Genomic DNA, 72,089 nt, shown 5'->3' on the forward strand with positions numbered 1-72,089 from the left:
TATTGAACCATAGAATCATAGAGCTGGAATTGTTCCTGAGGGTCATCTAGTCCAACCTCCTGTAATGCAGGAATCTCAACTAAATCATACATGACAGATAGCCATCCATCCTCTGCTTAAGAACCCCAAAGGAAGGAGAGTCTACTACCTCTTGTGGGAGTCTGTTCCACTGTCAAACAGCTCTTACTGTCATAACAGTGTATAGAAGGACCAATAAAAAAACCACACCCAACAACAACACTTTAGGGGGAAAGTAGAAAATGGGGAGGAAGATACGGGGGTGTTCCTGAATGGTGGAAATCAAAGCTGGACGAGAGAAATTTCCCCCTTTCCACCCTGACTTCAGTTGCTTTGGAAGAGTTAACAGGGATGTCAGCTGTACCTTCTTACCTTCCTGTGGAGCAGGAAGCCTCAGTGGAAGCTTTGATCAGTTAATAGAGGAGGTAGAACAGGAGCTGGCAGTGACTGAATGGGAGCCTGAACAGGAGGGACACAGTCTTGTTGCCTAGAACCAGGCACTGCTTTTGGAGATGAGATCACACCCACCCACCCTGACAGAACATGTGTTTGCAACCTCAGCATTCCTACAAGGCCTTGTTCACTGGCGAACGAAGCCGCTTGGTCACCTGGAGTGGCAAACCCGGGGGCACCCCCTGGGGGTGGGTGTCGCTCCGTAGCATGCATGTGCAGCATTGCTACGTATGGTGCATGCATCGCTACATGCGACGCATGCGTTGTATGTAGCGGCGCTGTGCATGCGTGCTATGGAGCAGCGCCGTGGCAAACCCCGTGAGCAAGCTGCGGAGCGAGGCTGCCTCGCTCTGCGGCTTGCTTGCGGGGTTTGCCATGGAGCAGGCGGAGGCGAGGGGTGCGCCAGGGAGGGGCGTCAGTGGCTGATGCCCCTCCCTGGCCCGCCCCTCACCTCCGCCCCAGCCAGAAAAAGGAAAGCGCGGCAAGCAGGTTTGCGAGCAAGCCGTCGGCACGTGCTACCGGGCGGCGGGGCTCGGCTTGGGCATCGCGAGGGGGGTTGAGTGTCACCCCCTCCAGGATGGCACCCGGGGCGCCCTGCCCCAATGCACCCCCTTGCTCCGCCCCTGGCCTTGTCTTTCAAAGCTTGGCAAGCAGGGCAGGGCAGCTTGTTTGGACACCTTCGCCGCTTCTGCCCAGTTCCAAATTTCTTGCCTTGCTCCTGAACTGTAAACCCTGAGTCTTGTGTCTGCCGCTGAGCCAGCACCATTACTTGCTGAAAGAAATGTATTTTTCTTACCTGCAAGCAAGAGCCTCTGTCTGCACATATTGGGTAGGAGCTAAGACATGGCATGAGATTGGCGGTCTATTTTCACCTGTCCTCCAACCTAGAGGATTATAGGCTATGGCCCGTGAATCTCCCTGCAGTTTACTCTCCTGGTGAATTATTCTTGTGTGCTCTAGTACCTGATTCACAGGAGTCTTGATTCAACAACACCTGATAAGGACTGAGAGAACTTTCCATGCAAGAATGGGCAGGAAGCTACACTGAAACTTGTGAGTCTGGTACACATCTCATAAGCTGTTTCTTCCTCAGCAAAGATATTTGAGCTCTGGTGGTATTTTTTTGGGAAGGGGGGTAGCATGTAGGCAAAGGCATCCAGTTACCAATACAAGCTTGTAGACTAACTCCCAGGACATCTACTGAAGTATAAAGAGTGCCCTGAACTTCACTTTCCTTCTGGTTGATAGTGACCTCTGTGGTAAGCATTTTCAAGGCAGCCTTGAGTATGTAAAGAATCTCTACATCAGGTGGCGTACTGGAACAGGAAATAAAAAAATGCAATGATATTTATTCTCAGAAGAAAGGCCGGTGCTGTTTTCATGAAATCACTAGCAGAGTGTAATTTAAGGAGCTTGGTGTGCAGATATGAAGTTTACATTAACACTCTGAAGGTCAAATAAGCATGCAAGGTCAAATAATTATATACCTAATTGATTAAAAGAGTACAGATTACATTACTTCGCTTCAAAATGTCTACATTCAGAGACAGGTTGCAGTCATTGGACTTGTATTTAGGTTTTTTTGTTTGGACCAAGGTTGCTTAAGACATTTGCTCATTTAGCTTCTGTTTGTTGTGCGGCTAGTACTATGAGTTTATTATAAAAGGTTTGCAAATGCTAATTTATTGTTAGTAAGTAATGCATGTTCTATCATGAAGCTGACAAACCAATCCAAACTCTTGCCCTAAGACATCCCATAACTAAAATACCCACAAGGGAGCTTGGGCCAAGGTTGAACTGCTTCTTATAAATTTGTTTCCTATGGTTCTCCAACAATCAAAACCTCTAATAAAATATGGTTTAAGGCAGCATAGTGAGTCAAGAACAATTGCTCAGGGTACATTGAAATTGCCAGTATTTATTGGTCCTAAGCTTGTAGGGTTCCTTTGTATATATTACTTTTCTATGAAACCTTTCTATGAGTCGAAACAAAATAAAAAAAAAAGTCCTTCCAGTAGCACCTTAGATATCTGAAGAAGTGTGCATGCACACGAAAGCTCATACTAATAACAAACTTAGTTGGTCTCTAAGGTGCTAGTGGAAGGAATTTTTTAAATTTTGTTTTGACTACAGCAGACCAACATGGCTACCTACCTGTAACTTTCTATGAGTGTCACTAAAATATTCAAGTTACAGGTGGGTAGCCGTGTTGGTCTGCCATAGTCGAAACAAAATAGAAAATTCTTTCTAATAGCACCTTAGAGACCAACTGAGTTTGTTCTTGGTATGAGCTTTCGTGTGCATGCACACTTCTTCAAATAAAATATTCAAGTTTTGAAAAAATTAGGTTTGTACAAGTATTCAGGGACATGATGAAAAGCCACTGCCAAAAATAATTGCAATACCTCTTTCATTCTTAAGCACAGTGACATGGTATTTATAAAACTATTTATGAAAGAAAAAAATCCCTATGCACATGTAACATCTTCATTTAAAGATCCATTCCTGGGATGCCAGCAAGATTTCACTCTCATAACTCATCACCTTAAAATTAAAACATGTAAAACATTTCAGTTATTTAATAGACGGGTAAACTGAGCCATGGAGAGGCCAGTGAACTGTTTAAGATTACAGAGTCATTAATGTTGCCAAGAATAACAGCCAAAAGTTACAGATTCCTGTCTGTCCTCCTTGTTGGTACACTAATTATTCCTGTTGCTTTTGTTTAAAACACATTTAGTTTAATGAACTCTTAAACAGGAAATATGAGATTGTCATTGCAAACCACTGGACTATTAAACACTGAAGTTCATAATACCCAACGATTTCAAATAGGAGAGAAATTGGACTTGACAAATAAGCCATGAAAACTGGAGATCAACTGGAGAATAACTTGGGAGACAAAAATAAAAGTGAAATTAAACCTTATTTCAAAACAGGAAGAATGGATGCCCCTGCTGTGAAGACTTCTTAGCTTCCTTAATGAGAGTTTATGAAGTGCCCATTTTAGGATGTTAACAGTCCAGAGGGCTCATATTTACTACCTTCATGGTTGAAGAAGAATTTGAAGCCAGGTTCTCCTGCTCACAAATCCAGCATTAGCCCCATCACAATCTTTGACTAGGATTTTCAAAAACTGAAAATCCGGACAGAAAAGTTGTGGAGCCAAAAAAATCAACACGTCTGATGTTTGAAGGACGAATCTCGGCCATGTCTGGGAAATTTGGGACGTATGGCAGCTCTATCTTTGACCATCAGTATAGTTCTGAGTATCACATGTTTTGTTTTAAAAAAAAGAAATGAAGAAATTGAAAAAACCTACCTGGTATGTTAACACACAGAAAACCAAAAAATAAAAAATAAGAAACAAGACAAAGGGGAAAGAATGGGGACCAAAGGTGGACAAACTACCCAAGAAAGAGCACAATGTGTCTTTTACCAGAGGTACTACCCCTCCCCTAATACTTCAGACACCCCCTTCTCCATTGAAACACTAATCAATTCCTGGACGCATCCAGTCAACCTCTTTTGGTTAATTCTAATAAGCAAAGTTGATCAAGGCAAGGGTCAAGGGGGCAGCTGGTTGGCCACACTCCTTTATGAGTTATGAGGTTACAAAAATGTATAGGCAAATTGGCACTTAGCATGAATTAATAGCCTGTGGCATTCAAAAAAGAGAGATTGAAATTAATTTTTAAGGCACTTGGGGACCGAGTGGACCATCTTTCCTGTTATAGTACTAAAGTTTAATAACTGTAGTTGCATAAGTAGCAATAAAAAGGGGGCTGGAGGTTGCCCACCACGCACAATTTCATGACTTATTTTAAAATAATGTTTCGGACTACAATCCACAGGGAAATATTATACTTAACAATAATGTTACAGTATAGCACTTTCTAATCTATGAAGTAGTTATTTACATGCTGTTTAATGGTGCATTTATCTTTAGCAGTTTCTAATAATGTATGTTTGACATGGATATATGTCAAAGATGCATGCAGAACATTTGACTATACCGTTTAGTTATATCCGAGCCAATTACTATCTCGTTTAGTTTAACTGCCTGAGTAGTCCTCAGGGCTTTATATACATTTGTATTCAGGATCAATTATATCTCTGGAAGGTTTACAACAAATTAGTTTCGTGCTGCAAACAGAAGCAAATCCACTGATTAGTTTTTAAATTAGGACAACATCTGAAGGGCTACAGGTTCCCTGCTCTTGGTTTATGTGAAATACCTGGTGTGATCTCTAGATTTATGTGACACTGTGAAATGTAGCAGAAATGTGAGTCATAATCAATTGGCAGAGGTGTAGATGTGTAGAATCTTGCAGAGTTGACACCTCCCCAAAATACACCAGGTTACCCCACACAGTCATCTTTTCAGAGCTATATTTGGAGCAGGGGGTCATTTTCTTGCTGCTATAAATAATTGGCAATCAAATTCTTGTCTATCTACTAATCATTCAGAGATATTCTGCCCCCCCCATTTTAGAGTTTTCAGGTAAGATTCATATAAATCAGTTAGTTAGCACCACCTAGTGTTTGATTGTGTTTTTAAATACTGTATATAACGTATGTACCATACATGTTGCTTTTTTGGGTAACACTAGATCTAAGCTGGTTGATTATGAGTCTTGGATCTGAATCCTTACATCACCGTCTCTAGAGTCCCCTGCTACATCCCTAGGACCCTGATCCTTATCCTTTAGCACCACCCTTATTTTATGTATGCCACTACGTCAAAAACACTACAAGTGCATTGTGTATATTTTAAAAGGCTCTTGCTTGGTAAAAATAAATAAATAAAAATGATGCAACTTACCACAACACACCTTAAAGTAGGGTATCGGAAGAAGTTTTCCAAGTGCCAAAAATTAAAAGAAAATCTCTAAACTAAAATCTCTTCTACCATGCGCATTCCCTGTTGTTGTGGGCAAATATATACATATGAGGCTTAAATCAATTTGCACTGAAAGGTTGGCAGTGCAGTTAATTAAAAGTTGCTTTCATACTTCTACTGTAGTTATTGTATTAACAAATGTCATATGTGGGATAAATAGAATAAGCGAGACAACTGGTGTATCTTGGAAAGCTGTTTTTATGGTACCTGTCTTTAGAAATGTTTTAAATAAATAATTACATACAGCCTTAGTAATAAAATCGTACCAAATTACCTAGTGAATCCATCAGTGCATAGGAAAACTGGTTGCAATATTTATTTATTTAATTTAAATGTATATGCCGCTTTTCCATGCAAATATGAACAAAGCAGCTCTCGAAACAACAAAGATGCAAGTCGATACATAATGATTATAACTATCAAATACTGTACTGAAGAACATCAAAGCATAGCATGGTAATCCAAATAACTCAGTTTGAGTATACTGTACAGTATGAACATCATATTTTAAAGTTATCATAAAGCAAGCTATAAAGGATTGAAACGTCAGTTAATTATAAATAACCATTCCAACCCACCATTGCGGCCTTTGTTTTGTTAAACCAAAAATGGAAAACAGGTGAGCCGGTCCCAACCAAAGAAGAATAGCAACTCAAGTTGACAGAATATGCTTGCAGACTTAACATATAGAATAAGAGAACAAGAAGAACATACGTTCAGAGAAGATTGGAAAGCATTTACAGCATTACGATAAATTCAACAGTGTAAATAAGTTTTGATGGATGTAATACAGTAATGGAATACTGAATGTTCCAGTTACAGGTAGGTAGCCGTGTTGGTCTGCCATAGTCAAAACAAAATAATAAATAATAAAAAATCCTTCCAGTAGCACCTTAGAGACCAACTTTGTTCATGGTATGAGCTTTCGTGTGCATGCACACTTCTTCAGATACACTGGAAGGAATTTTTTTATTTTTTATTTTGGAATACTGCATGGTATAGTTTCTGTAAAATATGCAGGGATTTATGATATGCAAAATGAACCATGGAAAGAGGAGGGAAGTCATTGATATTTTAAGGATGTTTAAATGAGAACTTTAAATTGTAAAACAAAATTTAATTATCTATCTATCATAAAAGCAGCTGCCATGGCAAGTTACTGAATACAGGGAAAACAATGTCACCACTATTATTTCAATATGGCTTCATTTGGCGTTAAGTCATAGTCTGAAGAAGTCCCATTTCAATCGAGGACATCTGTTGAAGGAGAATTGACAAGGTCACGGTTTTCTGTGGTTGGGAATGTTTGGTCTATAGACTATATACAACATTCCTAAGCTTATGGGGTGCAATTTCAACACAGAGACGGAAGAGGAGGAGCCCTTGGAAGGAGACGCCAAGCGCGCTAACCAGAACGCATCGCTATTTGCGCGCGCGGGCGAGGGAGAGAGAGACGCCGGGCCTCGTTTCCAGGCAACTGTAGCGGGGGTGGGGTGGGCAACGCTCCGTGACGCTCTATCTGTCGGGAGGAATCTCTCTATGGTCATCAGAAGTGGCCGTTCCGTCTGTGTCTCTGTGGTTGGCGGGGGATTTGGGTTGATACCCGAAGCCCCGTGTACCGGCCGGACCAGAAGCGCCCGGCAGGCGGCGCGTAAAGGAGCCGGGTGGGGTCTCGGCCCGCTTCCCGCGTACCAGCTTCCCGCGTAGGAGCAGCGACATCTCCAGGGAGCGGGAAAGGGATGCTCTGGGGCTGCCCGAGCCCGTGGGCGCTTTCTCGGGCGTAAAACCCCCGCTGTGGTCGGCGGGCCTTCTCCGAAGGTAAATAGGCAGCCCAGTCGCCTACCTGAGGGCCGGAGCCCCCTGAGCGCGGCGGGACTTGCCTGTGAGGAGACAGGCGGCGGCGGGGCGGGGCAGGGGGTTTATGGGCGCACAGCTCCGTCGAAGTGTCCGGGGTTTTTTTGGGGGGGGGGGTGGCGAGTAAGACCAGGCGTGTTTGGGCGTAAATACCGCAGCCTGGCGCTTTTCAACACAAGTACTGTCTGTAGCGCCGCTCCATGGGGACTGCAGAGGAATGGGCTCTTGGCGTTTGGGAGGGGCCTCCCAGGAGATCCTGCTATACCTGGGTAGTATATAAAACACCCAGTGGAAACGAATGTGTGTTTAATGCATTCTCTCTCTCTGTGTTTTAAAACAGAACTGTATAGAGCACATAGTTTTTTCTACTTCCTCACAGATCTCATAAAGCTCTGGTTGGGATAGTGCATCGACTTGGGTGGCTGTCAGGGGGAAATTCAAGGAATGTGGCTGGAATGCTGTGCATCTGTACACAAGGCCCCGGTTGATGGCCGACTCGAAAAGGGAGGCTTTTGTCTCTGTTAGGTCTCTCCTTTAAGGAGGCCACAGAGGTGTGTGAGCCGGATGACAACCATTTGAGGTAGGTTAAGAGAGAGAGAGAGTGTGGATGATTTTCCCCAGGCTACTCAGTGAGCTTTATGTATGAATGGGGATTTGAACCTGATCCTCTGGTCCTGGAATAGGGTACCTATTTCAACACAAAGGATGTGTTTCCTTGTGGGCAACCTAAGGATTGCGTGCCCCTGGTGGGTGGGGCAGGGACCAAAGTAGGTGGGGCAGGTATGCACCCTTGCCTTTGTACAGTTGGCTACAAGCTAGGCATACAAAACTCAAGAGGTTTCTTACATGCACAACTCAGTATCCTCTGCTTGGATAAGCAAGAAGCATTATACTTCAAGGGCCCATTCTAGCCAGGCAAAAACACTCAAGGAAGAGCAGGGTCAGTGAGTGTTGTGGCCTTGAGAGACTTCCAAGGGCCATATGGAAAAGACAGGAGGGCTTCATTCAGCCCCTTGACCTAAGGTTTCTTGGCACTGCACCCAGCTGGCTGAATAATCCTTTTACTCCAAAAGTCGCTCATCTGCACTGCCCCCCCCCCAAGATGGCACTGAGAAGGGCTCCCTCGGCTTTTTCTCTGTAAAGTACCTGCTTTTTTCAAAGAGTTTAAGAGTGTTTTAGGGTGTTGTTTATTGTTTTATTGTTTTACTGTTTAGGAGTTACGGTTTTATGGTTTTTATTACCCTTATAAAAGCTTCAAGACAGCGTTGTAGATAAGGATTGCTAAGGAGCAAGTTCAGTGAATTGTTTGGGAGTGGTTCTTATGGCTTCTTGCAAACCACCCCGGATCATTTTTTCCAGGGATGAGATTTTAAACATCAGAGAAGCCTCTTCTTGTACTTGTGTTCCGACTTCTGAGGAAAATTGTGAAGATGTTTTGGAAAGGTGGAATTGTAGCTCACTGCAGGATCGGGAGACAGCATCGGAGAGGGAGGCGTGCTGGCGCCTTGGTCAAGTTACGAAGGTGAGGAACGAGATCTGCCTTACCATCCACCTCTCAAATATTCGCTCACTTGCCAACAAAGTGGATGAGTTGCACCTTATTAATCAAGTAAATCTTGACTTTTCAAATTCTGCTGCTATTTGTTTTACGGAAACCTGGCTAAATGAGTCTGTTATGAACGGTGCAATTGAACTTTCAGGGTTTCAAGTTTTTAGGGCAGACTTGGTGTTGGAATTATCTGGAAAAATGAGGGGTGGTGGAGTCTGTTTTTATGTAAATATGAGCTGGTGCAGAGATGTTACTGTGTTGGAGAAAACCTGCAGTGAGGAGTTGGAGGCATTATTTATTAACTACAAACCATTTTACTCCCCACGGGAGTTTTCCTCAGTGATCTTGGTTGGGGTTTATATTCCACCTCAAGCCTGCACTAGTTGGGCATTATCAGATCTGGCAGACCGGATTACTGGTGTGGAAAGGAAATACCCAGACTCCCTACTTATCATTCTAGGGGATTTTAATAAAGCAAATTTATCTCACGAACTGCCTAGATACAAACAACATGTAAACTGTCCCACCAGGGAAATGTATATATTGGATCACTGCTATACTACGATTCCAGGGGCTTATCGATTGGTCTCTTGTGCGGCCCTTGGCTTGTCCGATCACTGTATGATTTTTCTTATTCCAACTTACAAGCAAAAACTGAAGACTGCGAAGCCTGTGGTTAGAACAGTGAAAAGGTGGACGGAGGAGGCAAAGCTTAAGCTTCAAGGCTGTTTTGATTGTACAGATTGGAGCACTTTTGAAATGGCCTCAAATAACCTGGATGAATTTACAGATATTGTGACATCATATATTAGTTTTTGTGAAGATTTATGTGTGCCTACTAAGACCTTGCACAAATACAATAATAACAAACCCTGGTTTACAGGAAAACTCATGTAATTCAGATATGCTAAAGAGGAGGCTTATAGCAAAGGAGACAGAATTTTGTATAATCAAGGGAGGAAAGCACTGAACAAAGAGATTAAAGTGGCAAAACGAACTTATGGAGCAAAACTGCAGACTCAATTTTCAAACAGTGATTCGGCTACTCTTTGGAAGAACTTACAGAATATTACTGGATATAAGAAAACATCTTTTTCTGCTCCGGAGAGTCATAAATTGGCAAACGACCTGAACCAGTTTTATAGCAGGTTTGAAAGTCAATTATTATCAACTGGTGCCATTCAGCTGGTGCCAGAGGCACCAATACTCACAACCACCCCAACCTGTTCTGAAGTCACTCCACTGGTGATCTGGGAAAAAGATGTACGGTGCCTTTTACAGAGACGGAAGGTCAAAAAAGCTTCAGGCGCAGACGGGGTGACTCCTCTTTGTTTGAAAGTGTGTGTGGTACAATTGGCCCCGATCCTCACACAGATATTTAACTGTTCATTGGGGTTGTGTAGGGTTCCTTCATGCTATAAACATTCTATTATCATTCCGGTACCTAAGAAACCTAGGGGGATGAATGATTATAGACCGGTTGCTCTAACATCTGTAGTAATGAAAGTCTTTGAAAGATTAGTGTTGGCCTATTTGAAAGACACTACTGATCCAGTGTTGGATCCTTTGCAATTTGTTTATCAAGCCAATAGGTCAGTAGATGATACGGTCAACATGGCTGCATTACATCCTGCAACATCTGGATTCCCCGGGCGAGTTTTGTTTGTGGACTTTAGTTCAGCTTTCAGTACTATTGTCCCATCCAAATTGTTTTCTAAATTACTTCAGCTTAAAATACCTGCTGCTGTTTGCCAATGGATATACAGCTTTCTAACGGACAGGAGGCAGCAGGTGAGGCTGGGGAAAATTATATCAAGTAATAATACCATCAGTACAGGTGCTCCCCAGAGGTGTGTGCTCTCCCCACTGCTTTTTTCTTTATACACAAATGACTGCACCTTAACTGACCCATCAGTTAAAATCTTGAAATTTGTGAATGATACGACAGTCATTGGCAGAGGTTGCCAAACTATGGCCCATGGGCCGGATATGGCCCGCCAAGCTCATTAATCCGACCCACAAACCTTGCCTATCCTGCCACCCACTTAGTCAGTCCCTAAGCTAAACGGGCGCTGTGGCCTCACTGCGTGGAGACTGACTTGTGCAACACGGCATGGCTTCTGATTGGCTGCAGGAAGCTCCTGCAGCCAATCAAAAGCCGTGGATGCCTCTGGGCGGGTGGCGATGCTGGCACAGTTTCTTATTGACTGCAGGAAGCTCCTGCAGCCAATCGGAAGCTGCGGACACCTCTGGGCGCTGCCCCTTCCTTGATGATGAGGTGGCTGAGTGTGAAGGAAGTGGCAGTGGCGCGGAGGCTGCCCCCGCTGCCCAGGCCAGCAGCATCTGGGCGCCGCCCCTTCCCACTAAGGCGGCCGAGCGGGAGGAAGCGGCGGTGGCGTGGAGGCTGCTTAGCAGCATCTGGGTGCCACCTCTTCCTTCCCACTGAGGCAGCCAAGCAGGAGGAAGCAGTGGCGGCACGGAGGCTGCCCCCACTGCCCAGAGCGGCATGGGCTCTGCGCCCCAAGACATAGGACACCGATGCTGCTGAAAACGAGTTAGCATCGGCAGCTGCGGCGTGAGTAGCATGGGGGGGGCTTTAAGGAGGGGGTGCTTTTGGGAGGGGGTGGGTCCGGCCCCCCACAAGGTCTGAGGGACAGTGAACCAGCCCCCTCCTGAAAAAGTTTGCTGACCTTGGTCATTGGGCTTATCTGGGAGGATGATGAAGCTGCATATAGGCGGGAAGTAGACCATCTTGTTTCGTGGTGCAGCAGGAATAACTTGGTGCTAAATGCCCAAAAGACAGTGGAAATGATAATCAATTTTAGAAAGCACCCTCCCATCTCGCTGAAACTTTCCATTCTTGGTAACATGGTTGTAGTGGTAGAATCCTTTAAGTTCCTGGGCTCTATAATTTCTCAAAACTTAAATTGGTCAGGCAACATCAATATTATATTTAAAAGGTCCACCAGAGATATATTTCTTGCAACAACTAAGAAAATTTAAGTTGCCCCAAGAATTGTTGATCCAATTTTAAAGAGGTACCATTGAAACCATTCTCTGTAATTCTATTACTGTCTGATATGGTACAGCCTCTAAGCTGGATAAGAAGAGGCTCCAACGAGCAGTAAGAATTGCAGAGAGGGTAATTGGTGTTAGTTTGCCTTCAATAGAGGCACTTTATGGTGTTTGAGCCAAGAAGAGAGCGGAGAGAATTGTCGCAGACCCTTTGCATCCTGGACATTACCTGTTTGATTTACTTCTGGATGTCGTTACCGGACTTTATACAAAAAAACATCTAGGCACAGGAACAGTTTTTTTCCTTGTGCCATCAAACTGTTGCATTTGTAGTTGTGTGTGGAAGGGAGGTCAGTTGGTGGTATGGGGTTCCTTTGTTGTGCTGTTGTATTGTGAGGGGAATAGTGTTTGTATGAGGTATGTTTTCTTTACATTGCAATGTAGTCGAAGCAAAATTCTAAGTATGATTGATACTTGGCCCATAAATTATTCCTTATTCCTTACGTGCTATTAAGAACTATATGTTAAAACAGTTTACATTGGATGATTAATCTCATTTTTTGTTGACATTTGCAGAAATACATTTGATACTTGAGCTTAACTTCTATAAAGCGTAGTTACTTGTATTAGTAAATATAATTCCAACATTTGATACTTTACAGATTACATATAGAATAGGGACAATGCCCATAATCCCCAATCATTGGTTTACTTACACTTAGCAACTGTGGCCTTTTCTCCCTCCTTTCCCCCTTCCCCCTTCCCTCTATTAGTTGCTTTCATTTTCACTTCCAAAGATCACCATTACATTGCCGATGTGATTCTCCTTAGTTACTGGTAAGTTTGCAGTTCTGTTGGGAATAACAGACTCTTGTTTAAAGACCAGTGCTCTAGAAGAACAATACAAGTGAACATTTCATTTATTACCCAAAAAACTAGGATGCAAGATTTGTAACAGAATTTCCGATAGATAGTAAGAAATGGAACATTTGTGGAAATGCATTTTTCAAAAGTAAGACTAGAATTTCATATACGCTGTTTAAATAAAAAAAAGCCTTTAGCCAAGAGGTATAAACTTTTTTGTGGCTTGAAGTCATTTTACCAGTGTTAATTTGTTAGGACAAGTGTTATAGACAAACAACACTGGTAAGCATGTATGTTGTCCCCCTACAGCATGTGAGGATTACTTAGACACTAATACAGAGGCATATGCATTAATTCTCACAATGCTTCCATTCCTTCCTCATCAACAATTGAATACAACAGAGCAAAGCCTCAGTTTTCCCCTCCAGTCAGTGAAAAGCACTGTGGGGAGACCGGGAGAGTTATTCCTATCTCTCACTTCCTCCTGCAAGTTCCTTTTAGGGGCCAAATCATACTTTGTTTTAATCATACTTTAAAAAAGTGCACCTAATGTTGCCGTTTCTTTATTTTGAAGAATAAAAAGAAGCCTTTGGTTTTGGGGCAATAGGAATTGAGTTCACAACAGAGCCTGTCACACTGGTTCCCCCCCCCAAAAAAACCATTCTCACCCCCCTCCTGCTGCTGTTTGCTCTCAAAGATGCTGAGCCAGTTTGACACAACTGAGACAGCTGAAGTGTGCTTTGTTTGACAGAAGGATTGTGCAGTTTGAGTTGTGCTCCTCTACCTGAAAACTATCTGGAGCAAAGTCTTGGGCATTTTCTTTAGTAACCCCAGTCTTTGAAGTTGGCAGCAGGGCCAAAAGTGGACAGTGGCTACAATGTGAAGTTGCAAGTGGTGAAAATGAAAGTAAGAGAGGGCTCTTTAGGGTTGCTGCTACTAACCTTGCCTTATAGCCCCACCATATGCATCATTATGTGGCAGCACCAGGGAATGCAGCAGGATTAGGATTGCAGCTGTTGTACATCAAATGGGTGCTGACAGTGCCTCAACAGACAGGAGATGGAAGTTCAGTGCTTGCTATTTAATTTGCTGTCACTCCCATCCAGCATGGGTCATTTTATTGCTCCCTTTTATTGCTGAAACTTAATGAGTATTTGTGCACAGGAGTTGCTGCACCTCTTTAATTGAACCAACTTCTAATTAATTTTCTGGATACAATCATCACCTGAGGAAATAATTTGTCTCGATATGTGTGGCTGACTTTTTCTTTGGTTTTGCTAATAGAAACTGCCTTGCTCTCTGGCATCTGCAAGGTACAGTGCACTGCTTTTTCTCACCAGGGCAGCAGTTCCAAAAGATAGTGCAAGATTCCCAGAATGAGTTGGGTCATTTGCTTTCCAACTCCCGGGAGCAGGATATTTATATACTCAGAAAGTTGCTTTATCACATTTGAAGTTAATATTAGTAATTGCTCTAAGTGTTGGAGCCAAGCCAGATAAATTTAATGATGCCCAAAGCCCCACATAAATGAATAGAATATGTTTGGATTACAACTAACCAGCCTCATTGATTTCAATGGAGCAAGAACAGATTACTTTTCCTAAATTAAGGTCACTGTTTAAGCTCCTTCCAGCTGGAAGCTGTAGGAGGACGAAGGGAAATTACATTATCTGCTTGACACCTGTCATCCAGAGTCTGTTGTCTTATCTGGCATAGGAAATTTAAATAATTATGCCTAATGTACAGGAGAAGGCAGCAGAAAAAGTGTTTCTTTTCCTTTACAGACTGGCAAGCAGATAATAAAACTAGAGTTTATTACTACTTGTCAGAGGACATATGAAATTCTAGATTTCCTAAGCACCAAGGGGGAGGAAACTTTTCCTAGGATGTATCATAAGTTTAGTTTGAAAAGAACCAATTAAACAAGACAGATGCTAGTAATGCAGCTGCATTGTGGTGCTCAGATCACATATAAACTCAAGTGTTAACCTGGTTAAAACCTGGTTGAAATTCTGCTCCTGTGCATTCACTTGAATCCCCAGGTTTCATTTCCAGAGCAGATTTTACAAACTGTTCGTTACAAACATGTTGGACTTCCTGGGCAACTTGCTGCTTACATTACTGTTGAATTTGGTAGCACTTCGGCTGCTAAAACTCCTTAGCAGGGTTTGTAACATGTAAGTGAAGAAGCAAAGTGCAGGGTAAGGAGGGTAGGAAGCTGCTATTCCTATGCTGGGGTGGCATCAATTGAGGTCAGAGTAGGCCTGTTGAAATTAATGGACCTAACTTAGTCATGTTGATTAATTTCAGTATGTCTACTAAGTAAACTAGTTGATTCCCACTGGTCTTTATATGTTGTTTCCCTGTTCATGTTGTTTATAAACTAGGAACATAGGAAGCTGACCTTATTCTGAGTCAGACCACTGGTTCATTGAGCTCCGTATTGTTTACTCACTGACTAGCAGCTGCTCTGCATGGTTTAAGAGGCAAGGAACCTTCTTACCCCTTCATGAAGACACCGGGGATTGTACTTTGGGCCGTCTGCATTCAAAGCACATGTCTGACTACTATTATAGAAAAATCAGCTCTTCCCCAAACTGGTTTTATTTATTATTAACCCAGGAGCTATGCTGTGTGGGTGGCATATATGGTACATTTAACTCAAAAGAAATGGTGGTATATCTTGAAGCTGGGACAGGTCACTTGGTAGAGCATGAGACTCCTACCCTCAGGTTGTGTGTTCAAGCCTCACATTGGGCAAAATGACCTCAGGGTCATGGACATTGGGCAAAAGATTTCCTGCATTGCAGGGGGTTGACCCTCGTGACCCCTTCCAGCTCTACAATTCTGTGATCTATGACTTCCTACAAAGGCAGAGAAACTTGCAGGACAGAAATAAAACTGGCCTTGTATGTTTTGGCAACCGATTCTGTCTGGCCACTTTTGCACAGGCATCTGTGAGTGTTTCCCTGCTCCAGCTCTCCAGAATTTCCCTGATGTGGCTTCTTTTCACATCTTGCTAGAAAGAAAAGAGAAGGGGTGGGAGGAATTAAATGTCTCGGAAGGAGTGAGGAGTGGCTTTCGAATAGGGGAAGGCTGAAACTGTTGACTTTTCTTTCAGTGGCCCTGCAGTTTTGAGCAGACTCCTCCTGAATCCCTGAGAGGCAACAGAGGTTCCTTTATGGTGTGGGGTTTCAGGTCTGAAAAGTGCCCTGCCACTTGGCACTGGAGCCCTCGTAGCTGCGATAAGGACAAAACAGCTTCACCGCCAGCAGGAAGAGGAGCAGCGGTGGCAGTATCAAGTAAGTATAAGGGGCTCTCTTGGCTCAAACAGCAGGAAGGAAACAAGCGAGTGGATGAGTTGCATCTTTGACTTGAGTCTCTGTTGCAGGCTGAATGGACCAGGCTAAATGGGGGCTTGATCACGTTTACTCCAGTGGAAGGATTTTCAGCATAGAGAGCAAGAAGGACAGCTGAAGCCATATTAGAAATTATGAAAGTCGGGAAAGGGGTGAATTTAAAGCATTCATTGAACTCAGGTCTTAGTTATTCTTTCAGTTTCAGGTTATTTCTTGTCGGTATTTTCAACTGACCTTGCCTTCAGGTTTTTTTGTTAGGTAGAGTGTATCTGCCTGCACATGTAAGGAATGCAAATGAACTTAGTCTGTGCTTTCCAGCCCTTTCTGATGTTCTAAAATTATTTTGGGAGCATAGGAAGCTGCCTTATACTAAGTCAGACACTTAGTCCATCTAGCTCCCTATTGAACTGACTGGCAGCTTCTTTCCATTCCTACCTGGAGATTAAACCTAAGACCTTCATGCAAAATAAATGCTCTATTATAATAATTACATCATCTTTCCCCCTGAAAGGGACTTAAGGCGGCTTACAGATAAATAAGAACAGCTGAAAGTGGGGTGGGGGTGGAATAAGTAAAAAACAAGTAAATGTTGATAGAAAACACATACAGATAATTGCAATAAAAACAGCATGGCCCAGTCAGTACAGTCATACCTCAGGTTGCGTCTGCTTCAGGTTACATGTTTTCGTGTTGTGTCCCGCAGCAATCCGGAAGTACCGGGACGGGTTACTTCCGGGTTTCGCCGCATGCGCAGAAGCACTAAATTGTGCCAGTGCACAGACGTGGCACTTCAGCTTACGTCAGTTCTGTGTTACAGACGGGCCTCCGAAACGGATCCTGTCCGTAACACAAGGTTCCACTGTATCTTATTTCCTGCTAGTACCACATGTCTTTCTGTATGGGATATCCTAACACAGAAGTGGGGAACCAAAGGCTTGGGTGCGTCTTTGTCTGGCCCTTGGGACTTTCCCAGGCTGCACCCCCACTGGCCCTGCCCTGCTCTCTCCTTGAGTGCTTTTGCATGATTGGAAGGTGTCCTTGAGTACCTGGGTGGAAGCGTGTGTATGCATGTAGAAAGCTCTGAATTTTCCTTTGCTGGAATTTAGCCTTTGTACAAAAACTGAGAGCCACATCTGTTGCCTCACCCCCCTTCTTTGCCACCCAACTCTGGACATATGACATCCGGAAGGTTGCATGCAAGAGTATGCAGCCCTGGACTGAAAACTGTTCCAGCTTATACATTCTTTATGCTGTCTTTTTGTGTCTGTGGTTCTTCTGCAGAAGAATTATTTCCTGATTTTCAAATGCTTAAAATGGGCAATTAGTTACCAGGGAGAGAAAACACAAGGCCATTTCTATTCAATGGTGTATGTCCACACCAAGCCAATTCAGAATCTTGCAGTCTCCTATTTGCAGCCATTCTCAATACACAAAGACACCATTGCTATATACAATTGTGAATAAATAAATGAGCATTACTGCCAAAGTACAGTCCATACTTAATACTGGAAAACAACAAGACACCTTCAGATAATCTATCCAAGACTGTCATTGTAGCTATACCATGTCCTGAGGTCTCACGATCACAATGCCTTTTGCCATATTGCTTATTTTGAATGTGTATTAACATTATTATTTATTATCTGCCTTTCACCCTAATGTCTCATGGGGGTTACAACAGTTTAAAATACATTAAAAACAGTTAAACAAAAACATACAATTACAAGAAAAAATGACAAACATAGTGGACCCTGAAACCACACATCTCATAAGTTGGTTGGTATGGGAAAAAGATCTTTTTGTCATCTTACCTTGTATATTCCACTTGCTTAGTTAGTTGCAGGTTTGTTGCAAAGCATTATTTGCTTAGAGGGCCAGGTGCAATTTTTAGTTTGCCAGTTGTAGAGCTTGCTACAAACTAGTAATTTAAACTAGTGGAAACAAGATACTGCATGTGAGAAACTGTCCATGCAATCTGCTTAATTCTTGTTTTTTTATTTTGCATCTTTATCACTTTCTACAACTTTTTTAAATTTTCTGCTTGGTTGATATTGCACTTTTAACCCCAATGTATTTCTCCCCCTCTTTTCCTGCATCAGATGCTTGGTGCATAGCATTGCAAGATGCATTCCTCAAAATCATGTCCTTGCCTATCTACCAGACATCAGATCATATCTCGGAAGTACATGCTTCAACCTCCCTACTTCCTTTTGCATAGCTGTTTGCTGAGCTGAGACTGAAATGTCACGCTTGAACTTGCAGATTGATCAATATATATGTGTGTGTTTAGCATTTAATGAGCTTGTTTTTTACCCTTCTGTATGGCATTTCTCCTACTGTTGTATTAATAATGTACTTGCAGGGGGAGGAACCATTGGTGACTTGCCCTATTCTAATGCTACCTTGTCATTTTAGGATGATATGGCTGATGAGGAGAAGCTGGGTGGTGGTGGTTTTTAAGGCTGCTTTCAAATGTATATGAAAATAGGAGTCCACATGTGTTTTGGTTCCATGGGATGAGCTGGCTTCCCTTTACCTTCCCTTTCCTACATATGATTATTTAAACATGCAATCTTATTGTGCCCAATTTTTCTATTTAGGCTTAAAAACTACTCCGGGGAGATGTGGGGTGTTTTGTGCCCCAGGTGTCCAGCCTTTCATCTTTTCTTTTTCAAGCTGTGATAACTTGTTCCCCCTGAGCTGGGTCCCCAGCAAGAAAACTGTCAACCTGATGACTACAGTGGTACCTCTGGTGAAGAACTTAATTCGTTCTGGAGGTCCGTTCTTAACTTGAAACTGTTCTTAAGCTGAAGTACCACTTTAGTTAATGGGGCCTCCCGCTGCTGCTGCTGCACCGCCTCCGTGCAATTTCTGTTCTCATCCTGAAGTAAAGTTCTTAACCCGAGGTACTACTGGTACTTCCGGGTTAGCAGAGGTCTGTAACCCAGAGATAGGCAACCTAAGGCCCGTGGGCCGGATGCAGCCCAATCATCTTCTCAATCTGGCCATGGACGGTCCGGGAATCAGCGTGTTTTTACACGAGTAGAATGTGTCCTTTTATTTAAAATACATTTGGGTTATTGTGGGGCATAGGGAATTTGTTCATATCCCCCCCCCCAAAAAAAAAATTGTTCGGCCCACCACATGGTCTGAGGGACGGTGGACCGGCCCCATGGCTTGAAAAAGGTTGCTGACCCCTGCTGTACCTGAAGCGTTTGTAACCCAAAGTACCACTGTATTATTTTAAATCATTGTATGCCACCTTTCACCAAAATGATTACAAGTTGGTTTACCTGCTACTTCCCACCCACCCCCCACAAAAAGTTGCCCACCACAGGAGTATATCTCCTGTTTTTATGTACTACAAACTCCCTTCATCCCTAACCATTTGCTGTGATGAAACCAATAGACCAAAATATCTGGAGGGCACCAGGATGGGGAAGACTGCTTTAAGCTCTACCTGACCCAGAGTGCTTTTTTTTTTTTAATCACCCAAGAAAAGGGGATTTCATACATTTCTTGAACAGCTTGTAACTTGTGACTACTTCAGGCAAAAGATTCCTGCATTGAAGGAGGTTGAAATACAGGTAGATGACCCTTGTGGTCCCTTCCAACTCTGTGATTCTATGATTCCAGCTTCTTAGGCAATTCATATGTTTCTGAATAGCATTTATACTAATTGGTTGCTATAACATCTGTTCTCAACTAAACAGACTCTGTACTCACTGGGGGCATAATCCAAACCCCCACTCATGCAGCCCACATGCTCTCTTGCCCCATAGAATCTAGGACACACAGGAAGCTCCTTGTACCAGGTGACACTGCTCTCACCTACCCTAGTTGTCTATCTAGCAGCTGTCCAGGCTGTTAGGTAGAGGGGTCTTTCCTACTCTATCATACTCTCTTGCCAGGGATCTTCTGTATGCAAAACTCTGCTCTGTCACTGAGCTATGGTTCTTCACAACTGCTCCCTAACACTTGGGAAATTACGATTATCTACCGTATGTATGAACTTACAGTTTTGGAGCTTGTTTTATACAGAGGGAGGAAGAAAACCCCACTTTCCCACGGCCTGTGTATTTTGGTTTCACAGCTTCTGTTAAAGGTTAGAGGGCTGATGGTGTAGAATGACCTTTTGCGTCTCTCTCTGAACAGGTCGACTCTTGTAATGCCTGCCTTCCGCTTATCGTTGAGCTAGAAAGACCATGAGTTCAAAGTCAGAGAAGCTGTCACAATGTGGCCTCACAGAACTCCTTTGTTTCATCTGACTTTCCTGCTCTCCTCAAAGTACCACTGTGACAAGGAGACGTCAAGGACAGTGTCGAGGGAAGCAGCGTATAAACCAGGCAAGGCCAATGGGCTTGAGCTATGCAGCCTTCACGTCTCCTACAAGCTCAGCTGCTCATGCTATTTACCTTGTGTGTCTTATTGGTGGGCTGGGCCACCTTCCACTTACCTAGTGGATGCCGTGCACGAAACTCCAAGAGCAAAAGCATTTAGGGAGTTTCCGAAAACCAACCACTATCACAGCGGAGCGAACGGAAAATCCAAACAAGAACACCATGCCTGCTGTGAAACTGCCCATAATGAAGCCCCCATGTCCCTCTCTGTCTCCGTATCTGCGTAAGTTGATTCAAGTTTTCCAATCTCAGTCTTAAAGCAAGACTTCATGGATTTTGGGCTTTAGCCTAGAAGTCAAAGAGGGGAGGATCCCCCCTAAAAAACCTTAAGGCATTGGGGGGGGAGACTTCAGGGTTGTGTTGCCTAATCAGGCCTGCCAGGTCTCCCCATTGGACCAGCAAGGCTGATTTGACCAAGCCATATCCACCTGCCATGCCCCTATGCTCTACAGGGTGTTGGAGTGAGACAGCTGTGCCAAAAAGGAGATTGCGCCTACAGAGCGCTCTGTGTGGTTCTTGCAAGCCACCAATGATCAGGTGTTTGGTGGTGATAGCAGGGAGCTGTCCATAAGGCTTAAAAGCCCCAACTGTCAACAGATTGTCAGGGCTTCAAAGAAATGTGCAGGGCTCTCTGCAAACACCAGTGATCAGCTGATTGTCAGGGCTTGCAGGCATCGTGGGATGAAAACAGGTCAACTGGTGTCATTGTGATGTCAGATAACGTGACAGGTGGGCAGTCCCTCCCACCTTTCAGATTTGGCCTACAGTAGGTGGGGGAGATAGGGTTCCAGCCTGCTGTCCAGATCCAGTTCCTATCCCTTTCTTAAGGAGAATTTGTCATTTGCACATAGATTAGAAAACACTTGTAGCTTGTAAAAATCTGCCTTCTGTTTTCTTCTTGGCGTTACATTTCTCTGTCTGACAATATCTTCTAGTACTATTCAAAAAGGTGATTCATATGTCACAGTTCTGTGGCTGAAACCTGTGCCAACAAATATTAGAATTGCATAGAGATCCTTTGAGAAAGTGCCATTTCTGTGCTGAAACCTGTGAGATGGCAGCCAACAGTGCTAACATGAGCATCTTCTCCATAATCGAGGCACCCCACGATTCCACTATTCAGATATTGCTGGACCAAGTGGAAAAAACCATTCCTGTACCACACCAATAATGTATGAGTCTGACCTTGATAACAGGGATGATGAACTTGTGGTCGTCTTACCTTCCACTGCTTTACAATTTTTGCAGAGTTCCCTTTAGGGTTTGCGGTTACTAGTTCCCAGTGTTGGGGTTATGTTTCTAGCCTGCTCTTAGGATTATGGTACAGAGTCAAAGGTAGGAGCCCCAGGGAACCTCTGGATAGAAGGCCTAATTGACAGCTGACCACACTGAGGAAGAATATTGTTTCCCCCCCCATCATCCTCCCCTTCTCCCCCAGATAACTTAGTAGCTTGCTGGCCAAATCTAGCTGCTTACAAAAGATTTTAGTGTATAGTTCCAAGTTTAAAAAACAAAGCATCAAATAAACCTCCTCAGTCTCCGAAATGGCTTTGCAGATTCCTAAGCATTTAAGTTAATTTGCTCTTACGACTTACAGCACAACAGCTGTGTTTATAGTTTATGAAGATGAGACTGAAGTCATGCCTTTTCCCATAGGAGGCCCTAGCAAGCTTTTCTTTAAGGTATCTCTCACTCTGGAGGAGGTGCAGAAAGAGAATCCTCGAGTGTCAAAGGGACGCCATCACCCAGAAGGCTGCTCAGCTCAGCAACGTGTCGCAATATTGATTCCACATCGCAACCGAGAGAAGCACTTATTGTACCTGCTGGAGCACCTTCACCCATTTCTGCAGCGGCAGCAGCTGGACTATGGCATTTATCATCCACCAGGTGGGTCTATATAGAACATCTGCAGCTAGAGATGAGAGGTGAATCCAAACTTTCCTGCCCTGTGGTTGTGTCTAGAGCTCTTTTGACTGTTGTGTCTGTTTGTGAACACTGCTTCAGGCACATTCCACATCATTTCCCCCAGTCCTGATACAAATCCATATCAGAGTGTTACCAGCAGTTAGGAGTCCCCATGTGCACCGGTGCTGATGAGTTTCGTCTTCTGCTGCAAGAGCTTAAAGCAGATCAAATGAATTAAGCGGAGCGGGTGGCAAATTAACTTTATGCACTGTTGGTAGAGCATTGTTCTCAAGCTGCCAGGCTTGAGAAATGTGTCTTGCTCAAATAATTGCCTGTTTGTGTCCTGGGGCTTGGCTCGCATTTTCGTGTGTGCCTGACTTCCTTCGGCTATGCTTGGCGAAGTTCCCTTGCACTCACTGCTTTAGAGGTGGTGTTTTTTTGTAAAGAATAAAATAAAATGTTCTTTGGCCTTCATCTTCCCTTGAGCACAAAACGTGGCAGCATTTATAGCAACAGAGACACACATTCTTGGCTCACGGTTCATGTTTCACAAGTCAGTCTCCGATTAATAAATATACGTTATCTATTCAATTTTTATTTTTAAAAAAAGGATTACAGTGGAAACTGGAGATGGTACATCTGGGTCTCTTGCCCTCCAGAGCTGTTTTACCTATCCATTATTTCATTGGCCCTTTTCCTAGGGGGTATAATGCAGCCACATCACTGTAGCAAAGCAGGTTTGGGTCTGGTCAGGGCTTGAATAGGAGGCTTGGGAATCCCATGTACACCACCTTGAGTTCCATGGTGGATATAAATACTCTTAAGTAGACCAAATTGACATTGGTTTGATGCTCTTTTGGACACAATTACATTCTGGTTTAGTGGGAACCTAAAGAAAGAGTGTGATAACCACTTCTGGAATAATACAAATTATTGGGGCTAGGGAATGAGAGTTCCATTCCTTAAACTGCACCAATCTTCTGCTCAGCAGTAATATTTGCACATATATTCGTTATCTACTCAGGCGAGGTGGGCTAAATTTTTAGATAAGCTCTCCTGGCGGAATACTTCAATGTTGCAAGTGTTGTACACTTGGCTAGAACGTCTTCCTTAAGGGATGATCTTCCACTATCCACTGACTTTCTACACAGTGATCCTGGCATCTCCAGGTAGGCTTAAGGAAGACCCTTGTCTGAAGCTGTGAAGAGCTTTTCTTCCAAGTCATTGTAGGCCTGGACTGGGGAACCTCTGGCCTGGGGGACAAATGTGGCCCTCCAGGCCTTCTCTCTGTGGCCCTCAGACCTCTAACCCAGGTCTGTCCCCACCTTCACACCCTTCTTGAGTTTGTTTGCCTGGCTGGAATGCATCCTTGAACTCAGAAGGACATCTGAAGGCAGCCCTGTATAGGGAACTTTTTATTGTTTAATGTTTTATTATGTTTTATATATGCTAAAAGCCACCCAGAATGGCTTGGGAAACTCAGTCAGATGGGCGGGGTAATTAAAATAAAATAATAAAATAAAATATCCCTCTGCTCATCTGGATGGAGGATAAGATGAGAGTGTGAATGTGTGTAGAAACTACCCTACTACAGTGGGGGGGGGGGAGTATTTGATCCCCTGCTAAATTTGCCCGTTTGCCCTCTGACAAAGAAATGACCAGTCCTAATTTTAATGGTAGGTTTATTGTAGCTGTGAGAGATAGAATAACAACAGGAAAACCCCCAGAAACCTAGAAGACATGCCCGCGTTATGCATGCCTACCCGGAATGGATTGCGTGCATAACCCGGGGTTCCACTGTACAAGGGTAGGATTTTCATTTCATTTTCACTGAGGCATTACATTTTGCCTTTGGCCCTGCCTCTACTGACACATGGCCATTGGAAGGCTGCCCAGGAACAAATGCGACTCTTGAGTTCAAAGTTTCCTTTCCCCTGTTGGAGACAGTACTGAGCTAGGTGGACCTCCTGTCCTTTTGCAGCACTTACTTTTTGCCTGAAGCTGCCTAGAATCTCAAGTTCAGTGCTGAAGTGACAACTTGCTTCATCTTGGCAGTCTCAGTCTAATTTAAAACAAAAGCAACTAATAGTATGGCATTAATATTCATTTGTCAATACTTGGTTTTTATAAAACTAGCTCTGTATGAAGAGAAAAGAGGAGTTCTTTTTTTTCCTTTTAAGAAGGCTTTTCATCTTTTATTCATTTCCTGTTTCCCTGGTGAATGCTATTCCGGAAGAGGTTCTGAATGCTTTTGTGAGTGTCTCTGTTCTCCATAAGAAAGTATACACATCCTTGCCATTGTAAAAGGCTTTAGGTTGCTGAAGGAGTTTCTCTCAGTTTTAAAAGAGAGAAGGAAATATGTATTTTTTATATACCGTATTTTTCGTCCATAAGACGCTCCGGACCATAGGACGCACCAATTTTCAAAGGGGGAAAACCAGGGGTAAATATTTTTTCTGGTTTCCTCCTCTAAAAGGCTGGGAGGGGGAGCGAAGGAGGCAGCAGCGGTGGAGGGACTGGGAGAGGAACATGCTACGGGCCTCCCCTGCCTCTCCCACCCTGCCGACACCAGCGAAAGTGGGGCAGAGAAAGGGGAAGCCCAGTAGCGATGCGGTAGGGCTTCTGTCCTCCCACCCCCACTTTCGCTGGTGTTGGGGAGGGTTTAAAGATTTAAGACAGCTGGGGAGAAGGGGTGAACACTCAGCCCTTCTCCCCGGCTGCCTTTAAAAAAAGCGGGATGAGCCGCCCTGAAGGGGCGCCACGCACCCATTCAGAGGGCTCATCCCCGCTTGCTTTGAGGGAGCTGGGGATGAAGGGTAAATGCTCACCCCTTCTCCCCGGCTCCCTTTAAAAAAAGCGGGGATGAGCCGCTCTGAAGGGGCACCATGCACCCCTTCAAAAAGGCTCATCCCCGTTTTTTTTAAAGGAGCAGGGGAGAAGGGGTGAGCGTTCACCCCTCCTCCCCAGCTCCCTTCAAAGCAAGTGGGATGAGCACAGGGTGTGGGGTGGTGGGAGAAAGCAGCTGCTTCCTCCACCACGCCAGCACCCAGCGCTGCTCCAAAAAGCCTGCTTTCTGCATCCTGGGTGGTGGAGGAAGCAGCTGGGATTCTGGCTGCTTTCCCCACCACCAGCTCCCCGCGCCGATGCAGAAAGCCTGGTTTTTGGATCGGCGCGGGGTGCTGGGTGGTGGAGGAAGCAGCTGGGATCCAGCTGCTTTCTCCACCGCCCCGCGTCGATCCAAAAAGCCTGATTTCGGGCGCTGGGTGGTGGAGGAAGCAGCTGGGATCCCGGCTGCTTTCCCCACCACCCAGCTCCCCGCGCCGATGCAGAAAGCCTGCTTTTTGGATCAGCGCGGGGTACTGGGTGGTGGAGGAAGCAGCTGGGATCCCGGCTGCTTTCTCCACCCGCCCGCGTCGATCCAAAAAGCCTGAATTTGGGCGCTGGGTGGTGGAGGAAGCAGCAGGGATGCTGCCGCTTCCTCCACCACCCCGCGCGCCGCGCGCCAATCCCAAAAGTCTGCTTTTGGGATCGGCGGGCAGCGCAGAGGAGGAACTTCTGGGTCCACCCCGCAGCCTCTGTTTGCAGAAACAAGCATGTTTCTGCGAACGTAGGTGCATGGAGGATCCAGCAACATCTCCGCTGCCGCCCCCCCCTCCTGCCAAACGCAGGGGGGGGATGCCGCAGGGAGCGAAGCCTTCGCTCATAAGACGCAGCAACATTTTCCCTTCCTTTTAGGAGGGAAAAGTGCATCTTATGGAGCGAAAAATACGGTATGTTTGTAGAAGAGTAAGTGGGGGCAAAACAATATTGTCTCAGTTACACAGAACGGAAATTAATATTCAGTTTAATATATTTTATTGTTGTTGTTGTTGTTTAGTCGTTTAGTCATGTCCGACTCTTCGGACCCCATGGACCAGAGCGGACCAGGCACTCCTGTCTTCCACTGCCTCCCCCAGTTTGGTCAGACTCATGTTGGTAGCTTTGAGAAGCACTGTGAAATATAGTCAATGCTAGTGAACTTTAGAATGCAAAATAAAGTTTGAGGCTGCCGTCCTAATTATTCTTACTAGTGAATAAGCCCATTGAACACAGTGGGGACTTACTTCTGGGTAAACAAGCCAGATGATTAATATTGTAATTCCCAATAAGAGTCCATACCTATGTATTCTTAAGTTGTAAACTGAATGCCAAATGTTTAAATTATCATACCTCTGTTGTAGTCGTGACTATGGGTTGTGGAGATCTTTTCCAGCAACTTAACAATTCTGTTATAAGGTAAAGAAGTAAAACAGCAAGAACAAAAATAAAATTTCCAATTTAGCCCAAGAGGTAAAAACAACCACAAGGCATTTGAATAGATTAAGCAGCCAGTGGGTCTTGGCAATAGTTCAGTTGGAATAGCTACTGATTGAGGCAGTTCTAGGAGGGGAGCAGCCAAACGGTAGCTGGTCTCAGCCAAGTTAATGGAGGGCACCTTTGCTGCCCTGTGTTCTCCTCTACAGGCAGCCAGGAAGGGTGGCTGCTGGTGGGATGAGAGAAACTGTACATGCAAGATGAGTTGTTTGCAGCTAGAGCTGGATTGGGCTCAAAACACAGATATGTTTTTATTAATTTATAATATTTGCATTACCTTTTCTCTCAACCCCACAGCTGCTTTTCGGTACTGTTGCTGTGAGCCAGGGAAGGATAGTGTAAATGTGTGATCAGGAGAGCATCCTGATAGGAAGTTCACTTAATTTTTAACAGGTTCTGATGTGAATTGCTTCCTTTTCTTGTTTGCAGGCTGGCAGTGCCAAGTTTAACAGAGCAAAACTGCTGAATGTGGGATACTTGGAGGCCCTGAAGGAAGAAGGAGAGAAATGGGATTGTTTCATATTCCACGATGTGGACTTGGTACCAGAAATGACTTCAACATTTACATGTGTGGCAGTCAGCCAAAGCACTTGGTAGTGGGTAGAAACAGTACAGGCTACAGGTAGGAGCTAGGAGAGAGAACTTGCATCTTCTGAAGAGTTGATTTGCATGCCCTTTTCATAGTGATATGAGTAGGGGCAACAAACAACAGGGATTACCATTGCTTGAATTTTGCAAGCAGAATTGAAGCAGGCACTCTAGCCACCCATATATTCTGTATTCTACGTGCATGTGCGCACACGCACGCACACACACCTGCAACCCATCTTGGTCCCCATGAGAAAAAGCTTGCCTTAGGAGCCATGATAAGACAGAAGGTGGATGCAGTTTCTGGGAAGGTGACGAGAGACCTGTTATGACTCACTTTTCCTCTGCATGTTTTTCTAAGCAGGGGTGGGGGGGGGTGAGCAATTCTGCTCCCTCTTGAGTGTAATCTGTAAGGGACCGCATAGCATCTGTGAGTGAACATGAAGCCAGAAGCAGGTGGGGCCAGATCAAAGTGTGGGTGGGACTTCCCCATTCTCTTTCTGCTCCACCTCTTTTTCCTGTTGCAGTAGGCTGCTGGTGGATGGATGAGTTATACTCACATGTGGTATGAGCTGAATGCTGGCAGAGGGCTTCTGAAATTAGACCAACAGCTACATAAAATTAGCCTTAGGGCTGCTGATTACCAGTCTGGGAGAAAGAGTGGAGTGCCTTTTATGTATATATGTACACAGCCTTGCCCATCTTCAAGGAGCTTCCCTACCAGTTGTCCTGTCCATTGTACATCGTATTTTATATCTGTAGGCTTTTCCCATTTCACAGAATGAAATGTCTTTGAGTCAGATTTCATGCCATAGTGTGAGCTACCACTGAGCAATTGTTACCTTGCTTGCTCAGGACATTCCAAGGCCCGTGAGAGCATATCTCTACATACACTTCATTATTAATTTTTTTGCTTCAACAGATGGGTACTGAACTTTTTTTTAAACTATAAAATAGTTTTTGATAAGGCTATGTTTGGGTTTATGACACTTTCTGAAAAATACTTTTCTCCACCGCTTCTTATGTGTTCCTAGGTTGCGTTACCAAGGATACTTTGGGGGTGTAACTGCTCTAACGAGAGAGCAATTTTCCAAGGTGAATGGATTTTCTAACAACTATTGGGGGGCTGGGGAGCAGAGGATGATGACCTCCGCATCAGGTAATTGCACACCTAAGCAAATGGATGGCATAGACTGTGGATGATGGGAGCTCCTTGGCTATGAACTCATACGTTGCTTAAAATGAATGCAGAAGGGGAAGAGAAGTGCTATGGGCGAATTGTAGATGAGAAGATTGTGCAAAATAAATAGCCTTAAAAGGGATATGAAATCTTGACAGGAGTACAAACACTAGTTTGAATTGATTGCACTTAGATGAGATCATTACAGGGAGGTTACTGGTTGACTAGTGACCAGAAACTGTCTGCTTGCTGGAGGGTGTAGCTCAGTATGCAGTAGTATAGCTTTGCATGCAGAAGGTTCCAGGTTCAGTCTCCAGTAGGGCTGGGAACAACTGCCTGAAACCCTGGACAGCCACTGCCAATCAGTGTAAACAATTCTGAGCTACATGAGCCAGTGGTATGGCAGGTTCCTATCCCCCAACCTTTTAAATTGACCCCCTTGTTCCTAACTATTACTTAAGGCCTTCCTAACGTGAGCAGCCGGAAAGAACCCTGTTTTCTCTTATTGCATGTATATGCTTAAGTACTAAATTGGTGAGAACCACCCACCAAAGAAATATTAAAAGGAGGAGGGGAAGAAGGACTGTAAAATGGGCACGACATTCAAAATGTGATTGGGGGGGGGGGGCTTGTATGCACTTTTGCTTCAAACACCAAAGCACCATCTAAGAAACATCTATGATGCTACCACAATTGATTTCCAGCTGGCAAAACACACCTGCAACAAACCGCATTATTGCCCTTGAAAAGCAGGTACATCACAGCAACTAAGGACAAAGCGGGACTTGAGGGGAAGCCCCCCCCCCCAAAGAAAAACATACTTATTGTTGGAGTTAATGGTGGTTATAATCCAAAATACATGGAGGCACCATGGGGAAGGTCATTCATATTTATTAACATCATTTTCCCAGAAGGATGGAGGAGTGGTGGTGATTGTGAATTCAGAAGGTATCTTGTACTATTGAATGACAGTTTTGAATTCACAAAGGGCATGAAGACAGACATGTTTCATCGTGTTTTTTTGGTTTTTTTTAGACTTTAGATATTGAGCAGGTCAAGTTAGTTGACTAAACTTAAAAAAAAAATGCAGCTGATCTCTTTCTCAACTTGCTTTTATCAACTTGAATGCTGGCAAAACAGCTATTCCCCCTCAACACCATTGGGAATGATGTCATTGGACGGTCCAGTGATGGTTGTGGTGTCCCCACTGATAAATTGCACAACATGGAACGGCGCTTAATAGCGTTATCTCAAATTCTGTCTGTCGCAAATATCTTGTGCTCACTATTAGCGGCAAACTGTGCAGATATTTTAAGAGTACAGTGGTACCTTGGTAGTTGAACACCTTTGTTGTTGAACAAATTGGCTCCCAAACGCCGCAAACCAGGAAGTGTGTGTTCTGGTTTGTGAATGTTTTTCGAAAGCCGAATGTCTGACATGGCTTCTGCACTTCCGATTGAGTGCAAGAAGCTCCTGCAGCCAATCGAAGCCACGCCTTGGTTTTTGAACCGTTCTGAGAGTCAAACAGACTCCTGGAATGGATTAAGTTTGAGAACCAAGGTATCACTGTATTTCAAATTTTTAACTTCTCGTGCAGAATTTTGAGAAACTTCTGGACATTGATAGCTTTGCACTGAGAGAGGTGCAAATGTCTAGCATATCTGTTATGCTCTGTTCCGCTGCTGTCGTAGAAAAAGCAATTTCTAACACATTGAAGCCACAGAAATGTGCAGTGTGTGGAATTAAAAAAAGAAAACAGTAATCATAGTAATATTAAACATTAAGTCTCCTGTAAGATTGTGTATCAAAATCAAATTTCTCATAAGCCAGCATTTCCTGCAAAAAATACTACTGCAACTCACATATGCATCCTAGATTTGCAGTTTTAAAAGCTCCGCTTCTTTGGAGGCCTTTCAAACCAAATTCTTTCGCAGCCTGCTAGGGGTCCCCTCCCCCTATGAATCCAATATAGCAGTCCGCTTAGAAGTTGGACAAATTCCCATTACTGCGCGGCTGTGGATTATGAAGATACATTATTGGCTAAAAACTTATTTCCCCCCCGGTTAGGCTGGCATCTCTAACCTTACTAGATACCCATCAATCTAACTGGAAAGATACTTTATATGAAAAGTTGAGAAGTTTGGGGTTTTCCTCCGCAGACCCTGATAGTGGCAGGCTATGAGAAAGCTAGAAATATAGTTGCCAACATATTTGGGACGTGGAGTTACAATGCCACATGAGTGAAATGAACAGACATGCAATAATAAGAGATTATGGAAGTGGGTCTCTTCCTGCAAACTATCTGTCAAAATTACAAGCATCTAAGTATAGGCACTCCTTCACCCTTGCCAGATTTAATGTGCCACCCTCTGCCCTGTTACAAGGCAGATAGGAGGGTAAACCTTATGTGGCACGAGTCTGCCCATGTGGCTCACTGGAAGTCGAAACAAATTTACATGTACTGTTACACTGTAGTTTCTATGAGGACTTACGGTTGACCTTGTAATAAGAAAAAATCTGCCTTTATTCCCTAATCGGGTACACAAGAGCCCTCGCAAAGTCCTTTGCATGTTCTCCATTGGTAGGAGTAAAAAACAGAGGCCAACCAGAGAAGGTTGAGAAGCAAAGCAGCTAGTAAGCTTGATCTTTATTGAAGCTGTTGCAACAGTGGTGATTTTCAGGGAAAAAGACCCCAGTATAATGCAGCCATGCTATTATAAAGACATATCTAAATCCCCTTGGAGTCTAGCACACCCTCAGAAACATCATCCAATCAACAAAGAGATGTAACCCAAGACCACCCCCCTCCATACATCAGAGTTACATCACAAAATGGAGGGTCAGAGGAGGTAACTTGGGAATTTTCCACACCTGTGCCATCTCTCAGACACACATTTCTGCAAAACAAAAGGTTTCCTACCCTGGCTGGTAGGGCTAATGGCTGTCCTTTGTGAGGGAAATGGCCCATATCTGGCACTCAGGCAGAGACTTCTCACCTCCTCCCTGCAGATGAAAACACTTGGCCAGCTAGGATCAAAATGGAGTGAGGCCTGTCTTCCTGTGCTGTTTTCAGACTTGTGGCCTTATTTGTTTGGTACATTAATAACAATTATTATATATGAAAGACCTTAAAATTCTTATAACAACCTTCATTACACCGGTCCTACAAAAGTTCAAGAATGAACCTGCATCCCAACGTCTAAGAGCTTTGGTAGATGACAAGGACCCCGAAATCATGATCAATGCAGCTAAATTTTGTGTACCTGCCATTAGATGTAGGAAACAAGAGCTTCTTAACGGCTGACCCTTTTAACGGCAAACCAGTGAGGGCATGTCAACATTTAATCTTAATTGCTGTTTTATTTGCACTGTAATGCTCTTTGTATCCCTCTTATGTTTGCTATGTGATTTGTTGTATAAGCTGGAGCTGGTCTGAGACCGTTTTAATAAATTATAAGTCAGCATTTCTGAACTGCTGGCTATTCTTGCTGTTGTTGGGGAGTCTTGCTTGCCAGCTGCGTTGACAGTTTGATTGGCTTTTGCTTACAGGATCTGTTTATTGCTGCCTCAGAGAACTTGTCCTTTCTGTTTACCTCCCCCCCCCCAATGTCAACAGAACTGCCATTTACAAGAAAATAAATACTGCAAGCTGATAAAAAGGAAAGATAGAAGCATTGTTCCTCTTGACTGAATGCTAAAAAGGGACGGGCTGGGATTGAGAGGCAGTCTTTTTCTGTAGATGGCAAGCAATTTCCAGTCACAGCTGTGTTTTATCTCTTGCAGGAAATAAAAGCAACGAGTCTTGTTGCACCTTAAAACTAGCATATTTATTATGGTATAAGCCTTTTTAAAAAAACCACCAGAGTCCACTTCATCAGACACAATTGATTTAATTAAGATGGCGACACTTTATTTCCTCAACCATCTTCATGGTGCAGCATGTGCCTTATTGCATTAGTGTGTTGCCTAATGCTGCTGAAATTCTGAAAATATGTCACTGATAGCGTTATTTTTTCCAGAAGTCAACTTTGGCTCCTTTTGAAAGTTTATTCATCAGCTGGGTCCTGTAGGAAGGCATTTAGTTTCTTCTTTCTCGAAAACCATAAGTACCCTTGCATCTTGTGAACCAACTGTTTAAAAAAGGAGTTATTTTTCACCATGTCAATTGGCAATTTGATCCGGGGTCTCCATATCTCTGGCTTCTCTTTCTTCCTATACTCTTCACTGAGGTCTGTTTATTTGCCAGTGAAGGTTTTATCAATAAGTGCATGGATGCTGCACATGTCCAGCGCTATCAGTCCCCATCAGCTACTTATTTTATGGTTCCAAGATGAAACAGCCTAAAGGAATGGCTCTTAATTTTTTTATGATGATCTGCACACCATCTTATTCCGGAGTCTAGATAAATTGTTGCTGCCAGCTTATGGTCCCTGGTGCATATACCCTTCCCCTGAGATAAGTACACCAAAGGCTGGAGGAGCTGAAATCCAGTGCTGGCAGCAATTTCTAGTCCCCTAGAGCTCTGGTGGACATGGAGTAGGACCAACATGCAGCAACATCTGCAATTGTGTGGTCTGAGCAGCAGCTGTGCATTTCTGGGTGGGGCTCACCATGGGCAGAGCTACATGTTACACAGGCATACCAGCTCCTGGTGGCTTCTCCTCCTTCTCCTAAGGAAAAACAGTTGAGAGGAGAAGCTAAGGAACATGGAAGTGGTGTGTGCAATTGTGCTTCCTCCTCTGCACTCCCAATCCCTGCTGCACCTCCTGCAGGTCTTACTTGAATTTCGTAAATGGAGGTAAAGTCTTGTCTAAAATTCTGCAAAGGGGAAAAAAATCAGCTAGGGGGACAAAAAGTTGCTGGGGAAATGTGGTGGGCAGGCTTCTGTGCTCCTAATCTCATAACAAAACTCTTTTTCCTTGGTTGGGGGGATTCCTATGTATTATTGCATGTAATTTGCAGTTTGTGGCTGGAGCAGTAGTTCCCAGATAGCTAATTACTGAGGATCCCCTATTTTTTAAAAGCCAAAGCCATGGACCCCCTACTTTGAAAAAAAAATACCTCTATGGTCGTTACCTGTGCAAAGCAATTTTTTTGAAGAAAATGTGGGTTAGCCCTAGTTAGCAAAGTGTTGTAGGTATACAGTGGTACCCTGGATTATGTACTTAATTTGTTCCGGGTTACAGTACGTAACCCGAAAAGGACGTAACCCGAACAATTCATTCTGTGCATGCGCAGACCGAAAAACCCCAGGGGAAACCGGAAAAACCGTGGAAAAACGCTCTGCGCATGCGCAAATCACACGTGCACCGGGTTGCGCTTCCAGGTTAGTGGAGTTCATAACCCGAAAAGTACGCAACCTGAAGCGTACGTAACCTGAGGTACCACTGTACTAAAAACAGATCATAAAATTTGTGATATTGCCACTAATTGGCTATCCCCAGACAGTAGAAAAACTTGTCTCCATTGCTGCACTACAACTGAATAAAATTTTAAAAAGCAATTGTGTCCCTAACTTGCAAGTGTTCTATTTGCAGAAGGCTTTTGTATATGAGAGAGTATTCAAACATGCAATTCCTTAATTGTAATCGGAGATGGTACATCTTAGCAAAACTTTAGAAACATATGGTTCTGCTAACTGAGGGATCTTGCACCTTCAATACATAGGTGAAGCCTTGGTCAGGGCTTGATACAGTATTGGTGAAGTCAAAATAGAAAACAGCTGGATTTTTGTATTGTTGGTAATAGTAGCAGTAGTAGTAGTGATAATAATTTATTATTATTTAGTCCTCCTGTGCCCCCAAGTTTCATCCCTGGCTTAAAGAGATTAATTAGTTAAATACAGTACTTATTTCGAGTATTCTTGCTGTTTGCCTAATAGGAACAACCAACTTCTTAATTAGGATTCTGCCGTACATCTGTTTCCTCCCACCCCCAAATGTAGCCATATAGCTTCCCACAGAAAACATGGAAACAACATCCATGCAGGCTGCCTTTTTCACTAAATAGGCCTCGATGATGTATTGATGAGGGGCAGACCATGATGGTGGCCTCACTTTATCGCAAGCAAAACCGCCCCCACTCGTGGCTCCCTCCCTGAGTCCCTCCCTGGTAGCAGAGGGACTCGGGAGCGGCGGTGATTTCACCAGCGATATACCACTGAGTGAAGCCACTATCCCACTCTGCCCTCACACCCGCAGAGGGAGAAATGAGCTGCATCAGTCAGGCACGATACAGCTTGTTCCTCCCTCTGCTTCTTTAAACTGCTCGGCTGAGGGGTGCATGGTTGCTGCTCCCTTCAGCTGAGCAGTTAATGGAGCCTCCAGCCTATCGCTGGCTCATTCAGTTGGGGGGCGGGTGGCAATTTGCTTAGCTCAGAGTTTTTCAACCTTTTTGAGTCCACGGCTCCCTTGACCAACTACATTCTTTCTGTGACTCCCCTGTGGGAAAACATGCTCCGAGCCTCAGAAGCCTAGTTAAGTCACCCTTTCCCTGAAGAGCCGGCAGCCCCTCACCCCTGTTTTTGGCAGGCATTGCACACAGCAAGCACAAGGAAGCGCAGCGCCTGCCTGCCTGCCCAGCCTCCCACTTGTCTGTCCATTCCCAACAGCAAGGGCTTGGTGGACTGGCTGGCTGGGCTCCCTCACCCGCTTGCTTGCTTGCTTGCTCCAAGGCTGCCTCAGCTCCTGGCAACCAGCACCCCCTGGCCAGCCCCAAGAGGCACCATTTGCCTGGGGAGCATGTAGCCAGGGCTGCTGCAACAAACGAGCCGCGCAAGCCTTGGGCAGCAGAGACATGAGAGGGTATCAGAGGAGGGAGGGAAGGAAAGAGGGATGGAGGCCATTGCTCCCTGCAGCACCCCTGACCATCATTTAAGGCACCCCAGTTGAAAACCACTAGCTATTTCCCCTGTTGGATTTCCAAGATGAGACAAGAATCCCAAACGCATAAGGCAACCCTACCTACAACCATTTCTTAAAGAAATGGGAGTGCCGGATCACCTCATTTGTCTCCTGAGAAATCTCTATGTGGGACAAGAAGCTACAGTTAGAACTGGATATGGAACAACTGATTGGTTCAAAATTGGGAAAGGAGTACGACAAGGCTGTATCTTGTCTCCCTGCTTATTTAACTTATATGCAGAATTCATCATGCGAAAGGCTGGACTGGATGAATCCCAAGCCGGAATTAAGATTGCCGGAAAAAATATCAACAACCTCAGATATGCTGATGATACTACCTTGATGGCAGAAAGTGAGGAAGAATTAAAGAACCTTTTAATGAGGGTGAAAGAAGAGAGCGCAAAATATGGTCTGAAGCTCAACATCAAAACAACTAAGATCATGGCCACTGGTCCCATCACCTCCTGGCAAATAGAAGGGGAAGAAATGGAGGCAGTGAGAGATTTCACTTTCTTGGGTTCCATGATCACTGCAGATGGTGACAGCAGTCACGAAATTAGAAGACGCCTGCTTCTTGGGAGGAAAGCAATGACAAACCTAGACAGCATCTTAAAAAGCAAAGACATCACCTTGCCGACAAAGGTCCGTATAGTTAAAGCTATGGTTTTCCCAGTAGTAATGTACGGAAGTGAGAGCTGGACCATAAGGAAGGCTGATCGCCGTAGAATTGATGCTTTTGAATTATGTGCTGGAGGAGACTCTGAGAGTCCCATGGCTGCAAGAAGATCAAACCTATCATTCTCAAAGAAATCAGCCCTGAGTGCTCACTAGAAGGACAGATCCTGAAGTTGAGGCTCCAGTACTTTGGCCACCTCCTGAGAAGAGAAGACTCCCTAGAAAAGACCCTGATGTGGGAAAGATGGAGGGCACAAGGAGAAGGGGACGACAGAGGATGAGATGGTTGGACAGTGTTCTCGAAGCTACTAACATGAGTTTGGCCAAACTGCGAGAGGCAGTGAAGGATAGGCGTGCCTGGCGTGCTCTAGTCCATGGGGTCACGAAGAGTCGGACACGACTGAACGACTGAACAACAACAACAACCTACAAGCAGTGGGATAGACCATTAAACCTGATAGTCGTTGAATGCAAATAGAAGTTCTTTTCAGTTAAAAAGTAGAGAGCAAGGGGAAGGGATCCCTTACATTTTTTTTTTTAATGATAAGCAATGTGAATCTACCCCATGGAGCAAGCTGTTTGCGCTCTCTTCCCCTGTCCCCCTCTAATTGCAAGAGTCCTAAGAAACTGTCAGAGGTTTTTGTCCAATCCCAGCTCACTTGCCATCCAGAAAACTTTTTCACAAAGTTTTTCCCCTGCCAGCAAGCAGGTGCTGGTCATGAGCAGAAGCTGGATGATCCATGGAAGACTTTTACTGTACAATTAACAAGATAAGTGAGTCCCTGGCAAGGGACCCTCTGGGTGTGGTGCTCCCTGAACCCCCAGGGATCCCCGGACCCCTAAGTGGAACAAATGGGCTAGAGAACCTTACTCAAAAAGAATGTCCTTGGTGCTGCTGTCATCCATGAGTCCAATAGAGGGCAGCAGTTCCCTCTGTAAGAAGTTCCCTTCTTACAAAATGATGGGTGGTAGAGCAGAGTGGGAAAGGGTTTGGGGTTTTTGTTTGGTTTTTTTTTTAACAACTTGCCTTTGTTCAGTGCTGTACTGGCGTGCTGCTTTTTGAATCTGTTAGTTACTAATGAAGGTCTTGTCCTTCAGCAAACTGCTTCTAATTGTAAAAAGCCTTCCGTGGATTTTGTTCCTTCAACGTGACTCCCTAGAATCCCTAAGCAAAGTCTTGAGCTGTAATACCATCATTATTGGTTTTCTTTCACTGGTTGTTTTACAGCTCTGGGTATTTCCGTTTGGCATGTGCACTATAGGAAGATAGGAAGCGAAGTTATAGCGAATTAAGCCACTGATCTGTCTAGTTCAGTATTGTCTACACAAGGGGTCAGGAACCCACCTCGCATAAAGACATTTTAAAGGCCATAGAATGTTAATCAGCCAAAGGCCTAGATATAGGAAAAACCCTTTCACCTGGCACCTAAAGATACAGTATGTAATTAATCTGCTATACTCAACAGCTAAGGTCAGGTGCAAGCTGCATCCCCAACAAACTCTTTCAGTACATGCCTGTGGGTGAAGATGGTTTTTTATATCAGTGGATGGATGACCTGTCTATGGCCCACCCACAAGGAAATGGGATTAGGAAGAAGCAAACTAGCACTTGCTAGCCTTTTCTCTTATTTGCACAGCCAGATTGGGAGCGCTAAATGAATTTAAATGATCCCAAAGTTTACCCCATTGAGGGATGTCAGAAAATTTGAGACAGTGCCCCACATTTTTAATTGCAGAGGTAACAGTTAAGGGTCTTCCGTTATGGCTTGTACAAAAATGCAGAGTGTGGCTGTCATTTCAGTTGAAGGTTATAGGGATCTGCGCGCACTGCTGCACTAGAGGGGGTGTGAGTCAGATGCCTATTGTTTTATAGTTTTGAGCTGGGGGAGGTTGGGAGGTTCTGATCATCATTCTCAAGCCTCATCCCCCGCCCCACACCGCCCCGTCTCCATGACATGCTTGCAAATCAATGCTGTATTTGCATTTAGAGTTGAAATGCAGAAGATGAAGGTTATCCGGCCTTCTCCTCATGTGGCCAAATACACGATGATCTTCCACACGAGAGACCGAGGCAATGAAGCAAATCTACAGAGGTGAGTCAGTGAGGTCATATTATGGTAGTAAAACTAGGTGGATGGGAAATGGGGGGGGGGATGTGACATACGGTCTAAGCCAGGGTGGCCATTATGGTGCCCACCAGAAGTTTTGGACTAAAATTTCCAACAGCTCCTGCCAGCATTTCCAGTGGTCAGGGATGATGGGCATTGTCTCCTGCAACATCTGCAGGGCACAACATTGACTACCTCTGGTCTAAGCATAGTGTGGGCACAGTACCCATAGGAGTGGATTGTGAAACACCAAGCCTGACAATACATCATATATAGTTGTCCTTTCTCAGGTCTGTATTGCCTCTTAAACTGCAGTTTGCATCTTCAGCCACTGGAACTTAAGATTCATCTGTTTTCAAAGTTTTACATAGCGTACCTGTCTCTAAAACAGAACCTTCATGACGTTTTAATTCATGCCCTCTATTCTGTTCTCTCTCCACCCCACCCCACCCCACCCCACCCCACCCCACCCATTTTTATTTTTAATTGTTCAGAATGAAACTCTTGCGTCAGGTTTCTCAAGTGTGGAAAACAGACGGGCTAAACTCCTGCTCTTACAAGCTGCTCTCCGTGGAACACAACCCTTTGTACACGAACATCACAGTGGACTTTGGCAGGCCGACCAAGATTTCATAACCATCTCTTGTGCCTAATGAACTGTATGGGTAACAGAAGACAACTTCCAGGACCAACAGCAAGCACCTACCTTTTTGTTGGTGGTTTCCCAGAATCAAGTACATTACAGGGGGAAGAATAGGGTTCCCCCCGCATCCGATCTCTAGTAGCTTTGTTAGATGTTTATTCCTGGACTTCAGGACAGTACTGGCCAGTTGGCGACTGTGGTTAACTTGAATAACTCTATGATCATGGTTTTTTCTTTGATTAAAAATATTCCTTCCTCTGGAGGGAATTGACTTCCACTGCCTGAAAGCTATCTGTTTTGATAGCTGATGTTGAATCTCCACCATTTTAAAGTGGAAACAGGGATATAAGGACAATACTGCCATGCTTTTTCCAAGATGCAAAGATAAAGGGCTTCTTCATCCAATGGACAGTTCTTTTTTAAATAGGATACCCATGTTGGAAATGGCTTTTTCTTCAGCCAGTTGAACAAGCATTCATCGTAATCTCCTGAGGTAAAGGTATCTGATGCCATTGTGTTAAGAATACCCACAGTGAGAATGAGAGAGATTTGAAAACTCTGAATAAACTATGGAGCATATTGAAAAGCATTCCATTGTCTTGGTGAAGCTTTCCAATTACATTGTCAGCTTAAGGGTGTGTGAGAAACCTTATTTAATTCTGCAGCTGGTTTGTAAATATGTTTGTGGTGCCGTTGCCTAAGGACAGCAAGAGAATGCAGAGTGAGAGGTTGTGCAAGTAAATATTGAAGCTCCTCCATGCAGTTCCTCAAGGGCATAATGCACACATGCAAAATGGTCTGGAAACAACTGCCGGGGGACATGACAAAGTAGTTGTGTAGCTTCTAGGTGCATCTAATGCATTTCAGGCCACAGTACTAAAAGTAGAACCTGTTTTTGGGGAGGGGGAGTGAAGTTTCAACAGTTCCTAGAAGGAAATGTTTTGCATTTTAAAGAAATTATACAACTGATATTTGCCCACTGATTCTGAGCATTTTTCAATAAAATACTGTAGTTATTAGATTTGGGTGGGTGTTCAAAATGAAAGTGGGCTGTGATGCTTAGAATAGATAAATCATTGAAACGTACATCAAGTCATGACTAAGTCGCATAGACTTCATTAGGCCCGCTCCTATGATTAAGCCTTTGTTGTTACAATTTCAAGTTGTCTGTCTGCAAGTCGCTCCATAGATACCATTTGTCACTTCACTTAGTGGATATACTTTCAGTTCCCCACAGTATGCAAGGCAGATACAGGCCATTACTGTCTGCGCATGCGTGTATCACTGCAAACTGGAAGTAGTCAGAAAATGGGCTGGACAGAGGTGGGACGGCTTACACGTGCTCTGCTGACACATGCGGGGGTCAGGAATGCAACCCCTGTACAAAATGGCCACTGCCTATATGCAATGTGTATTTCATGGGTGAAGTGGCCAATAGGAACTTGTGTTGGCCTCACCCTCAGTGATGCTGCACAATGCATAATCGACTAGCTGAAGGGAGCTTTTATGTGCACGGAAAAAGGGATATCATTTGTATCCCTGTGGAGCAAACCCTGCCCTTATTGAAGCAGCTCCCTTAAGAACACAGGGAGCTGTCGCATACCAAGTCATACTATTGCCCATCTAGCTCTCTAGTGTCCATATTAGCTGGCAGTGGCTCTCCCAAGATTTAAGATAGGCAGTCTTTTCCAGGCCTACTTGAAGATGCTAGGGATTGAACCAGGGACCTTCTCTATGCAAGCCAGATGCTTCCTTCAGAATAATTCTGCAGTGGGGGGGGGGGGAATACTGCCAGTACACAGGGCTACCCTGCGTTCCTGTTTCCTGCTTCACACCTAACAAACATTGTAATATGGTTGTTCTACACAAGATGAAGTACTGATGCATCTTCGTTGTACATTACTGAATGCACCGTATAAGCAATTTGCAAATGCTTAATCTCTCATATGTCAAGTCCCCCTGCCATTTGCACTGAAATAAGTAAAGATGATCACCGCCTGTTTATAGCACAGTCATCAGATCTCAAGGCATAATGAAGCGATGGAGTAAAGGCTTCTGTTGATGGCTTTGAATAGAAAGAAGAGGTTATTAATTCTGCTAGAGGCTTGTGGGGGAAAAGAAAAGAAAAATCGAGAGTTGGCACCAGAAAGTTTAGCAGCACATTCCCAAGAGCTGACTGATCCATATCAGGGATACTCTTGAGGAAAGAGGCACAGTACAGGATGCCCTAATGGAAGACACAGAAGCACCGTGCATCTTCTGTAAAGCAAAACCCAGCATTCTGACAGACGCTTAAATTGTGCATGGTCTCAAAGTGGACTAGGTAATCCTCATGGTCCCTTCCAACTTGATAATTCTATGATTCTATGAATATAGCCAAGCGCAACAGAGCTACATACAGCTAGAAGCAGGTGTCTTAATTTTTACAACAAAATGCACATGGAGTGCAAACCTTGGCCACTCTCACACCTCACTATCATTTATCTCCGTTTAAGATGGAATTGCTTTAGGGGGTGTCAGGGATTGCCCGGCTCCTCGCAAGGAGAGGGCGAGGGGAGGTCCTACTCAGGAGGAGAGCCGGGGCAAAGGTATTCCTTGTGAGGAGCGAGGGGAGAGAGATCCTCCTCTCGAGGAGGAGGGGGACAGGAGGACTACTCGAGAGGAAGGGCTGGTTGGAGGTCCTGCTCAGGAGGAAGGCAGGGAAAGAAGTCATCGGGAGGAGGACTGGGAGAGCAGCTCTTCATGAGAGGAGGGCTCTCTACGTTACAAGGAACCCCAGCCGCTTCTGTCGACGGACTCCTCCTCCTCTAGCCTTTCGCCTCAGCTCTCCAAGGGAGGAGGAGCTGCAGAGGCTTGGAGACTCTGCGCAAAGACCCAGCACCGCCAGCCAGAGAGGATCTGAGGGAGAACTGCCGCTTCCGGCGCCAGCACAGCATTGGGGAGTCAGGAGGCACTGCAGACGTCGTTTTAGAGTGCCGAGACTTTGGTGTTGGGCGGGAAACTGGAGAGGGGCACTTCCGGATTCTGCAAGTGAATGAGCGATCGTGTTTTGAACTAGCTCTACACTGTAAAATCGTAATGCACAATAAATAGTCTTAGCAACTGAAGGCTCTGTCGTTACTCATGAGCAACACTTGGGAAAACCCTGACAGGGAAGAATGTGAAATAGGGAGTTAGCTCCTAACACCCATGCCTTACTGTAAAATGGCCACATACTCTGTTATACAGGAAGGAGGCAAATAACTCATTGGCTATAGTTTCCCCATGCCATATACTGTACAGTCATACCTTGGGTTACAATAGCTGCGGGTTGCGTTTTTTCGTGTTGCAAATGCGACAAACCCAGAAATGTTTACTTCTGGGTTTTGCCACGCATGCGCAAAAGCATTCTGTGCAGTTCGCGCATGTGCGGAAGCACGATATCGCCGCTCAGGTTATGGACTTTTCGGGGTGTGAACAGCACCCTGGAACAGATCGGATCCGTAACCCGAGGTACCACTGTATATCAGAAACCTCTGGAACAATGCAAAGCCCCTAAGGAGAGAAATGATCCTTCAGAAAAGCAGGTAATGATTACAGCTGAGACAAAACGCTAATACTCAGTGCAGTTTATTTAAATTCATTGAAAAATAAACTTTTACAAAATTAACACTTTGAAACACATTTAACACTTAAGTGCCATCTTAAAGTGTTAACACTGGTGCAAGATAACAGAATTTATAATGCAAAATGCAAGATGTCTAAAAATAGAACAAACACATAAATTTACATTACATTCATACGGTTAAGAGGATACAGTAATGTCAAGTAACCACATCACAGTGTAAATGGTTATAAGATCTAACACTTGCTCTTCAAGAACTGTGCAGGTGAGTACGAGTGCAGGGTTCAGTAGACATAACACTTTACAATGGCTGCATGCTTTTCCAAAAATACACAAACTTAATACTCACGTGTTCATTTGTGGTGACTTTATTATTATGTATCTTCATGTCTGTGTACCACACAATCCTTTTGTACCCAGCAAACTCCAGCACTGCCGGAGTCCAATGCTGCCAGAGTCAGGCTTTGTTTCCTTTGCTTTCGCCCTCAGGTGGTAGGACTGGTGCAGCCCCAATATCCACAGTAATGTTAACATACAGGTGGTACTTCTTTTTCCCCAGGAGTTTGTACTCCAGAGAATTCATCCCATCATCTCTCCACGTTTTTTTAGTGTTCAGTTCAGCAGGCCTAGAGGGGAAAGTAAAGGTGGAATTTTGTGAGGCAGGGACGGTAGAGAGAGAGAAATGCTAACTAGATATCAATGTTACATGTCTAGGTTTTTCAGCAGAGATGAAGAAGTTTTCTAGTGCTATGAAACGTGAACAGAGGTGAATTCTTGCAAAGAAAAATTTCCTAGTAGGAGGTGCGTCACCCAGAAATATGCTATTAAGCACATGAAGCTCTTTTGGGAAATTTGGTGGCAGACTGAATACCTTCACAAGCAGAGCCTTCAATACCAAAAAGGCCAGGTGCAGCCAAAGAGCGGCATAGTTTTCAATCTGAGTGCTATGAACCGAGGGCAGTCCAGTAATCTGCTTGGTGTGCCTTTGAGCATATACAGTATCTCTCAGCTCACAGCAGCCACAACAGCTAAGGCTAAGAAGAGTTTCTGCGTCAGATGATGTAGCTGATAGGCACCTCTGCTCTTCATTTATCTCCATTCCAGTAGAGCTGCTGGAATGCCTCAACTCTGGCTGTTGGGGAGATGTTTACCAATAAGATATTTAAATATTTTGCTCCATCCTACTGGTAGTTACACTGATAAACAATGAATTTGAGGTGCCAAAGACTATAAGTCTCTACTACTAAAATATATATCCTGGCTCAAGCGTGATGGTATGGTTTGATCTGGTGTGGATGCAATGTGTTACAAGCCCTGTCTGCTGGGAAGTGCAGTGCACATAAAACTGGTCATGGAAAGAAGAAAATCTGTATTCACCTTCTAAGGTTCTGTACACGTTCAGCAGCTTGTCCATAGTCTATCATTTTGTAATGCCCAATATAAAGTGGAACGCGATCTATTCCCATTCCTGCTATAGCAATCCTTTTGAAGTGAAGAGATGGTGAAAACGTTAATTTACGAGCATAAGTACATGCATTTCAGAACATTTCTCCATAAAAATGGCAAAATCAAGGCAGACAGCAACAAAGGTGAAATGGTTAGGACAGGCATATTCTAAGGGTTCATGATTATTAATTATTTTCTGTCTAGCAGTGACACAGACACAAGATGGCTGGATAATTTGCTCTTGGTGGGTGGAATTATATAAGATCAGGCCAGCCGTTTTCTTTCTTGTCCTACCTTGGGTGCACTGCTCTGCCTCTGCTCAAAAATAGCTCACGAAACCCGAAATAACAGATTTTAGCACCAGCCTCCACTCTGCATCAGGGTTAGGGGTTAGCAAACCAATTCTTTGAAGTTCAATCTGATGAGCTTCAATGCTGTTCCTTAGAAATAGTTTTTCCTTTTTTTGAAAGGGGGGCAGGCATACGAGTAACATTGTCCTAATACAACTACATATGCTGACAATGGCTTCACAGCCTCAGTGGCCAGTATGAAAGCCTATCAGGCTAGTGATGCCGTGTCAGATTTCTCTGCTTCAACTGCCTGATGAAGCACTGGGCCAAAGTGAGAATTGCAGTTATCAAGTTTACATTCCAAAATACTTTCCCATCTGCTATTCTGCACTATTTTAAATTATTTATCATTCATTAACTATTTTTTAAAGGAGGAATTAGAGAAGGGGGTCTTTGGTGTCACAAAAATTATTAGGCACCATAGAATCACAGGAGGAGATCCTCAGCAATGGTCACTAATAACAATAAAATAATAACATTTTTTTAAAAATGGACAAATAAGGGAGCATGAAGGGCACAAAAACAATTTGGCATCACACTAGAGTTAGTCAATGTTAACACATTTTTAACAACTAGAAAAATGGGATGATTTTGCCTTTCAACAAAAACCAACAAATTTGGGGCCATCTTGAGGGGCACAAAACATGGGAAGGTCTGGCTACTGCCCACAGGTTAGCAATCTTTGCTTTGAACAGTGGTTAGAACAAAGTGTTCCAGTTACATTTTTATATTCTGTCAACCATGTTTGGGAACAGGGGGGGGGGGGGAACGGACCCGGGAAAGATGAACAGAAATTTCACAAGACTTTGCCACATTAATGTTTGATGGGGCTGATCTTTGCTCAAACTAGCAACTGGCTGACATTTAATTCAATGCCCAGTAAGAAACCACCTTGTCACCTTGTAGCCCCCTGTACACATCCCAATCTAAAGTCTTTTTAGCTGTCTGCAAAGGCTTGTGTTGGTGCCCTTTTATCTCAGACAGGAATCTTCTACCCTTTATCATAAACTGCTTTGGAAATTCCTGAGCAGCTTGTCACATGCTACAAGGAGTTTGGATTTAAAAACAAACAAACAACAGAGTGAAAATTTCTGTTCCCTGCAGTGCAGCTTCAGGCTTGTTTATAGATTCTTGCACAGTAGTGCCCCACCAAAGTCCTTGGAATAGCAGCTTTCGGAGGACGGTTTTCAAATGTTCTGCCATTTCAGCCAACTTTTCTCATACTTTTCTAGCTAAAGGTGCAAAACAGTACTTCTTTGAATGGAAAACACATTCCACACGCAAAAGGGCACCTTTAAATCCAACCCATCAAATGAAGTAATTACCAACCACTTTCTGAACAGAGGTCCTATTGAGCGAAGGAGAGCTCTCACATCATTCTTCTAAACAGGCACAACTTAACTGTTGTTATGTTTCAGTTTATCGCAACCCTTTTCAATGCCTGTTCCTCAATACTACCTTTCAGCAATGTCATCATCTTCACCATCTTTGTCCCAGAAGGTATTTGGAAACCCATTTATCTTCATGTAATGCTCTGGGGTCAAAGCAATTACACCACCAAAAAAGGACCAATATGGGAAACTACAAAGAAAAATAAACCTAGATCAGTTTACAAAAAATAAAATAAAATATTGCACTGCACTGTGGAAAGCAAAGAGTACGTGTGTCTGGCACAATAAACTAGACTATATTTTTCTTTGGTCCTACATGGAGCATCAGGACACAATGACTTTCACATTCATGCAAGTTTAGTGCTCCTGATGCTGTACCAGAAGTGTTGTGAATACAGGGACTATGAGTTCTGGGAAAAGTTCAAGACTTCAGTATGCTTAAAAACACACCTTCCAAGTTTCTTCTCTCTTACATATCAATGTTAAGGCCATGATTTAAGCATGCTTAGAAGTAAGAAAATACCAGAAAACAGTTTTTCCTTGCAACAGAAACAAAGCACTTTGGAATGTGCTTCCAATGAACACCAGGAAGGCACTTGCAGTATTGGCACTTACACACCTGCTTAAAACTCATCGCCTTTCCTGAAGGGTGCTGCATATTGATGTATTAGGCTTATCTAATGTATTTTCTACTTGTTTTATGAAGAACATTTTATTTATCACCGCCACATTTTTTCTAAAGGTTTGCTGTATTTGCAAATAAAAATAAATTGCAAATAAATTCAATAGGACTTACAATCCCAAGTAAGATTGCAATTCAAAGTGCCATACAAAAGAAGCGCATGCTGGAGAACATCTGTGTGGTTTTCTGCTCCATACCCTAATCCAGATGCATGCAATGTTAGAAGGGGAAAAGGAGTAGCCGTATTCTATCCAACTGCTTCATAAACAATGAAATTTCCAGAACCTGCAAAAGTGCTGGTTGACTGCAAAGCACTTGGCCCAGTGTTAACCCTTATATTTTTTAAACATTAATTATTATTTAATAAATTCATTTTAATTTGTACCATTTGCATTTTTTTGTACCACTTGTGTTACATTTCTTCTCCTCTCTCCTGCCCGCCCACAACCAATGGTAATATTATGATTTATGGGCCTAGTATACCTTTTCCTTAGGATATTTATTACCTGTAGTATAACTTGTCAATAGCAGTGGACATTTGTTTGGGGAAATAATCATCACAGACATAAACATTATAATCATTCTCTGGAATGAGGTCCACATCATGCAGAAGCAGGCAGTCCCAGTCATCGTCTTTCATGGCTTCGCGGACTCCAACGTTAAGAAGTTTTGCTCGGTTAAATGGGCCACTTCCAGCCTGAAAAGAGAAAATGAAAATCAGCATTAGAACACAATGATGAATTGGTTAGAGGGCACTCATAATATATTGTGTTGCTTTTGTGACACTGAGATATTTGGCATGCTTGGCGTATCAATCAGTTGTTGAAGAAACTAGTTTGCAGTCCAGCAACTGTGAGGAAAGACAAAATTAGTGGTTAGGAAGGGATCGCCACCTCACACAAGCAGCTGGACTATGGGATGAGAGATAAGGAGGCTAAAATAAGGGTGAAGAACAGCTATTAAGTAAAGAAGAACATAAAAAAGTTAAGTGGAGAATGAGGATCTGAGGAAATGGAAGAAGCAAAATGGAGCTAATACTGGACCAAGATTGCCAGCATTTCAGGACTGGAATTTCATGCAATATGTTAACAGCTATAAAGTGAAGTTTACATGGTTAATAATGAGTGTGATGACCACAGAATTTGTAACATATAAGCCTGATATCAATTGTACACATTCACACCTAGAAATGAAAAACAACTAATTAACCCCTCCCCAAATGGCCTTCTCTTCGGTGCTTCCCTTTTGTTTCTGATCTTTACATGAGATTTTATTTTTTATTTTTTAAAATCACCAGCAGATCACATTGTTTTCATAGAAACATCCACAGGAAGGGTTTGGACTAAGCAGCACTCATAGCATGTACTCCATCTGGCACAAAAGCAGCATGGCCGATTAGATTAACCACTTGCAATTTAGAAAGCAGCAGCATCCTTGACATTTCAACTTTTCTCTCCACAGAAGATTCTACGTAAAGCAGATTTTGATTTTATGAGAAGCACTTTATAGACAGCCATATATTGAAACTGCAGGCACATTCCCGTATTCTGTACTTATCAGACAACATTTGCGTTAGCTCATTTTATTCAAAAAAACATGTTAAAGAGACTTGCAGCGTGACTTTGGTTTGGCTTACCTGATGAATCAAGTAGATACAGTAGTTAATCTGCTGACGCTGAAGGAAGGGATGGAGATAATAGAGGAAGTGCTGCAAGTGTTTCTCGCGATTCTTGTGTGGCACAATGACAGCAGTTTTGTAGCGAGCCACACAGTCGGGAGGGCTGTAGCGACCGCCTGACTGGACATACGGGTTTTTGCTGATGATCGTTTCTTCACTGGGTAGTGTGTCAAATGTGATGGATAAGGGTCCAACTGTATGAGAAGAAGGGTTAAGTGGGTGAGGAAGGGGGGGGACCACTTTTAAAACCTGTCCAAATTATACAAGTTTCAGAATAAGTTATTCATTGAGATAGTCTCCTACAAGGATAGTTGGTAGAGCACAGGTGCTGATTTAAACGTTTTTCTTCTAAAAGAATGCGTGTGGGATGCTATGGCTGAGCTCAGACATAACTGACTAAACCACTACTTAGCATTAGGAGAGCAAGCCTTTGCAAGCCTCAGGCCTGTGCATTTATTTCCCCTCTCCTCTGATAAGGACGCAGAAGAGATTAGAGGCTTCTACTTCCATTTAAGATTAACCGGTTTAGCATTCTGTCCAAACCCTAAACTATGGCTAAACTAAACTAAAGCAAGCCAGCTTCATAAGAGTACAATTTGATTTGCAGCTTGCCTGAGCTTAGATGCCCCAGCATCTAGTTTAAAATGAATGCTTCTTTGCAACTGTGCAAGGATGAGTGCATGATCCCATGGCTCATCCAAGCAAGACCGCTATGTCAGATTGCAAAATCATTTAGGGACAGGCACAAATCATAGAATCATCTAGTCCAATCCCTTGCAATAAGCTAGTCAACTGCTTTCTTTAAAACTCTAGCTAGTTTTTAAATTCCAGCAAGTTTTTATATAAGTACTTCACAGAAAATAAATATAATTGTGGAATCAGTACTTAATTTGCCTTTAAATAGCAAGAGCTATTAAGTATACAATGCAGCTTCCTTGGGTCAGTGGGATCATAGCGCTTCAATTAACATTTTTAAATTAAAAGCATTCCATTTTCACAATCAATAGAAGCCTTGATACCAGAAGCTGGTATAAAGCTATACATTGACCAACTCTATTTGCTATTCTGATGGACTGATCCTTCTTATAACAAGGGAACACCAATTGCTATGCCAGCACGTAGTTGAACATGACATTGCACCAGCACAGCAAGGACACTACAACTAAATTGCAGATATAAGCTGGTTTAGAGTGAAGGAGGAATGTAAAGAATGGATTTACTGCAGACTAGAGTATCCCCATACTCGAATCCTGTATAGAACAAACGCTGGTTCATTTAACTCAAGCAAATCTAATGATTGCACCTGTACAAGGAAGAAACCAAAAACAGAAAAAGCACACTGTGCAACCTCCTTCATGCATCCACAGGAGACAGACCACACTGGGACAAGCATTGCGAGTAACAACACCTGGCCACACTGTTTGTTGATCTCTTTTAACAGCTGAATAAATCACATAATTAGAATGGTATGGAAAATAGTGACACCACCAATAAGAATAAGCTACCCTGTTTCTCCTAAAATAAGACATAGCCATAAAATAAGCCATAGCAGGATTTCTATGCATTTGCAAAATATAAGCCGTTCCCCGAAAATAAGCCATACCCCGAAAATAAGCCATAGTGACGTGGTACCTCCCATTGAAACAGCCTGGGGAGGCGTGGCAATGCAGCGTACCGATGCGACACGGTTAAAATAAGACATCCCCTGAAAATAAGCCATACTGTGTTTTTTTGAGCAAAAAAATATATAAGACGGTGTCTTATTTTAGGAGAAACACGGTATGCAGAACAAGGAGGGTTAAAAGGTTCAAGATATTCATTTGGCTTCATGGGGAGGGAAAGGGTAAGTCAAACCACACTTAAGGAATATAAAATTAAAGGTAACATACAAAGAAGGCTGATCGCCGAAGAATTGATGCTTTTGAATTATGGTGCTGGAGGAGACTCTTGAGAGTCCCATGGACCGCAAGAAGATCAAACCTATCCATTCTTAAAGAAATCAGGCCTGAGTGCTCACTAGAAGGATAGATCCTGAAGTTGAGGCTCCAGTACTTTGGCTACCTCATGAGAAGAGAAGACTCCCTAGAAAAGACCCTGATGTTGGGAAAGATGGAGGGCACAAGGAGAAGGGGACGACAGAGGATGAGATGGTTGGACAGTGTTCTCGAAGCAACTAGCATGAGTTTGGCCAAACTGCAAGAGGCAGAGGCGTGCCTGGCGTGCTCTGGTCCATGGGGTCATGAAGAGTCGGACACGACTGAACGACTGAACAACAACATACCAAATAATAATAATAATAATAATAATAATAATAATAATAATAATAATCCCCTGCCCATCTGAATGGGTTGCCCCAGCCACTCTGGGTGGCTTCCAACAAACTCTCTAAACTAGAAGGGATAAATCTGCTCTGAAAATTACACTGATTCAAGCGGAAAAGGCTAAAGAACAGTTCTCAGTAATACAGTAGTAATGGCAGGGGTAATATGGCGCCCTGGGCAAGGACAGAATTTGGCACATATACACCCCCAAATATTCCTTATCTTCACAATATTCCTTATCTTCACAATAATTCCTTTTAGTGCTGTTGCTTTTTAAATGGATCTTCTCAGTAGGTGCCTGTATAAATACAGGTTTTATTATCATTATTATTATTTTGTGCCCCCTCAGCTCAGCGCCCTGTGCAAGGGAACTGCCTGCACCACACTACAATCCAGCACTGGTTATGGCCATGGTTGGTGCAGAAGATTTCATTGGTAACTAAGCAGATTATACTGATGATTCAATCATGGGTACACTCGTCTTCTCAAAAAGCAGCACAGCCTACTACAAACCTTATCCTTCAAGAATATGGAAATGAAGTTATTTCTTCTCACTACTAATGAGGACTCTAGACATTTACTGCATACAAAAGCAAAGAACACCATCTCTTCCACAACCTGACTACACCATTTGGATTGAGTCAGCTATTACTTTTTTTCCTAGACAAGGGCTGAAAGAATGACAGTGTCACTTTTTAAAGTGTATGAATTTCATTACTGCAAATCTACTGCTTTCCCATCAGGAGTCACAGAATGGCAACTATACTTTGTCTGGCTCCTATTTGCTGATATTGCTACTGCCGCACAGAATGATTTGCACAAGCTTTATCAAAACCAAATGAATGCTGCCTAGGATATAGTACTATCGCAACTCCCTCTCAGCTCACTCCCCACCTTATAATATTGGCATAATTGGAATGTAATGAGAAGAGAGAAGAAACAGGAAACTTATCTGATGGGAGGACTGGGACTGATGGGAGTTTGAGTCCAAGTCAGGATGCTTTTGCTAACCATAGTTAAGATTAAATACAGTTTGGGTTTGGATGACACAGCAAGCTGGAGGTTATTCTAAAAACAGTAATAAACAATTCTGAACTCCCCGTCATGTGGGAAAACACAAGCTGAGGGTGATGACTTCGCTGCAAAGAAAGAATTGGTCAACTGAAATCATAGTGATGTTGGGTGATGGACAGGTGAGAGGCCTGCTAGAGTTGGGGGGGGGGGGACAAGCAATTGGCCTGTAAGCCAGATCCTGTTCCCTACTCCTGTGCTAAACTATGGCGAGAATTATGTCAAAACCAGTCCAGCAGTAAGAAAAACAGGCACTGGAATAGACAACGCAAGCACAAGAGCCAGTTCCCTACCCCTGTGCTAAACTATGGTTTGGCCTTACGTCAAAACCAGTCCAGCAGTAAGAAAAACAGTCATTGGAGCAGACAATGCAAGCACAAGTCCAGAGTCAGGCAGTTATTCAGAAGTAGTTACTGAAAAAAAGATTAAGTTTTTTAAAATAGCAGCATGCAAGATAAGAGGTACTGGATGCTAATATCTAGCACACTGAAAAAATCTTAAGATGAACAGCAATTGTTAAAAAGCATAGCTACTTATAGCAAAAGCAACTGCTTCCAATGGAGGATTAATATAGGAAAGTAATGCAAAAAGAACACAATCCTACAACCCAAAATACAAAAACAAGTTCAGCAGCCAAATTAACATAGGGTTTCTTAAATTTCAATGACAAAGGCAAAAAGTTAAAAGGACAATCAAAATCTCGTCAGACTAATGTAGACTGGTCTCAAATGCCTTATGCATAAAAAGTCCAAGTGTTGGGCAACATTTGTCAGATCAGATTATGATACAGTACACCAATGGAGCTTTGCTCATGAGGTAGCTTTAATAGCAAAGCAATACAAAGACAAAGTTGTGTATCTGCTGTTGTATGGCAGATGTAGGAGTATGAATATTTGGAAGACCTGGGAAACCAAAATCACATCTCATCAAAGCCCAAGTTATGCAGAAAGTCAGATCATTGACTGCCCCTGTTGTTGTTTAGTTGTTCAGTTGTGTCCAACTCTTCGTGACCCCATGGACCAGAGCACGCCAGGCACTCCTGTCTTCCACTGCCTTCCGCAGTTTGGTCACTCATGTTGGTAGCTTCGAGAACATTGTCCAACCATCTCTGTCGTCCCCTTCTCCTTGTGCCCTCCATCTTTCCCAACATCAGGGTCTTTTCCAGGGAGTCTTCTCTTCTCATGAGGTGGCCAAAGTATTGGAGCCTCAGCTTCAGGATCTGTCCTTCTAGTGAGCATCTGTCCTTCCAGTGATCAACTGCCCCTGTAGCATACAGCTATGACATCAGCTGGAAGAAGGGAACAGTTGCTAAACCTGTCCCCCAGGCACAGCCTGGTATGCCTGAATATAAATCTGTTTGCTTTTGTGCATGCATTTTGAGGATATAAAACTGAAATCACTCCTGAAGTAAACTGCCTTACTTTCATTAGTAGTGCATAATGGGGGGGGGGGGGGGACGGGACACACGGACGAGACAGTAAATACACACAGTACTACCTTTCTTATAAAGTCAAAATGTCTTTTACTGATTTAACAACACAAAATGTATAATTTATTACCTATTTAGCATATCAAAATTATATTATCATAGAATCATACAATCATAGAGTTGGAAGGGACCCAAGGGTCATCTAGTCCAACCCCCTGCAATGCAGGAATCTCAGCTAATTCCATGGCAGATGACCACCCAATCTCCACTTAAAATTCTCCAAGGAAGGAGAGTTTCAACCTCCAGAGGGAGACTTTTCCACAGTCAAACAGCTCAAACACATGAGTCCACTGGAAGGTCATCCAATATCAAATCAATGTTTCCTGTAGTAGCCAAGGTTCTGTTAGCACAACAAAACAACAATTTATGAAACACATAACAAAGACAATCCCCAGCCAGTCAAGGACAGAAACAAAAGTAGTTGATATAGCTATAGGTATTTATGATACTGTTTGTTGACTCAAAAAAGGAAGCACACACATTGTTTAATGAATATTCTGCAATTCCAGCACTGGAAAATACAAGCAAACAGGTGTAATTTCCCATCAAAATTATATATTCTAAAAGAATGATGTAATATTTGAAATTAATGCTACTAGGAAAGATGCTTGCACACATTGGTCCCAGTACAATAACCACATCAACATACAAGTAAAGCAATCCTAAAACCCAACCAGCTTAACTGGAGAGATAGAATGCAGCAGAGGTTTCCCTCTACCCAGTCCTGGCAGTGTGGGGTGTGCTCTGTGAACAAGGTGGATCCCACTGCACTCAGCTGAGGTTCTTTTGGAGCCCAAGTCAGTCCAGCTACTACCAATGGGCCTGATCCAGGCCCCTCTGCTGCACCAGCCAGGAGCTGGCACAGTGAAAATTGGAAATTTTACTATGTGTGTCCCTCCTTCTCCCGGAGCAGTACGACCAGGAAATGGAAGAGATGGTGGCTCCACTACTTCATGCAGCCCTGCTGCTCCTAATTGGGAGTTAGGATCACAGCCAAATACAGCTTTCATGTGCAACTCAAATCATTAGGATGCATTACCAACATCAACCTGCAACAATAAGACTGAGGAAGACAAAAGCAAGAATCCTTATTTTGTGTCTTTTTATTTTATACATACCTAATATTGGTGACTCAGTGCAGTACCGCATATTTGCCTTATCAGGAGCACGAGTGAACAAACTGAGATTTGTATAGACATCCTCTGTTTTTGAATAGTCCAATGGGCCAGGTAGTGGAAAAGAAGTCCGATATACAGTTGAATTGCTGCCTCGGTACAGGATCAAGATGAATATTGCTTGAAAGATTATCAAAAAAAGCAGAAAGCAGGGATTTTCTACTCGAGAAAGGGACATTTTCTTTCCAAAAGCCATACTCAGGCTAAACACTTAATTCTTCAAGACACAACCAACATTTTAACTCCATGGGTACAGTGCAATGGAACAGTAAATGTTCTCGTTGGGCAGCTGAATAAGGGAACTAGCATCTTTGAAAAATGCCCAATGTTCTCACAGGATATAATGCAACCTACAGTATATTATTACTGCAGATCAAACAACTTAGATTTTAAACATCTTCTGTGCATCTTTATCCATTCTTCTATTATTCAATCTGCAATTAAAATGAGAAAAGCAATGAAAAGGTGCTAACAATACATTTGACTTCTAACTGGATATAATGGCAAATAAACTATAACTAGGAATACTGTTTTAAAACTAACAATTGTTTGACCTCTTCCGTGTTAGGTGGTCACAGGTTCATCTGGTGTCTCCAGTCAAAAGCAGCTCAGGTAACATGACTATGAAAGCCACCTGCCAGAAGCTTTAGAGCAGGGGTCAGCAATTTTTTTTTAGCTGCAGGCCGGTCCACTGTCCCTCAGACCTTGTGGCGGGCTGGAGAAGCAGCACGGGGGGGGGGGGGGGTGGAAGAAGAGGGGAGGGGGGAAGTAGTCCTCCTCTGCACCCCCCACCCCAGCCACTGCCACCATCACCACCGCTGCTTCTTGTGGGTACAGGGCGGTGGCAGCAGAAGTGGCCGAGCGGCAGCGGGAGGAAGAGGCCAAGCGGTGTGGGGATGTCTCTGCTAATCAAACACCACTGAGGTAAACCAGGCATGGCGTTTTGATTGGCAGAGCCCCTGCCGCTCAGCCTCTTCCTCCCGTCGCCAAGATGACTTTGGCTCAATGCTGCTGGGCAGTCGCTGATCATATGCAGCCACCACCCGCCCATTGGCCAGGGCCTCACACACCTTTGTAGGTGATTGGCCGTGACTGGCGCCTGCCTTCGCTTGCACTTTTAATAGGAGGGAGGGAGGAGGAGGCATGATACATGAGAGGGAGAGGGGGGGAAATGGTGGCACAATAAAAAATATGGCAGCGCAAAAAAAGAGAACAGAATCCCCACGGCCCATGCCGATCCACAGACCGTCAGTGGGCCAGATCCTGAAGGCGATCAGGCTGGATCCAGCCCGCAGGCCGTAGTTTGCTGACCCCTGCTTTAGAGAACAGCCACCTGTTAGATGGATAAAAGGGCTGACAGCAGAAGCAGTTCCTTCTAGCCAAAGTGGGAGGGCTGTGACTTTCAGATCATTTACGTATTTAATTTATATAACTGTATGAGCTTTTATTGGAGGCAATCTATGGTCACCTGTTGCTCACATGCCACTGTGGAGTGGAAGTAGAAACACTTTCAATATGCTGGTATTTAAAATTATGTTTTGGTGCAGATTCCAATCTCTACACTTCAGATGAAATTCTGGTATTTTAGCCAATAAAATTTCTTTCCGTTACTGAAACTCTTGTTTGAGGAGAAAGATTAACCCAAGCATAATTATTACATATAATACAAAAGGATCTAAAGCAATATTGCAGTGTAGAGTACTCCTTTTCAGGGTTCCAGTCAGTTGGCCCAGCCCTCTTTCAGGAATCAGGATAATCTATTTCTCCTCCCAACCCTAAGTTTTATGTTTCTCTTTTCCAACTGAGACTCAGCATTCTTTGGTTGCTAAGCATGGGTCAGTCCTTTTTGGTGGTGTGTTTGCCTAGATTTAAAATTTTAGAAACTGTGAGGCCAAGCTTCCAATTCAGTGAGAAATTCAAATATATTCACTACTTACTTACTTAATTATTTATTAAACCTAAAGTTGTTTTGCTGCTTTAACAATACAAAATACATAATTTAACACTTAATTAGAATAACATTATACTTATTTGGCATTTCTGTTAATTTTACAAAGCAATGCTATGTATACTTATTCAGAAGAACAGCCCATTTTGAAAAGTGCACATAAATGCAGTATAGGACTGGACCCTTACTTTTGTACAAGCAAATATAACCAATACTCAAAACAAAATAAAATAAAAAATTCCTTCCAGTAGCACCTTAGAGACCAACTAAGTTTGTTCTTGGTATGAGCTTTCGAAAGGTGCTACTGGAAGGAATTTTTTATTTTATTTTGTTTTGACGATGGCAGACCAGCACGACTACTGTACCTACCTGTAACTATAACCAATACTGTACTAGCAAGTGAATGAGAGGCAGACTGCAGCACCCTATGCTACTTAAAACACAGGCATCTTAATTTTTGCCACCTGATACATAGGCAAATAAAACTTGAAAATAGAAATTACAAATGTTGTAGTAAACAAACAAACAAAATGTATTACTTGGGAAGAAACCACATTGCATACTCACAATATTAAGGACTAGCAGCATATTTAGGTATCAAGATAAACTTGCAACAACCATGAAAACACTGAGCACACCTTGCATGAGTGTTCACAGGAATTATCGTTTTCTAACACAGTAAAATAGATTGTTGTACATAAAACCATTACAAAATGTGTTTTAAGCAAATTGTTGTCCTAAAAAGCATTTTACTCATCCAGAAGAAAAAAAGAATTATTAATAATATATTTTCTCACTGCTGTTCTCACATATTCTCATTTTTTATTTGCTAAGCAATTGTACTTTATGGCCCTTCTTGCTGTTATATGAATTATTATGGCAGCTGGGTGATTTGAACTACTTGAATATAATCCCAGTAGTGCAAGAGTTTCAGTGTGGCTCACTGCTAGCTGGCTGACCCTCTCCATTCATCTGAGAAGAGGTGTTCTTTCAACCAGACAGGGAAAGTTCAATGTAATTTGATCTGGCACTCAAACATGTCCTAGGTCACTGAAATGAGAATGACTGTTCTTTCAAATGGTCTTTGGCTCTCAGGATTTTTAAAATCCAGAACACAGTGTCCTTGAAGCACAGGGGAAATACTCAGTTGATCTTATAGAACAGTATAGCACACTATTAGAATATCTCATGCCTGAACCCAGATACTGTTTTTAATATCAGAAGTCAGTCATGGAACATGGTGGTGGGGAGGAATAGAGGCAGATCAATACAAAGACTTTCAACCATATGCAGAGACTTTTCACAACCTCTGAGAACCAGCAGGATTGGTGAGGACATCTTAAAAGGAAGCACAAGAGCCCTGCCATCTCACTTTTTTCATAGTCAAGTCACATGCGCAGATGCAAGTGGCAAAAAGCCTCTTGGAGAAAACTGCCTACACTCTACAACAGAATGGAAGAAACTTTCTACTGACAACAAATGTAAAGGGGGAGGGCAGAGAGATAGGAGAAAATTACAAGGGGTAAGAAGTTGGCTTACCACCTCCACCTCTATCCACATATCAAGCAGCCTTGAGCATATTTTTCTCTCAGAAGTGGAGCTTCTAAGTGTCCTTAGCAGTCCAGCCATAATGTGGTGCCTGGGGGTGAGGGGAGCTTCAGAAGAGGGTCAAGTCAAGCAAGTGATCCTCACCTGCCCCTGAACTGTGTTACAGAAGGGCAAAGCAGAGAAATAAGAGGAGAGGCCGATAACCATCTATTGTGCAAACCAGGGAGCTTGCGCATTCACACTGGAAGCCATATTTGGATCTTCCATGAAGCTGGGTCAGAGCTTCCTATTGAACACATTTGAGAATCTCGGGATTTTACCATAGCTGTGAATCAGCAATCCTCTAGCCGCTGGGGCAGGAAGGATTTTATTCTAGCCTGTATGCTTGCTATGGTTACTATTTCATCATGACATCTTGCCTTGACCCTGTTTGTACACCGCTTTGAGTCCTCAAAAAGTGACTAAAGCTGCTTTTAAAAAGCGAACCCCTCGCAGGCCTTTTGCAACTCGGATCTTCTTCTATGTGTGTGTGGCGGTGGGGGGGACCCCTAATTAATTTATTTCCCACAAACATGGGCATAGTCAGGGGGGCAGCTGCACCCCCCAATCAATCAAAATCAATACAAATCTGAAGTTTGCCACCCCCTTACAAAAACCTGCCCCCACTAACAAAAATCCTGGCTATGCCGTTAAAAAAATCGTGTACCAAGGCCAGTAACACAGCCTGTTATCCCCACAGTGTGTTTCTGAGAGGGACTAAGTCAGCGTGTGACAGTTTGGACTCCATTATTATTATTATTATTATTATTATTATTATTATTATTATTATTATTATTACTATCATCATCCAGAACTGTGACATTTCGTATTTTTCCTCTGAGGAGAAAACAACCGCGGGGGGGTGAGGGTGGAAGAAGAGGATTGTGAAGCGGACACAGCAGTGCTGGCAGAGGCGGGGTAAGCTTAACTTAACCCCCCACCCCCTAAAAAACCACCACCCCTCAAAAGTTGAATCGCAAAGTCCCATCATCGCCTTGCAATTCGTCCCACAGCACAAATCCAGGGCTGAATCCCGCGCCTTGAAATGTTTCACAACCAGCAAGACCCGAGTTAGGAAAAGCTACTCCGTGTTTGTGTGTGGAGACCGAGAGCGAAGCGAAAACCTCTCCATTTAGCTTTCGGTGCCAGTAGTAGGCGACCGTCCCTCACCCCTGTCTGTCCGTTTGCTTGCTTATAAAAGTATTTTTAAATTATTTTTCTAAAGGCTGCCGCCCAGCAAACTTTGAGAGTTGCTTACCTCACTCTACGGGGCAAAGGGCAACTTTATACAGTGCTGCCTTCTTCCCCCACCCCCGGCCTGCTTGGGTTCCCGCCCGGCTCCCACCCGCCACCTCTTGGAGATTCACACGATGCCCCCGTTCCCAACCCACCCCGCTTCCCAGAGAAGCCTGACGAGCGAACAGGTGCCGCCGCCGAGGGCGAGAGATGGGGCTGCTCACCTGCCCGCCTGAGAGAACGCGCGTGTGCAACACTTCCGTCCAGAGGGCTGTCGTCAGGACCCACCCACCTCCTCGCTTCACCCCCGTGTTTTTTGCATAACAAGGGTTTCTAGGACTACAGCTCCCGAGATGCAACGTGACGCCTAGGCCCTCTCGGTGGGGTTAGCGTTGCATGCTGGGAATCGGAGTCCACTAGGGTTGCTGCCTTGCTCTAGTAGTCTACGGAGAAGGAATCGGCGCCTGTCAGAGGGAGAGTCTCTCTCTCTCTCCCCACCCCGCGCAGAACTGACTCCTCCTCAAGCGAATCCTTCCCTCTCGTTCTCTAAAGAGCAGGGAAGAGATTAAAATCTGAGAAGAAAATGGTATTTAATACAAAAGCAGCAGCACAGTGTCAAAGTGGACGGAAGAGCTCTGCTGGATAGGAGCAAAGGCTGACGTCTCCACCTTCTGCACCTCATAATTTTATATCACATTCATGCCACATACTTGTTTTTTTTTTCTTCTTATCTAAAAAGCCTCAGATGCAAAAGACCCTTAAAAGCCAATTTCCCTCCACATAGGGGAAATGTTCCAGCCTCCACATTATATTGGCTGCCCTGTTTTGCAACTTTCACTGTGTGTTGCAAAACGTAAGAGATATACTGTAAGTTGCACAGCTTTCGGGGCTATTACAATGTGAGAGTATGGACATTTCATAGCAGAAACATAACAATTCATTTTATGCCTTTACATTAAAAGGAAAGATTGAGAAGCAGCAAAAGCATCAGAATGACTAGTAGATGTGGTTGTCAGCCTCCACATTTATGGACATGCTAAAATTGTTTTTAAGTAACATCACCATCAATTATTAAAACCAAGTTTATGCTTACCAGTTAATTTTTAAAATGTGGCTTTATTTGGTAGGTTCAAGCTTAATATATTGCTGCCTTAAACCCCTTTGGGTTGATTCCACTATCTCACCAGTTTTGCTAGTTCTAATATACACCACCAACCTTTGCAAATCTGATTTTGGGACCTTAGTGCTGTATTCAGGGATGAGACAGTCTAGATCTGCTAGGTTAGCACAAGGCCATAGAGACTGCACATGGCACAGCAAACTTACTGACACAAAGCAGGCCTGAGTCTGTCAGAAAGAAGGGTAGTCTACTCTGTGCTCGATGAAATCCTTCACCAGAACATTTTACAGATATGTTTTCAAGCTAGATCCCAATACTCAGTCCAATTTAGAAGCTCTGCTGTCATTGAAGCAAAGCAGCATTCTGAAAGCAAAGTTTAAGAGGATAGTTTATCCAGAGAAGAGGGTCTGCATTATAGGTAGGTCTCTCAGGAGATGTGTAAGGTAATGGAACAGTAGCTATAAGACAGGGAACATCTTTTCAGATATTGTTCTGTGTAGAAAATATACCGGTACTCCACACATTCTCCAAGCATCTCACGGTAGCATTCAATGCATCATCCCCCCCCCTCCATTTTTATCCTCACAGCCCATCCTATAAGGTGGGCTGGGAGAAGTAGGTGACTAGCCCAAATTCTCCCAGTGTGGCAATTTGAGCCTTGGTCTCCTTGGACCTATTCTGACACTGTTACTACTGCGCCAGCACCAAAGGGAGGGGCAGTCTACATGAATTCATTTTAATGTCTGAAATAAGCCTCTGCACATACAGATTTGTGTGTGTAGATATCTCTCCATTCTATCTGAAACTGTGCCATTCTTTCTACACCAAATAACTTTTGAATAGGAGCTACGTGACAATGCAAATCAAGAAGATAGGGTGCAGCAGAAGGAGAGAAACAAGAACCCCATGGAAAAGGTGGGAAGTCGACAAAAATAAGAGAAAAAACGAAATGGTGTTTTGATTGTATTTCTTTAAAAAATGTTGAAACTTAATAATTTTTTTAAAAAACATTCAAATCAATCACCTTTCCACATGAGGCTGAAATTTGAGTTGCAACTGTTTTGCAATGCAAATGAGAAACTGGCATTGGGCAAAATCCTCATTCAAATGACAAATGTATTTCCTCCTTCTACTCTGCTTTAACAGCAATCATTCATTTACAAATAGGCAGATCAAGCCACATACTTTGTTTTTTAAGCCATAGGATGTAATGCACACTTTGTAGGACTAAGCACCATGAAATCAGTGGAACTTGCTGTGGGTGGATGAGGAACAAGAATAAGATTGGGCTGCCAGAATGTCAACACACACACACACCACCACCACCACCACCACCAATTTTTAAGTACTTCTTTCCATCCATAAGAGCTGGATGCTTTTATTTTTAAAGTAAAAGTAGAGTGAGGACACAAACTTGCAGCCCCGGACAGCTTCACTGCTAATTTGACTCTTGGTCATAAATCCCCTGCTGTTCTTTGATGGGTGCACCTCAAAACCAAGAAACTTGTGTAATGAAGAAGCATGAAGAACCTGCATGAATCCTCATAACTAACTTTTTAATAAAACATGGCCATTTCTAGATAGCCGTAATCAGCAGTCTAGACAGGTGGATAGCACACAATTCTCAAGGTGCTCTTCTACACAGAACGACCTAGCTTCAGACTGCTTAATCAAACATTGAAGCAAACGGGAACATTTGTTGCAAGCAATAACCCCCTTTTTATTGGTCCCCAGGAACTGTCAGCCAAGAAGAGTCAGACTCAGATGGTTTCCATTTTAGCCCATGTAAATAGAAAGATTGGAGGCTGAACATACAAACATGGCCTAAAGCAAATGCCCCAATTACTCTAATGTGAACACACACAAAATGTTTTGATCCTGTTTTGGTTTTCAGAGAAATCCAACCTTCGTTAAATGTAATTAATATCCATTAAGGCTCTCCCAAACGCTATGCCAATATAAAAACAGTGTTATCAAATGGACAAAACGCTACCCTTGAAGCTGGGAAGCCTCTGTGGTTGGTGTTGCATGATTTTGGGAAATCATGTCCAAAGAATCAGACGTTGGTGTGTGTATGTGTGTTTGAGGCCTTCAGAGTGGTGGGTGAACAGAGGTGGGGTGTTTTTGTTTTCGTCAGGTGAAGTGGGAATGTTCGGATTCCTTTGCTTCTGTGTGTCACCATTTTTTGTACCTTTTGTGGGTTTGTGGGGGCCTGGGGGTACAAAACATGGAAATGGGAAGGTGGGCAGCTGTGTGGGTGAAATATACTCTGAGAGAACCTTCAGTTTTGTGGAGTTTATTTCAGTTTGTAATAAAAACAGTCAGTCATCACGTGTGTCTGTCAGTGCTTGCTTTGTCATCCCCTCCCAGACTTAAGGCTATGTATCATTTGTTCACACCCCAGGTCACACCTGATAGGCTGGTTCAAACTTCCCTTATGGAACCGGATTGGATGGCTCCCATGGCCAATCAGATTACTACTTTCTAAAGTGCTACCTGCCTATTATTCTAGAATTAAAGCTCCAGATACAACAGTGGGTGACGGCAGGAGCACCTGCAGAAGGTTGAACAGACCTGGCAAAGCCTCAAACCATGATGACAGCATTTCTGTGGTTTGCTTCCTTTTTCCTATTGCTTGCTGTTTATCAGCAGTATTACTGCAGACACTGCTTCCTGGAACCAGTTTCATTTCTTTCCTTGTTAGGGCGTATGGCAGCCGTAACAAATAGTAATAATAAATAAGTACTGTGCTGGATCTAAACACATCAAAGAAACATTTCAGTTAAACGTGTTGTAAATTTAAACAGGGAAAACAGGTACAGAACAAATGGGACCCCACAGCACCATCTGGTGGCACACTGTTATATCGCACATAAAGGTAAAGGTAAAGGACCCCTGACAGTTAAGTCCAGTCACGAACGACTCTGGGGTTGCAGTGCTCATCTCGCTTTACTGGCCGAGGGAGCTGATGTTTGTCCGCAGATAGTTTTTCCAGGTCATGTGGCCAGCATGACTAAGCCGCTTCTGGTGAAACCAGAGCAGCACACAGAAACGCCATTTACCTTCCCGCCAGAATGGTACCAATTTATCTACTTGCACTTTGACGTGCTTTCAAACTGCTAGGTTGGCAGGAGCTGGGACTGAGCAACGGGAGCTCACCCCGTCGCAGGGATTCAAACTGCCGACCTTCCAATCGGCAAGCCCTGGGCACAGCAGTTTAGACCACAGCGCCACCCGCTTCGCTTGTTCTTCACCAGTCTAGCTGAGTCCCCTGATTAGGATCATAAGATCTAAGTTGTTCCTGTCTGTGAAATTCCCTCCACCTGCTAAAGTGAATCTTCAGCCCGCTCACCACTTTCTAATTAATTGTGGATGTTCTGGATGTAAACATGCCAAACTACCACTATCAGATCTAGTCTTGACCTCTTCTACCATTGCCTTGTAAGCTTGTCTAGTCACAGTCATTATAGTCAGGTTCCCAGCCAGCCTTCATAATAGCTCTATACTGGTTTCATTAGTATGAGCATTTGAGTCTCAGATCATTCCATGTATACAAGAGCTTTTCCTTTATTTTCCAGGTCTTCTTAAATTGTAAGTGTGTGGAGAGGTACTGTGTTATAAATTTGTAAACTGCACTGGAATCGGGTTCTAAATACTTTGATAAACAAACAAACATTTTGCCTAGAATCCCACTGACTTCAGCTCCGTAAACCTAGTGGGGGATGGGAGAAATCACAAAACTGCACAAAAATGGGGTGGTATTCTTTTGAATGTCTGAATAGGGCTTTGAATGGCTAGACAGTAGTGGTGGAATAAAAGCTGACTTTGATTAAAAGGGCGTGGCTCCAGAGTCCCTAAAAGTGATGATGCTAATAAAATGAAGAAGATAGACTCTTGTTTGTATCAAGTTGTTGTGGAGTTAAGACAATAGTCCATTCTCTATTTAAAGCACGTCCCTCCAGATCTAAAGTGGTACTATATATTAAATAGGCTGCAACTTTGTGCGTGCTTATTAAATTTCTGGGTAAAGGTGCATAGGTATCACTGTTAAGTTCCTTTCTAGACTGCATTGTTCTCATCCTTCCCATCCTTTCAAATCCCAAGTAAACAGGCATAGTTTTCTCAATCCAAATTGAAGTTCTTATCAAGGTCACAGGTTTCCTTTCTAAATGCAGATTTATTTATTTATTGGTCTTCTTGAACTAAAAGTTGACTTGATAGCTTTTTTAAAAGCTACAACTGTCTCCATTGAAGCATGCCAAGGTAGCTATTCTGAGTATCATCTGAGCTTAGCTGCAGTGCAGGGTGGGTGGGGGAAATGACAATGTTAGACTGACTATCTAAGCACCATGCATGAAGCTATCTTCACAGCCAAAGGTCCGTCTTTCTCATTTTCACGCATCTGCCTCAGAAATTAAACCAGTGCATTTCCCCCCTAAATGCAGCTAAATACAATCTTCAACAGAGCTTGAAATTAAGTTTGTGCAAAGGATTGTGGATATCTGAAGGAGGTATCAGCATCCCTCCCCCACGTATATTCTTGAAATATAATTTCTCTTTGAATCAGTCTTGAACTAGATGAGAGAATCAGCAACAACAACAAAAAATACATCATACCATTTAATAACTTGCGATGCATTGCATTGTCTCTTCTTGGCTTCTTATTGATGTCCCGAGTACACCTCCATCCTTGGCTCTGTGAATCCGTATTTGCCTTCATTACCCAGTCTTGGCCGTTCTGTCCTCGTGTGCCAGACCAAGACCTATGGGGAGAATGTGCACCTTATTAGGATGTCATGACTGAGCCTGAAGGCAAATATTGGCAAATATGCACAGCAGCCATCCATATTTGGTTTGCGAGCAGGCTGCGGGGCAAGCCCTCTCTTCCCCGCAGCCCGTCCAGGGCCCACCGGTGGGGCGGGGCGGGATGGAGCGGGGCCGGCCCGTGTCACCCCCTCCCCTGGAACCCGGGGCAGCCCGCCCCCTTGCTCCGCCCCTGCATATGACTTCCACCCTTATCCTGGTTCCTTTGCTTTTCTACTCTGCGTAATCCACATCTTTTTAATCATCCGGTTTGTTATCTATTAAAAACTTCTTTCAACTTTGCTAGATTTACTCAAGACCTGCTATTTGTTTATACTGGTTCTTAAAATATTCAATAAACATTATCAATTCTTCCTTGTATTACAGTTCGGCATATTGAAACATTTCACACTGCCGTTCTTCCTTGTTGTTGTTGTTTAGTCATTTAGTTGTGTCCGTCTCTTTGTGACCCCATAGACCAGAGCACGCTAGGCACTCCTGTCTTCCACTGCCTCCCGCAGTTTGGTCAGACTCATGTTGGTAGCTCCAACCATCTCGTCCTCTGTCATCCCCTTCTCCTTGTGCCCTTCATCTTTCCCAACATCAGGGTCTTTTCCAGGGAGTCTTCTCTTCTCATGAAGTGGCCAAAGTATTGGAGCCTCAGCTTCAGGATCTGTCCTTCCAGTGAGCACTCAGGGCTGATTTCTTTAAGAATGGATAGTGGGTGCTATACTTGTTCTCCACCTTTGTGCCAATAAGGTTCTAGCTGCGGCAGTGGCATATAGTAATAAACTCTTTTGTTTTTTGGGGACCTCCATTGTTACCATCCCCAAGAGGAAAATCACAGGTGGGGAAAGTTTTCTTAATTATCTTTTTAAAAATTCATTATATATAGTTTCTCAGTATTCCTTACAGGTGGGTAGCCGTGTTGGTCTGCCATAGTCGAAACAAAATAGAAAATTCTTTCCAGTAGCACCTTAGAGACCAACTGAGTTTGTTCTTGGTATGAGCTTTCGTGTGCATGCATGTTGTAAAATTCATATTTATTTTCCACAACTTTCCCCATAATTCACAATCAATATTGTGACTCACATCTTGTGCCCACTTAATCATTTCACAAATTCATATTTAGTTGTATTGTACAACTGTATTGTATTACAGTTTAAAGCACATTTTGTTTTCCTTTTTTCATTTCTTTCACTTTATTTGTCCACTGAAACTTTTATCTCATATCCCTGACAATGTGCTCTGCTTGCTCCAAGTACAGCTATATCCCCACATACCTGGTTTTCTCTTCTCCTTAGCGAAGGCATATTCGTGATATCATTCTTTCTAGGTTTTTCAGTAGCGAATGACTCTTTACTCTTTACAGCTAAGGTATATACGTTTAATGATTGTATTGCTGCCTGCATATGTGTAACCTTGAGGACTGAAGGCAATATACTTTATATGTTTCATTTCCATGTAATAAACCAATCTTTATTTACATTCTGGTGTACAAAGGTCTTTATGGGCATAAGGTTGAAAGGTGTACACTATTTTAAATGGAGGCATGTACTGACACCATGCAAAATATTCCAGTCCTCTCAGAGCTGTATGCCGGAGACACATGTGTGGTAGGTGTGTATGTGGGTTCAGACATACACCTTGTAACAGTGTAAAATGAGACTACAGTTTTGGTCCAATTCTCACAGAGTTTGCTTATGCAAAGTGACTCTTATCCTCATCCTGCATATGATAAAGTCTTCATTTGCCCCTTGAAGTAGTAAGCTCTTACATATGTAGTCCAGACAAAGGTAAAAAGAAAAACCTGAATATTGTATATGATTTTTACTTGCAAGAGATTTCACATTATGGTAAGGGTTGTGTAGACTTGGCTGGGTTCCATCCATTGGCCAAAGAAGCAGTTGCAATGAATTTGTTTTCTTGTCAGAAAGAACAATCTGTTCCAATTGTCAGTTACCCTAGGATTGCAGAACTGAAGGGGAACTTCATTGTATATTCCTAGGGGGGTACACTCTATTGTTTGTTTGTTTTTAAAAGTATTTTTATTGAAGATTTTCTTGATTTACAAAGGTGTGTGCAATGTCTCTCATATTTTTTCCACGTAACATTTTTACAAATCAGTTTTGTTTGTTGAGACATTAGGAAGAAAAGGGGGAAAGAGATGGGCGGGATGGGGAGATGGGTGGGGTGGGGTGACAATGTTTCTATTTTACTTAATATATGTAGGGTTTGGTGTCAGTGGTTTGTGCATGTTCTCTGTTATTCACTTGTGCTCCTTTGGTGGTGAGAGAGGTCGGGGTTGGCGTAGGGTGTGATTGTTCATTTGTGGTTGGCTGTCGTGGTCTTTGGTTTCCTGAGTGAGTGGGGTGGGTGAGGATACACTCTATTGTTGAAGGAAAGTAAATGCATTTCCTTCTCTTATGCTTCTTGTTAATGCATGTGTTGCTGTAAACAATCCAGAGGGCCCTGTTTGTGTATCAATCTAGCCAGCATTTGTTGGTAGCTCTCTGTTTAAGTTAACTCCACCCCTAAAAGCCGAGTCATTTTGTTTACTGTTCTCTCCAGACAACATGTCTTCTATTTCTTCCCTTCTATCTCCATGCATCCTGTAAATAGTTCCTGCATGAATAAAACCTTTGAACTCCAGATGCTGATTATTCTAATTTAATCCACCCAAGCTGCAAGGTCTGCTAACACCTCTTGTTTTCCACACTATGTCCACAGTATCCCACTGATCCACCAAGCTTGTAACTCTATATATAAAAAAAGAAATTATGTTGTGTCCTTGCATACTGAAGACACACCTCTTTACCCTTACCTTTGACGCATGAGATATATTGATTGCATTTGTTTTAAACAGATTTTTAATATCAAAATTTTAAATTGCAACTGTAATCTGCCCTGGAATTTTGTGGTAAAGGGCAGGTAAGAAATCAATTAAATCATCACCATCACTCAGTGACATTCTCAGTAGCATTCTTTTTTGGGGCTGCTACAGTGGATAGTTATTTCCTATCAATTGGATCTTATTTCTGCATTTAGTCTTAGAAAATTTCAGAATGAAATGTCTATGTGAAATTTCCTTCATCCAGATCTATTCCCAGCCAACCTGTCATCAGTACAGAGTTATGTATCCACAGGGAATTCTTGTTCCTCCTGGTAAAGCATAGGAAGCAGATTCAATGGAGCAAAGAGCAATGCAACAGAGACTTACTTAATTCTACTTGAGTAGAAACTAGTCTTTCTGCCATAGAAATATCCTTGACAACTTATCCTGCATCCTGGAGTAATAAATGTTAACCGTGATAATGAGCCTAAAAAGACGAGCTGGAGCATGTAGCACAACAAGTAAGCTAGTTCCCCCCCCTCCAACATTTCCAGTAGCTCACAATAGCAATGTCAAGGTATTGTCAGTTATCTCTTGTGCAGATGCGTAAACAAGCCCAGAGAAATGATTTGCTCAGGACCATATGGCTACGCAATGCACAGCTTGGAACAAAAAAGCATATGGTGCACGGACCTTTCCAGACAAAGATTAAAATGAGTTTTATTTTTAGCGCTTTATTAGCATGAGCCCTGATCCAGCACCAGTGATATAACTCATATCCTGCCCTTATGTAATGTTTCAGCTTGGGGGCATAACAACATCTCTGCAACGGAATGAGCTCCATACGGAACAATGTTTTGAGATCTGAGCAACATCTGTGCACGCTAAAAGAAACATCTGGAAAGTCCCTCTGCTTCTCCCCACACAACAAGGCCTTCTGGTGAAATGAACCCTTCATAAGCAGGAGTCTCGACTGTTTTTCCTCCTCCCCGCAATTGACTGATGGTGAAAAGCAGAGATACGTTAAGAAAACCTTATAGTAAGCACAGGAAGCAGATAGGGAGAAGGAGGAAGCCTTGGCAACCATGCAGGGCCCAATATATTGAATGAAATAAATCCTGCTTTACACAGATAAGCTGGTGAATGTATTCCCCGACTGTGATGCTTCAAACAGCAGGTGGAAGATCACTTGGATGAACGCTTCTGAAATGAAAAAAAGATTCCCAGGACGTTCAAAACTCTTGTATTGTCGGGGTAGAAGGGAAGCTAGGCTGGACTCTCACATTTGGTTTTCTGTGTGTGGGGATTTTCCATATGGAAAACCATCAGATCATGCAAACCCCCCTCATCTCCTGCACACACTCTGAAGCAGTGAAGTCCAGGAACACTTTTTATGTCTTAATTTGCTGTTTGTGTGAACTAAGCAAATATCAATGTAATTGAACAGTGCTATAGTTTGGGAAGGAGGGCTGCTGTACAACCACAAGCTCACTTTTAGTTCCCACCCCCTGCAAAAAATAAAATAAAATATTTTGACAAGGTCTTACGGAATTTTATTGAGCTTCTAGAGATAACCACTTTGTGGTTCCTTTGGCCCCCGTTTTTTTATCTTTCCCCACGAGCCTGTTAGCAGCTAGGGATTCACTGCAACACTTTGTTGCAAGTTCCCATTTGCTGCTGCTGCTTGTGAGACACAATTCATTACAGTAGTGGGGAAGAATGGAGGAAAATGCTTTCTTGTTTTCAGATGACCGACTTTTGAGTGACCACAACATTGCCTTGATATAAAATGTACAGGGTTTGAGTTGGATGCTAACTTCTTGTGCACTACTATATCACTGTGAAATATGTTATGCCAGGCATAGGCAAACTCGGCACCCCAGATGTTTTGGGACTACAACTCCCATCATCCCTGACCACTGGTCCTGTTAGGGATGATGGGAGTTGTAGTCCCAAAACATCTGGAGGGCTGAGTTTGCCTATGGCTGTGTTGTGCCCATATGAATGTGCTCCTTGAAATTGTTTTCCTAAAGCATCATTTGCACCTTTGATTGTGTGACAATGGGTTTGCTGGAATGGCTTTCATATAATGTCTTCTGGCTTCAGAGGTACCTATGAACATCCAGTATACAAAGCCATTGTCTCTGTAGCACCATCTGTTTCGGTTTTGATATTTAGGAATAAGATTGACAGAGCAAGAACTGAATTTGTTATTCATGAAGAGTCTTTGAATTCACAAATGTATGCATGATTGGAAGTGGATTCCTTTCTTTCTACTTTCTCCCCATGAATACACATATTTTCACAAGCAGCTCTGCGAGATTGGATATCCATTTTGCAATATGGAATTTATTTTTTGATACTTGTGTACATTGTGTCTTAACATTTTCAAGCTGGCCTCATCACTTTTCAGTATTTTACAATGCTCAGAATCTCTTTTCGTTTCTTTCCCATATTTTGTTATAAACCTTTTTAAGCATAGCCACCTTGAGGCCTTGTGGTTGGGTATATTGACAGAATATTTTATTGGGTAGGGTGGGGGCGGATTGCAAAAACCCTTTTCTGCCTGTGCCATTTACTACATCAGTGCTCCAGGTTGAGCACATAAAGAGCCCAACTTCAAATGGCTCCCCCCCCCCCCGTAGAGGCTATAATTCTGTAAATATGAAACCAGTGCCACTGGTTTGTGAAAAGAATGCATGGAAAAGGCCAAAAGGAAACTGTGCAACTTCCACACTGCAGCTGTTTCCTGATGAGATTCACTCGAGTACTGGCAAATTTCGGTTGTGCAATTAAAGGAGATTTTGTGCTCTTCTGTGACAAACCTTTTAAAAAAAGAGAGAGGGAGAAATACATTTGTGGTAACAAAAGTGACTGGAAAGTGTGAGATGACGAAGCAACATCATATACTCTCCCTGAAAACAAATCAGAATGGATCCTCAATAAACAGCCAACAGGTATATAACAGGGGTCCTCAAACTAGGGCCTGTGGGCTAGATCTGGCCCGCCAGCGTCCTGAACCTGCCCTGCCCCGCCCGGCAACCACTACTACTGCAAGCAGTTGGGTCCAATCCCTTCCGGCTTCTCCTCAGACCACACTCTCCGGCCCCATCCCACTTGGCTGCCCATCAATCCCATCACGATCCCAGGCGCGTGTGCACACGGGTGCACCAGGGAGGTAGAGGTGTGTGTGTGTGTGTGTGTGTGTGAGAGAGAGAGAGAGAGAGAGAGAGAGTGAGAGAGTGAGATGCTGCCAGAGTTAGTGGCAGCTCCCTCAAACTGTAGGGAAGGGACCACTGGTTCGGCAGCTTCTCCTTCTTCACATATGCTTCTCCTCCTTCCTCCTCGGTTGCCAGGTGAAGCGGGTCCAAAGGAGGAGGGAATGGCCCATGGACCAGCCGGGCCTGGAGCTGAGCCTGGAGGAGCCGCCACCACTGAGGAAGGCCTGTGGAAATGTGAACATAGTGCGAAGGTGCACTGGCTATCACCAGTGCCACAGCTGGGCCCGGGTCTCTCACTGGAGGGCGCTGAGGGAGGAGCAGCCAGGTGCTGCCGCTGCTGCTGCCTAGAGCCTGAGGCGGCGCCTCTTTCCTTTCCTCCCTCTTACTCAGTCACCCTCCTCTCTCTCTCTCTCTCTCTCTCTCTCTCTCTCGTATTCCCCCCTTGAAATACTTATGTTTATGTTGATTAAAATCTTTCATTTTAAATACTGTATTGTTTTCCCTGTTTTTTGTGTACTACAAATAAAATATGTGCAGTGTGCATAGGAATTCGTTTATATTTTTTTCAAACTATAGTCCAGCCCCCAACAGTGTCTGAAGGACAGTGAACTGGCCCCCTGTTTCAAAAGTTTGAGGACCCCTGGCCTATAACCTTTTCTCCTGCTCTGGAGGGTAGGACTCGAACGAATGGCATCAAGTTACAAGAAAGGACATTCTGACTAAACATATAGAAAAAGCTTTCTGACAGTAAAAGCTGTTCACCAGTGGAACAGACTTCCACGAGAAGTGGTGGACTCTCCTTCCTTCGAGGTTTTCAAACAGAGGTCAGGTGGCCATCTGTCATGGATGCTTTAGCTGAGATTCCTGCATTGCAGGGGGTTGTATGATGCTCAGAGTCCCTTCCAACTCTAAGATTGTTTAGGGAGGCTTTTAATGTTTAATAGATTATTGCATTTTAGTGTTCTGTTGGAAGCCGCCCAGAGTGGCTGGGGAAACCCAGCCAGACGGGCAGGGTATAAATTGTTGTTGTTGTTGTTGTTGTTGTTGTTGTTGTTGTTGTTATGATTATTATTCTATGAACTCCAGTGTGCTGTTGGAATTGATGGAGAACTAGAGAGGCCTAGACAGAGAGTGTGTATCTCTGGAGTGTTAGTTGTGTTAGTTGAAACTGGGTGCGTGACCTTGCGAGGCACTTTACAAATTCTTCTTTCGGGACTTTCGGGAAGGAGTGCCTGTTTGCTACCAATGTGTTTTCCTAACATTGTAAAACAAAGCAAATACTATAAGCACTCTGTACAGTGTTCTCTCTTACAAATTACCGGTAAGCTTTTATTGGAACTGGGCAGTGGTCTAATTAAGCAATTT

General features: G+C 43.4%; 2 protein-coding genes across 2 annotated transcripts; one reads left to right on the forward strand and one right to left on the reverse strand.

The window, feature by feature from the left end:
* Positions 1-20,292: 20,292 nt before the first annotated feature.
* Positions 20,293-39,118, forward strand: B4GALT4 (beta-1,4-galactosyltransferase 4). The gene is given in 11 exon segments (XM_033146522.1): positions 20,293-20,461; positions 20,463-20,512; positions 20,514-20,638; positions 22,072-22,282; positions 22,284-22,302; positions 27,103-27,217; positions 27,220-27,295; positions 28,296-28,383; positions 28,386-28,420; positions 38,007-38,111; positions 38,621-39,118. Coding segments are annotated over 11 exon segments (1,044 nt in total). The 5' UTR covers positions 20,293-20,383; the 3' UTR covers positions 38,763-39,118.
* Positions 39,119-42,361: 3,243 nt separating this feature from the next.
* Positions 42,362-59,097, reverse strand: LOC117045457 (beta-1,4-galactosyltransferase 3-like). The gene is made up of 7 exons (XM_033146523.1): positions 58,972-59,097; positions 53,920-54,410; positions 47,879-48,114; positions 46,749-46,939; positions 45,628-45,750; positions 43,751-43,855; positions 42,362-42,999 (listed from the first exon to the last, which is right to left on the reverse strand). Exons 2-7 carry the CDS (start codon positions 54,170-54,172, stop codon positions 42,831-42,833), a joined length of 1,077 nt encoding a protein of 358 aa, XP_033002414.1. The 5' UTR covers positions 54,173-54,410; positions 58,972-59,097; the 3' UTR covers positions 42,362-42,830.
* Between the last annotated feature and the right edge of the window lie 12,992 nt (positions 59,098-72,089).

This window comes from Lacerta agilis, chromosome 4 (genome assembly GCF_009819535.1).
Source record: "Lacerta agilis isolate rLacAgi1 chromosome 4, rLacAgi1.pri, whole genome shotgun sequence".
Lineage (NCBI taxonomy): Eukaryota > Metazoa > Chordata > Lepidosauria > Squamata > Lacertidae > Lacerta > Lacerta agilis.

What these genes read in the sequence shown, in the direction of transcription:
- LOC117045457 (XM_033146523.1), bottom strand. Translation starts at nt 54,172, where the DNA reads ATGGCTTTTGGAAAGAAAATGTCCCTTTCTCGAGTAGAAAATCCCTGC. An exon ending in CACTGAGTCACCAATATTAG is followed by an intron (nt 48,115 to 53,919) that starts GTATGTATAAAA and finishes CTTCTCATACAG; the next exon opens with TTGGACCCTTATCCATCACA. An exon ending in CGTGTACAGAACCTTAGAAG is followed by an intron (nt 43,000 to 43,750) that starts GTGAATACAGAT and finishes TTTCCCCTCTAG; the next exon opens with GCCTGCTGAACTGAACACTA.